Genomic DNA, 72,089 nt, shown 5'->3' with positions numbered 1-72,089 from the left:
AGTAAAACAATGCTAGTGACTGTTATTTTTTAGCTAGCACACATACTGAAGGAATCTAAGAAAAACAAAGAACTTTAAAATATAAAATCCCCTTTTAAAAAGAGATGAAAATTTTCCTTATATACTGAAAATTTATTCTGTAAAAAACAAACCATATATTTTTCTTCAAATCTCATTGGCCAAATTAATTCTGAGAATCATATGAAATAAAAAACAATAGCATAGACATTTCAGTTCTTTTTATGGCTTTGCACATGGATTTAGAATTAGTTTTCACTCCTTTTAAAAACCCATGTGGGGGATTTTTCTTTTTTTAACACCTTACAGATACACATTTAATTTCACTTCAACAAACTTGTTTTAGACTAGTCTAATTTTAATTGGCTTCATTTATGGTTTAATTTCGTATGGTACTGTTTTGTAGAGGCAGTGCACAAAGTTAGGCATATGAATAACTTACCCCCTCCCACTTCAGAACAGGTTTTTCCAGGGCATGCATACTCACCTATGGAAACAAAAGAAACAACTATGGATACAGCTGATCAACAGAAAACATAGTGTGTAGTTTACATCTGCAAATGAAGGGTACTCAAACAAAAAAATAAATATTAAGGAAACTAATATTCCTAAAAATTAAGGAAAATTAGAGGCATTTGGATACCAAGTACAATATGAGAGCCAGTATCTTAACATAAGAACTTAGTTATGTAAAATGAATCTGAAGTCAATGGCATTCTGCTTGTGAAGGAGACTGATTTTGAACTAATACAGGTCTATCATTCCCTCTAAAACTTAGTTGGTTATTATTACTGTTATTATTATTACTATTAGCACAGAACTGCTGGATTCCTCATGTCCATGTGTACAGACCATGGCTTAGTCATCTGGAAATATTATCACATTAAACTGAGATGTATTATAACATTCTTTCAATTTTATATTTTCTTCCAGTTGACTTCTTACTCTCAATGCTCTTTACTGACCATGGTGTGCTGAGGGATTTAATCAGTAGTGCCTTTAGGTATCATGATGCCTTCTAATTATTGCTAATTTGATTTTGATAGTTTTGGAATGCACTGCTTCTGTTTCTCTGAGTTCACCTTCCCTTGGCTTCCTTTATATAGGTGAATAATTACAGAAATCCCAGGGGGGTTGTTTGTTTTGCTTTGATTTTGTTGTTGTTGCTGGTTTGCTTGGTTTGTTTGTGTAAAAGATAACATCTCTGTTACCTCCTCATCTAGATTTGAGGCAGACTGAGCTAATGAGACATGCCTTGTTTTTCCTCTCTGTATCTAAATGGTAGCTATTATAGATCTGTTTACTCCCATTCTTTTCTAGCAGTTGCTCACCTTTGACATATCTTTCAAATTACATTACTTGTCTTTAGAATCCTTTGTGTTTCTGTTCCTTTGGAAGCCTCACTTATTTTTAAAGCCCTATTTTGACATATTTCTTGATTTTAAAAGAATTATCTGCTGAGAAATTGATCCAGCTAACATTCATTCTTGCACTTACTGAAATGGTTCTGTGACTGATAGGTTTTTGGGGTTTTTTTTTGTTTGTTTTGTGTTTTGACTTACTTTATTTCCTTCAGCTTCTGTATTAAGAAATGTTTTGGTGGTTTTTTTTTGCTTTATGCTTCATTCAGCTGCTTAAAACCATTCCTTTTCTGTTTTGCACTCTGGTATAGAAGTGCTTTGGGGTTTGCAGCTCTAAGTTTCACATAAGAAATTTTGGTTCAAGTTCTGGTTTAACTGATCAAGTCAAAGACTCAAAGCGAGCATCTCACAAACAGCAGACGATTTCCTTGCATAATAAACCAGATCGGGTTTGCACATATTTGCTTGCTTTCTCTATCAGTTTTCAATTGGACCAGAAATGTACTGAATGAAGAATGAACAAATAAAAATCTATATGTGCAGAGACCTCAGACTGAGTTCCAAAAAAAACCCAAACAACAAACATATACATTTATATATAAACATATATATATAAAAGGACATTCTATGGCTGTAGTAACTGTTCACCAGATGTCTTGCACAACTACTGTAATGCAAGACTTTAGATTCCTTTGCCATTTGAAAATGTTCAATTTAGCCACTCATTGAAAGCTGTAGCCCTTAGGGAAAAAGCTGGGCATTCCAAGTAACTGTAGATCTAAACAAGATTTTGTTACAACTAATTAGAATAATGAGTGGGAAAGAATCCTAAGGAACTGTGAAGAGTCACTCAACAGGCAGTGCTATTGGCTGAAAATTAACCTAATTTATGTGAAAAAAAAAATCAGAGGTATTCTTTTTTATTACTATTATTTTATTATGTTCCAGTTTTGTGCATCTTCACTCTTCCTTGTTCCAAATACTACCAGAAACTAAAGGACTAGAAGTGAAGCTCTAATTCTACAAATACAATTCTCTAAAATTAATATAACAATCCTCACAACAAAATCTAATCCCTCATTCCATGATAAAGCTGAACTGTTACATACATATACACACACACAGAGATCTTTGAGTCCCATTACTCATGTTACCAATCTTTAAACATACAGAGATCACTATCAAGCTCATGGTCCAAATATAAATGATTCAAAGGGCTTTAGATTTTAGGGACCTCATTAAACAGTTTTCATAATTTCCTCTTTATTTTGAAGAAATCTGTTTCTCATGTGTCACAAGGCTTAGGTGGATAACCTGTGCTGAACTGTCAATTAGTAAGTGTAGAGGAAGACCCGTCTCTACTATTCTATGAAAATGTATTTCTAGTGACATACTGATGTTGTCATCTCTGTTTACAAAGCTGAACACTAAATCAGGCACAAAATGGTCTATAGTACAATCAGATGCATTTTACTGTACAGAATAGTATTACCTCATCTGTTATAATTAAAGTACCTCAAAGTTACAGAAAATTCTACTCTTTTGCAAGGAAATATTTTGAAATTAACTAAAGACTAACAAACATAGTACTCTACATTCTTCATAGCTATTTAATACTTCTTTTTAATTCTCAATATGAAAACATAGGAGATAGCTTCTGTGGAAAAAGTTGTAATTCTAAATGCCTGTGGGTTGCAGCTAAACCCAGCTAAATACAATGTAGTTTAATGCGCACCTTAGGTGCATCAAATCTGAAGTAGGCTTTATCTTTGCCACTTGAACTGAGACCGTTATTGTGGTGAGCAGTGATTTGGTGGCATTGCATGCACTATCAAAATCTCAGTAAAAGCAGTCAACACAAATGATGTATATTCTGCAGTTATAGCAGAAGGACTATATGGGTTCAATACAGCTTCAATATAATGTAGCTACAGTGAACAGACTCATGAACAATTTTCTTTGATAGTGAACAGACTCACGAACAATTTTCTTCAATACCATATGCAGAAGAATAAGTACAATCCAAGCTTTTTGCCAATAATCTGCAACTAGTCTTTTGAAACATACTGTTAAAGATGCCTTGTTGAAATGAACTCATTACATTTTTTTTTAATTATTCAAAATGTGATTTATGTTATTTATCCAGAATCTCCTAAATCCTGTTTTAACGGTCTCTGAAGTTATGTTTAAGATGATGCTTTACTTGTTGCTTCTACAAATAATTTTATTTTCTCTTTTAATCTACAATTGTTTACTATTCCCCCCCCACCCCAGACAGTTAGGGTTCTACGTGGAAGACGTGCAAGAAGGGAAGAGTTCTGTGTTTAGGTTCTTGGGGAAGAGGGAAGGGGGAATTGACATTGTAGAAATACGGACAGCAATTTACCAGCAACATTTTTCAGCTAAGTTCTTGATGCAGGGCTGACATTTGACTGAATCTTAGAAGACAGGAGTCTTTTTAGTTTACAATTGAATAGCAAGTGTGTAGTCTCATGCCTTTAAAGGCAGAAAGTACTCAGACCATCTGCATCCTGGAGAGCTTCACCCACCGATTCATGCGTTAATCACAAGAACTTTGAGGTTAAAAAGTTGTTTCCCACTGACAGCTCCACTCCAACAGATTTTCTGTTCTCACTTCATCTTTAGGCTTTTTCAGGGTCTGTGCTTTCAGCTCCAAAAGCTTAATTTTCATCAGCATGGAGGAAACTAATGAGTATCTCAATCAGCCAGGACAAGGAACAATGCAGAAACGGTTCTTGACATCTTTTGCTTTCATTAGCTCCTTCAGCCCCATGGTGGATTTTATACAATGCATTGTCACAGCTGCACAGGGAACATGGCAGCTTCCAGAATACTGGGTCTGGAGAATGGTCAGTGTGGGAAGGCTCAAAGCTGGGTAGATGTTTCAGATCAATGGCTTCACTGAAGCTACAAGCATAAAGCAGAGAACATGAGCGATGAGATACTGGGGACAGGACATCTGTGGAAAAATATACTTGGCCCAAAAAAATTCTTAGCTATGCAGCCATGTTAGAGCATGAAGCCATTCTCACCAGTCTCTTTTTTATTTCTATTCCTAGGATACAAATTGAAGAATAATGAAGCCAGGGCAGTTATCAGCATGGTGCATGATACTACACTTTCTTAAAATCCACTACATAAACTGAAAGTTTATGAGAAGAAAAGTAATGTGACTGCCCTGGAATTATGTCCCAGGAAGGAGGCACCAGACAGGGACTGTTAAAAAGCAGCAGATTCACCCAGTGAGTTGTCTAGACATGTGTCAAAGGGGCTGTATAGGAGCTGGCATCCTTTCTTATTTTCCATTTCAGAATTTCCTCCAAGTCTGCAACATGCACAAGGACTGCTTTCACTACTTTGTCATTCATCCTTATTAAATACTCATCATACTTACTGTTCTCTACTTGATGTTTTTTCTTCTTAATAACTTTCTTTGAATGACTTAGTAGTCTGATATCTTTATTTTTAAAGACTTATTTTTATTTATCTACTTGACTGAACTTTGTCACTTGTTTATTATCCATTAGAAGATTTCTTTCTTTCTGTCCATTAAATGAAAAGAAATGACAAACAATTTGAAATTGCTGTGTTATTTGATGCATCTTGAGGAGCAAAAATTAAGGCTCTAACATGAAAGAGCAACTTGACAATGGAATAAACAATCCATAATTTTGGCATTGCTGATGTGAGTATTCAAATTAATTCACTTGATCTTTTAATTGGATTCATTCTGGGTTGTTATTTTTCTTTTATGGAGAGCAAAGACATTTGTTGTACGGTTATTTACTAATGCAATATGCCACAAATGCACACATACTAGAAGGGGAAAATAGCATTAAACTCCTATTGTGTACTGCTTTATTAGTAAAATCCATCTGGATTAGATACATTTCCAAGTTTCATTGTTAACGCTTATATAGCATCATTTCTGCAATAAGTAATTGGGAAGTTGAAATAAAATATTCCAAGTTATTCAAGTGCTCAATAAAAGAAAGTCAAAGCTAAGTGAAGGAGACACCTAAAACCAGAAGTAAACTTTACTTCTTTGTGAAGTCAATAAGTTGTTCCAATTACTCTATTTCCCAGTGCACTTTTATATATTACTTTCTGTCCTAGGTTTGCTTTACATTAACCAAAACTGTAGAGAAACAAGTGTAGAGCTCTGCCTCAACAGGTTGTCACACCTTGAAGCTAAAGCCAAATACACTCATTTTAATTTTCAGAAATAATGTGAGATTTTTCTTCTCTGTGGAAATCTGAGACGGGGGGAAGGAGGGGCTCACAGTCTGCAGTGCATAACTGCACATGTGATCCCTCTTTGCCATTGGAATGGGCTGCCCAGGGAGGTGGCGGAGTCGCCATCCCTGGAGGTGTTCAAGAGAAGACTGGATGAGGCACTTAGTGCCACGGTCTAGTTGACTGGATAGGGCTGGGTGCTAGGTTGGACTGAATGATCTTGGCAGTCTCTTCCAACCTGATTGATTCTGCTGTGACTGCTATGACTTCTAAGTCCAAAAGCTGGCATTTTTGGTGTTTTAGATCCTGAAACCCTAATTGTACAATCACATAGGACACATACAGTGAGGATGTCATTGAGGAAGTAGCTCAGCAAAAAGGAAGCAATGAGTGAAATCCATTTAACTACAAATCAGTTGGTAAAATAGGCTACTAAAAAAATTGCTTTTGTGTGCAGATGAAAATTGAGAGAAAGATGTGTCTACATGAAGAACAGATGTGTCCCTTATTAGTGGTGCTGTGCTTCTGCTCATCGAAATCTCTTCTGTTCTTTCCTGCAGAAAGGGAGTGGAAGGATGGGAAACAACTCCATACCCAGATGTCAGTTCTCCCAGAGTTCATGGAGCATGTCTTGGTACTTTGAAACTTTGAATTGCTCCCAGAGGCCCTTTTTCCCCTGGGTATGGACAAACTGAGATGAATCAATGAGTTTTGGATCAGCCCCTAGTTACTAGATCAGTTCTTAGTTATTAGAGGTTAGGGCACCTCAGTTAAGGCTTCCAGTCCTCAACATTCCTACAGGAGGAAAAAAAGTCTTTTATATTTGTAGACAAAAAAATTATTTATTACACTATGCAAATATTGAAGTGCAAGCATTAAACTCTGTGAAACATCACCACTCAGGGCAATTTCTTTTAGTTTATCTCTGTGTCCATAATAATTAATCTTCCCTTCCTTGAACAGTGTTGCTGGTCTGTGGGGAAAATCATTCTTGAAAACTGAAATTCAAAGACACTCTTTATGTTTGTCATGTAACCTTTCAATTAACCATTAATAAAGTATTTAGATACTATATTAGGGAAAAACCCAAACCCTCAAAACCCACTGAAAAAAAACCCAACAAAAACCAACAACCCTTTGTTTGTTAAACTACTTGAAGATCAAAACTGTGATCAGAGATAGTTGTTTAGCTGTGAGGTTACCTCCAGGCTATCAAAATGAAAGAACATTACCCAGTGATTTGAGTCCAAATTCAGCTCTTCTGAATTAGTCAGCCAAAAGGCAGTTAGACGATTCTCCAAATTAGCTAGTTGACTTTCAGTTGTCAAGAAACACCCTAAGGCTAGATAAATCTTTTCATCATTATGTCCCATAGGCAGTACTTTGGATAGTAGGCACCTGAATGATCTAGCTCTCTTTTATCTTGACCTGGGCAGCTGGATAGACTGAAGGTTGCAAGATGCTCTTTGGCCAAGCCCAAAAGGTCAGTGTTTATTTGGTTTGGGTTTTGTTGTTGTTGTTGTCATTTGGGCTTGTTTGTTTTGTTACTTGGGGTGGGTTGGTTTTTGGTTTTTTTTGGGGTGGGGTGGTGGTTTGATTTTTTTTGGTTGGTTATTTTTTCCCCTCTCCATATATGATTCTGCACAGCACATTTATCCCAAATATCACAGATCCATTTGGCAATGAAAATTGCTTATTTGATTTCTCACTTGCGTGATAGAAAACAGTAGGTCATCTAGGTGGAGAAAACAAGGAATACCACTTACTGAGCTATTTCCCAGGCTTAGGAAATAATAGAATAGAATCATAGAATCAACCACGTTGGAAGAGACCTCCAAGATCATCCAGTCCAACCTAGCACCCAGCCCTAGCCAGTCAACTAGACCATGGCAGTAAGTGCCTCAGCCAGGCTTTTCTTGAAGACCCCCAGGGACGGTGCCTCCACTACCTCCCTGGGCAGCCCATTCCAATGGGAAATCACTCTCTCTGGGAAGAACTTCTTCCTAATATCCAGCCTATACCTACCCTGGCACAACTTGAGACTGTGTCCCCTTGTTCTATTGCTGGTTGCCTGGGAGAAGAGGCCACCCCCCACCTGTCTACAATGCCCCTTCAGGTAGTTGTAGAGAGCAATAAGATCACCCCTGAGCCTCCTCTTCTCCAGGCTAAACAGGCCCAGCTCCCTCAACCTCTCCTCATAAGATTTGTGCTCCAGGCCTCTCAGCAGCTTTGTTGCCCTTCTCTGGACATGTTCCAGCACCTCAACATCTTTCTTGAATTGAGGGGCCCAGAACTGGACACAGTACTCAAGGTGTGGCCTGACCAGTGCTGAGTACAGGGGAAGCATAACCTCCCTTGTGCTCCTAAACACACGTCTTACTCAATTACTCTTTTCACTTCTGACTTGGCATCAAGAAATAACACTCCACATATGAATGCTAGAGATATACTATTAAATGTTAATCTTATGTTTGTTAGATGAAAGGTTAATGCTGGGATAGTTCTCCAGAAAGATTAAAGCTACAGGGAGATTAAAAAATCAGCAGGACTCTGCACTGTCATGGGTTTTGAGGAAGTAGTCACACACTGCTCTCAAAATTTCTCAGATTCACCATTTTTACCCAAGACAGAAAAGAATGCAAGTCCTAGGAACTCTCCTAGTAGCAACATGACAGTCAGTGTAATGAATGTCCTGCTGTTCACAACCATAAGGAAGATACAACTCATGTCTTGGCACCTTTCAATTGCTTTCAAGCATCTAGTCAGATTCAGTTATTTTAATAGACAGCATCTTACTCCTGAGACGCACAGCCCATGAGCAGGGACGTCAAGCTGAAGATCAAATTAGAAAAGCTATTCCAGTGACACAGAGTGAAAACCCTCAATATATACTGATCCAGAAGGCAGTGTAATACATACTTCTCTAACTTCTGGGAAAGTCATCTGTCCTGATTTGAGTTAGAACACAACTAATTCTGCTTGGCGTTTTTCCTTCTTAGCCAAGTTTCTTTGAGGTGATTTCACTTTCTGGAGTTAAGTACATGTTTTTGCAGATAGTGTCTCAATGTTTCTAGTTAGTACCAAGAATTCATATGCAGACTGCTAAGTTTTGTGTGTTATATTTGGAATATAGAGCAAAAAGCTACAGCTACAGGAAGGAGCAAACAGGACAGCTGACCCTAAACTGACCAACATCTCTTCCATTCTATATATATTATACTTGGTATAAACCCAACTGATTATTGCTAGTACCCATGGAGGACTTTCCTCATACTGCCTTCATGATCCATGAGTTCCTAAATCCAGACCCAGAATATAGCTGCAGAATCCAAGTCCCTTCTGTTGCTGAGTCCAGTCAGGGACTCCTGCTACAACAAAAGCAGTGATGGTGACTAAATTGCATTAGGGGGTGTGTTCAATATTGATTTTGTATATATTTTATTTATTGGTTTATTGTCTATTTAATTAAAACCATTTTAGTTTTCCAGTTCATAAGTCTTCTTCCCTCTGCCTGGAATATATTTTGTATTTTTACCCTTGGGATGATAATCACAGTTTTTAGAAGTGCCTTTGCACGGGAAACTTAGTCAGGGATCAATGCATCATGACTACACGTGCCAGAGTTAATGCTAAGGCTCTATAAGTGCAGTTAGAATTTTTTCCTGGTTTTGCTTTCGTATTTTCCAAGTTCTGGTTGTTTAAACTGTTTAATTCTGTGTTTATAAATACTCCACGTGCAACTACTTATTGTTGACCAAAAAATCCAAATTAATCTTATGGGATTTTCCCAATTTTTAAAAATTATTTGTAAATAATATTTGATATTCATACACAAAATTAATATTATTAATATTAGAAGTTACTTTTGTAATAAATGCTAAGCTCCTAAAGGACAAAAAGAGATTAGGATAGCATTGTTCTCTGCTCTCTAAAGGATTTGATATTGCAGTGAAAATTGTGTGAGCCCTACTTCTAGTTAATATCTCGTGGGAACCCAGGGGTGGTAGATGATAACATGTTTTGCTGGCCTTTGCATCTGTGTGAGAATGGATGTGAGATTGGTGGTAGCACAAAAGAACCAGAAAGTGGTTAATGATAAGCCTTGTTGAACCTCAGATCAGTCCGAGAAAGGATGGGAGGAGGGCAATAAAGAAAGCCACCTGTTAGAGCGAGAGTGTAAACATCTGAAGATCAGTAGGCTGTGGGAAAGGGAAAAAAACATGCACCAACCTCTCACTAAATAGTGGCCTGTTCTGCAGATCAGTGCCATTTTGCCTACCTGGGGCGAGTGGTCCTGTCTCCACAAGCCGCTCCATCGGCTTGTATTTCAGCTCACCCTGGCGAGACTGGCAGGATCGGGCCCACTACACCTAATGGCACATGTGATGGGAACCACATATCTGCACCATATACCTGGAGAATAATCAAGTGGGAAAAAAATAGCATTGTAATTCATGAAAAAAACCCACAACTTAGTAGACTCACAAATCTTGCATCTTAAGTCACTTTACTGTCACAAAAATTAGGGATTTCAGAATGCTGGATTTTAGCAGCAAAACATGACAATGACATGGTATGACCTGGAAGGCTGTATAAAAGCTACGTACAAGTTAAAGCTGAAACAAATATACCAAAATGTATTATTCTCTTTCACAGCTGAAGGCCTTAACTGGTATTTATGAGGGAAAAAAGAAACAATTAAGTGTTGCAGTTTCCATTGAATAAGAACAATAATAAAAAGCAAAAAGTCTGGTATTAATTTTTATTTTCTATTTATGATTTTAAGAGTGCATAACCAGTATGCCTATACTGCAGATTTTGAGGGGTTCCAGGTATTTCCAGGTTCCAGTTTTGAAAAAACTACAGAGAGCAGGACCCATCCTAGAGTATGAACTAGTCTCCCCCAGTGTGGGAATGCAAAGTGAGAAGAATGACAACAAGCAAATGTTGGCCTTGGCTCCCAAGAGCTGCTGGCTACCTTATCTGAAGAAAGGATAGACAGTGTACATCTTGTTAATGAGAAAAGCAAGGTGGAGTTTATGCAGAGGACTGGGTTGTCCTTGCCTAATTATGATAACGTGTAGATGTGTGCTCTATGCTCAAAGGCTATATAATGACAGTCAGAACACTCAATAGAGTCTCTGACATAATTCACATTGAATCATCTGGAGTACATGTAGCATTGCTTTTGATCACACTGACCTGTGTAAGCTCTGGCCATGTTCCCACAGCAACCAGATAGCTACAACACCCTAGATATGTAATTTTGTTATTAAAATCCCATGTTTTGTTATTAAATCTCTTACTTAAAAGTAAGCAGCAAGGTCAATTCATTCTCTTTTCTCCCTTTTCCTTCCAACTCTCCAAAGTGATCCTTACTTGGATAACTAGGTAACTATGTAGGGCTATCCTGTAGGCTGTGGTCTTCAAGGCCACCACCACAGCAAATTTTGGCCTGTTTGGGGTCTAACTGACAGACAATGATGGGAGGGGAGAAAATGAGCACTGTGAAAATGAGCACTTAAGAAAATCACCTAAACTAGACTCAGCTGAGCTGGAAATTAAAGAATGAAGCTTATATTTACAGCTTAGCACAATATACAAGCAGATATTTGCAATATCTACAGCTATATACAGAAATATACAAGTTAAAAAGTACTACAGAAACACAACATCCCTCCCAGAAACCTGAGTCCCCAGGAGGGGCTCCCAACCACCCTTCCACCACTTTCCACCCCTCTACCTTATCCCAGACTTTGCCTTACATTCAAGGTGAGGTTGGAGAATTGGCCAGGGGAGTTTAGAAGCAGAGGGATTAGTTACACAGACAGCAGGTTAAAGAGAGAGAAGTGCAGCCGAAAGCCAGAGAGCAACTGCCTTATCTACATTTGTGTTCTTGTTTTTATACACCTCAGCAAGCCTATGAGTGAAGTAGACATCACCACTGTTTCCTTTTCACAGCCTATAATCTAATTTTTCTCACCAAAATATCCCAGCTAGGCTCAAACTAGGACAGAACACTGGGGTGTTTTTGGTTTGGCTAGGGGGAAGGTTTGGGGGAATTCTTATGTATCCTGTATTTGTATTAGGTGTTAAGGACTTGTGTATGCTGTATCATTTCCTGCATTTCTCTGAATATAACCTTTCTGTATTGTCTTCTCCAATCCAGTGAGAGAGTTATTATTTTACTACCTTTTTTATCTGAAAAGAATAAATTAGAACAATCTCAGTCTGTTGCATTCTTAAACAAAAACTACAACAATATATTAAGCTTACTATTAAACATATTGTAATCAGGATATGGCTATTCAGCCTGAGTTCTGATACCTCAGTCTTGCAACCATTTTCTCCATGAGGATTTACTCTTTAGGAGATAGCTAGAAGCTGAATTTACAAGAACTGTCTGTAAAGTAGATTTAAAGGATCTCTTGTTAAGCCATTATATTTTTGTTCTGGGTTTCTTTTGTTTTTTTCCTCTAGGCATATGGAACAGTATTTAAAGAACACCAAATCCTGAAAGACAAACTGCTTTCCAGTTTCATGGTACATTGCTCCTCTCTGGATTTTCTGTCCATTAAAAAGTTCCATCTTGAGTGAAAAATTTAGAAGGTGAATTCCCATTTAAAGTCTGATGTCTGCTTTATCAAGCAGAGAAGTGTAATTGCATTAAGTTACTATTTAACTGATATGAACAGATCTCCAAATGCATTAAAATGATGACATTCCAGTAGATCCTCCTTATATCAATACATTTTACACAAATGTTTGTTACATTCTTTATCTTTTACTGTTTAATAAATTTACTGCATATGTGCTTGCAAGATTCTCACACTAGAGCACAGGTTTTACAATTTTACCCTAAATGAGAATACTTCCAACCTGGTTGATTCTATGATTATTCAACTTTTTAGAATGTTAATAACCATATTTTCCCCCCCTTTTTTTTTTTAGTTCAAAGCAGTTACTTTTAAAGAAATATTCAATAAACTCTTTTTTGGTTATAGAACTGAAATGAAAATATAGACTAAGAATATACTTACTGTGTGATAGTAAGAATTTTCACATTTCTTGTGTGTATAATAGTGTGAAGTCAAAAACTGTCCACATAATTCATAACTAGGCTAGTAACTTCATCACTTTTAATTCATTACATGGTGAATATCTTGACTGACTTGGATTTGACACCAGTATACTGCAGCATGAGAGTCTGTAATTTGTTTGCTACAGAAGACCAATCTCCAGTGATGAAGATAAAGTTGTCTTTCATTCTTCTGAACACCAGGCTCCTGAATCCTGCCTTACTGGAAGTGCAAAGGCTGAGCCATCTTCTACATAAAAGCAATGGCAATCCTAAGGACCTAGTCAGTGGATGCTAATGTCATTATCCTGGCAACTGTATTACTTCTTTGCAGGGTAGTTCTCATAATAATCACTTTCTGTGGGTATTTATGATCTAAATAGTACTAGAATCAATATAATGAGCCTTGGAAATTTAAAAGCACTCAGATAGGAAAATATAGAGAGTAAAATCTCCATGATAAAACTGCTCAGTGGAAGACAGAGTAACTACATCAGTTTTTACCAGTGGAGATTTGACACTGTTTTCATCAAGATAATACAGCTTAACCAGTGCTCAGTGGGACCCTGTCATTCACACCTCCAAGTAGATATCTCTGTTGAGATTGCATCACCATATGAATGCAACTGTGAAAAGATTAATACATAATTCTAAGTGATGAACTTAGCATTCTGACAATCTTCTAAAGAGTAAACAAAAATAATTTAGGTCAGTGCAATTTTTTTGTTTGTTTTCGAAACAAAACCATCTCTTGTGTAACAAAGCAAAGTTTGCATACATCACAGCAGAATTGTCAAAGAATGCCTTTTATCTGCTTGGAAATGTTTTTCCCTACAAGTATTTCATAGGTGTTCCACTGTATTTTTATTTCACACCAAACAGGATAAAAATGCTGAAGGACTGATCCTATTTTCAAATCACACTTCTAAAAAAAGAAGGAGGAAGTAAAATTACAGCCTCTAATATAATTACAGGGAGGTCTTACAAAATTGGAAGCAAAGGCATCAGTAGCAATATCAAGCTACACTCTCATCTCCAGCATAAAATTTGAGAGCAATAGGAAGAAGGGCGGTTATCGCTATCCCCAGCTACTGAAGATGCAGTCGTCATCTAAAATATTCAGATCTCATAGAGGTACTTAGCTTTTAGTCACTCCACATCATGAGACATCTGTTATATATGATTTAGTCTCACGATTTAGAAGACAAACAGTTAGTAGGTGATTCATCTAGAGCCACTTAGATCTGGTTGACTAAATCCTCAAATCACACCTTCTGAAATAGTACATATTTATCCTGAGTGATTTATAAAGAACAACTTTTTCATGAGGTGGATAATTAATTTTCTGTAATATTTTTAATTAAAAGAGTAGGTTTCTTCTTCACTAAACCCCAAACTTTGAATAGCATTAAGGACTGTCAGCACCAGTAAGCTCTGACTGCATCTTCCCCTGCCATCCTATTTTGCAGCCTCTCTTCCTCATCTTTCAGCTGACCTGGTCACAGGAATGCAGCCCGATCATTAACTTCATTTCTCTGAAAGTACAGCATGATTAACTGATTTATCATTGTGCATGATTTCCTAGAGGTGCTTGATTTATTGAAAATGGGACTTCTTATCAGCATGATACCAGATACCACATTTAATAAATCTATTAAAAAATAAAAGGTTGCATTTGATTTGGCTAAACTGGAGTTAATTCTCCTCAAAGCATCCTTCTGGTGCTGTTTTGTAGCAGTAGTTGATAACACACCAGTGTTTTGGCTACTATTGAGCAAGTATCCAGGCTGTGTTTTTCTAACATTTCCCCCTCCAAGAGTACACTGAGACATGGGCAAGACCTTGGGAGGGGACACAGCAGAATCAGTTGACCCATATTGGCCATAAGGGTATTCCATGCCATATAACATCAGCTCAGATATAGGAACAAAGTGAAAGAAAGAAGTGGGAGGATATTTGTCCATGGCATTTTTCTTCCAGAGGAACCACTATGTGTAGAAAGCCCTGCTCCACAAGACCACACCACTGTCTGCTGATGAGAAGTAGAGAATAACATCTGTCTTTGCTTTCACTTCTATGTGCTGTCTATTGCTTGTGCCTACCACTATTTCTAGATTGCTTCTACCTTATAACTGGCTTTTGTTATATCTTCCCCTCTCCCCTGTCCATCTAAGGAGAGTGATAGAGCACCTTTGGTGGGCATATGGCCCCCAGTCAGGGCCAAACCACTACAAAGGTAAATTCTTGGATCCTGATTGGGCATGTGATCTGTAAATGTATATGAGTAGACTCAAGTAAGGGCTTGAGTAATGCCATCTTATCTTCTATTACACACATGGAATTACGCTGTGAAGATATGCAAGATGTTTCCTCTTTTTCAAATTTGCCTTTCATATTTTACTGAAAGAAGACATAAGTAAGCCTTTGTAGCTGACAGAAACATGACTACTTTAAAAAGAAATGCCATATGCCTACAGGAGTATAAGCAGGAAAAGAGCTGCCAGTCTGTTTAGCTAGAAAGAGCCAACTTCACAGGTAGTTTATATAAAAGGCACCTGTAATTTGTATTCAAAATGGGGGCTATTTCTAGGCCATGATCACACCAAAGGGAAGAATTTCACAGTGACCTTCAGAATAGAGGATTCCCTTGTTTTAGGATTAAACCTATTAACGTTTTCAGTATGCTGAATCCAAATTAACAGAAAAAATACAATAGAATCAACCAAGTTGGAAGAGATCTCCAAGATCATCCAGTCCAATTGATCACCCAGCCCTGTCTGATCAACTAGACCATGGCACTAAGTGCCTCATCCAGTCTTTTTTTGAACACCTCCAGGAATGCTGACTCCACCACCTCCCTGGGCAGCCCATTCCAATGGCAAATCACTCTCTGTGAAGTGATTTGTGAATCATTAAACTGGTTAAACCTGTGGAGGTTGTGTGGAAACACAGTAAGCAGAAATCTTCTGTCAAGATTAGCATGTCATTTGACTCCACCATCCATATCTGAAATACCTGTTTCTGTTTTCCTCGACAAAGAACTAGGCAACGATCCTTGTAACTAACCACACCAGACTTGGAAAATGCTACGTAAGAGACCAACTTTGGGACTCGGAACTCTGATTGAGCTCTTTTATTGACTGAGAACAACAGTCACAGGAATAAGAGATCCTGAAACCACAAAACACTACATGTTGGAACCCTGTACTCTTTCAGTTATGGAAACATTATCTACTGCATTGTCATTCAGCACCCAGGTTAATTTGTTTTCAAAAATTGGTGTCATAAAGTTTTGTATATGCTGAATTCAGAAAGAGTGCTATCCATTTTAAAAAGCGTCTCAAACTTCAAAGTGTGATATTTGGAGTTCCTGCTGGAGGACATGAGACTAATTCAAAAAGTCAGCACCACTGCCTAAAAGTCTAAACCCACTTAATAAAGACTTTATAGATAAAATATGAAATAAAAATGGGTGTAGTTGGGTAAGAACAAAGTAGGGTGGCAGTGATTTTTAAAGACTGAAGTGTAATGCTAGTGATATTTTAGTTAAAATAATCTGAGCCCTCTGTACTTGTTGTGCTCCTTACAACACGTCAGTTTCAAAGCTCTTGGTACTTTGCCTTTGCCAGACTGAAGTCAGAACACAACTCACATCCTGCACTAGGAACAATGCTTATTTTAAAACAGGCTGTCTTCACTAGTGAGCTGTAAAGGTTCTTTTCCTTTTGTCTTTTAATATAAGATTGACTTAAAAAATAAGTTCCAGCTTGAATGACATAAAACTCATTTGAAGCAAAAATCCTACATTAGCACGAGGTTCTGGTGATTCAATCATACACACATTTAATTGTCCTGGTTTGGGTTAGAACAGAGCTAATTCAGTGCAGTGATTTCAAGACAATGTCAGCTTGTCTGCTATGACAGAGTTAAATCCACTGGTAACAGTGAGTAAATTAAAACACAAAAGTTGAATTAAACAGCAGAGTGAGTTAATGAAATGACATCAGTGAATTAAAAACAGGCCAAAACACAAAAGGCAGCAATGGAAAGGTTAATCAAATGGCAACAGTGAGGTGAAAAGTATCAGAGTTAATTAATGGCAGCACAACTTAGGTAGTGAAATGGCTCAGAAAGGTTAAAAACTGTCAGTGCTTATCAGCAGCAGATGACATGTAGACTGTGTGGAGAATCCAGAAGGTAACTTTTGTACAAATGCTGCAATGTCTTTTCTAGGAGGCTAGGTAGATGTCTTACCTGGAGCCCAGCGCAGCTTGGAAGAGCCAAAATGACTCTAGCTTTGTGCCTGCCAGGGTCATGCACTGCAGCCCCTCCAGGATACACAGCACTAACACAGCTCTGTTGGGGAGTTTTGCTTCTTATTCCTCCATGGGACAGGATGGATGAGAAGGTGAGCTCACTCTCTTGGACACCATTTTAGAGGGAACCTTGGATTGGTCCCTTCCATATTTTGTCTGTAGCTCACTATATCCAAACAACTCTTTAGAAGAGAAAAAATAGCACCAAATAGCATTTCAGATTAAAAAATATCTTTGAGAAACGGTAACATATTCCTTTTTTTTTTGGTCTGTACAGCCTTCCCATCTAACCTATGAGAACTTAACTTACTTAATTTCTGTGAGAATCATTGGTGAAAAAAAAATGAGTCTTTTGAAAGGCTAAGTACAGTAAAGCTACTGTGTCATTTTTATCAGCATGATTTTGACTATGGTAAAAACCATTAAGAGACTTGTGAGCAATGACTTACTCCACAAAAAGCACATTTGTTGTTCCCAGCCTGCTGAATTATTTATATTTCCATTCCTTCTTTCAAGGTTTCACTAACTTGCTCAAAACCACAACAGCTGCAAAAGCAAAGCCAACGTAGCTGTAGTACATTAACAGTGGGTTGCATTCAGGTTCTCCAACCTTTGTACTAAAAAATGGGATAAAACATAGGATGGTTTATGAAAAAGAAAATTCAAAGAAGTGTTTGAGCAAAATGTATCAGTTGTCATCCCCTGCAACTAAATGTGGTCCTTCTACATAGCAAGAACTACAGAAAGACAAAGATACAAAAGTGAACATGGGAAACAGAGATCTGATTTTTCTGCCATCCCCGTGGTGACTGAATTGTTCCACTGGTAGTGAAAATCAGCAGCTTCTTCTGTGGAGAAAGAAATCTGCCAAAAGCAGAAGTAAAAATAGATACAATATTCAGCTAAACTAAGAGGCCAGCATCTCTAATAAAATGAACCACTGAAACAAGCATTTTGTGCCCTTTAGGGTTTATGTATTAAGAGATGTGAATCTCATCTATAAAGCCATCGATCAGTCAGCACTTACATATATGCACTGCACTGACCTCGTATTTGTCAAAGAAGCACGCAGTTGTCTACCACGAAGATGCTTAATAAACTCTGGTCTAATTATAATGAACATTGATGCAAACTATCCACACTCAAGGTGACAGATTAGGGAAACAAGTGATGAGAGGAGACTGGAGTGGGCAAGAGACCAGCTTCACAACAGCCAGCTTACCTTGGTGACAGCTCATAATGACTCTATAGTCTCAAACAAGGTGTGACACACCTGGCCTTGAATAGCCAGGCAATGATGGCTTTAATCACTGTTGAGGAGAGCTGCTGGATTGCAATGAAGAGAGAATTCCTCTGGAGACAGAAATTTCCTTTTTTAAACCACTTGTAACAGCATCTTGTGACAGACACTGCACTTCAAGGGCCTGGTGCACACTTCTCTTTGTGATTTAGAGAAACTGAACTCCCTTTCCACCCTCGGCCCCGAAAAGGGTACAAAAGGACCACAAATTTTAGTGTCCACATGTTGGATTTACCACAGAAGATCCTGGTGGAATTTACATTCACCACCAAAAAATTGGACTATTCTGTGAAATCATCACTGGATCAGAGGAGTGGTGATATCTTCCTTTTCTCTTATTTCTTAACACTTTCTCTCTATTTTTCCTTTAATTTTTCTTCCCATTTTCCTTCTGCTATGGTCCATTACCAGGAATATTCATTGGCTCTAATAAACCTAACTCATCACCCATTTGATGCCAGTTCACTTCAGTTTACTCCAACAGAATTTTTGAATCTTAGCAGAGCATCCCCCACTGCCCGCGGTTGGCTCAGGATCCCAGGTAATAACAACCTGCTAACTCTACACCAGAAAGGTTTTGTAAAGGTCATAAGTACAATGAAGATGAAATAGGTTAAAAGAAGGTAATTGTGTGTCTAATTTGCTTTTTCCAGTGTTCAGAATATCATTGAAAAACTCCTACATCAGTAGGAGTCTTTACATTAAATTCTTGTTCAGAGTAGGAGATGTCAGTGCTTTAAAGTCACCCAGTTCAGACAGTTATATTTTTATGACAGCACAGTTTGAGGTCCCCACCCTTAAAAAAATTAAAATATCACATTGTTACAATGTAGGTCTGGTGTAAAATTAAAAAAGGCAGAAGAGGAGGCTCAGGGGTGACCTCATTGCTGTCTACAACTGGCTGAAGGGAGGTTGTAGCCAGGTAGGAATTGGTCTTTTCTCCCAGGCAACCAGCAACAGAACAAGGGGACACAGTCTCAAGTTGTGCTGGGGGAAGTATAGGCTGGATGTTAGGAGGAAGTTCTTGCCAGAGAGAGTGATTGCCATTGGAATGGGCTGCCCAGGGAGGTGGTGGAGTCACCATCCCTGGAGGTGTTCAGTCAAAGCCTGGATGAGGCACTTAGTGCCATGGTCTAGTTGAATGGCTAGGGCTGGGTGCTAGGTTGGACTGGATGATCTTGGAGGTCTCTTCCAACCTGGTTGATTCTATGATCTTTAGCTGAAAGTAACTATTACCAGCATGTCCTAGAACCACCACAAATGCAACAACAACATGTGTCTTAGTTTTTCTAAGATGACTTTAAAATTTAGAATAAAGTAATAAATTCTAAGAAATTAAGATATAGAAGTGGTGGAGCTTTTGTAGATGAGAATTTGTAGTGTAAGTAAAAAAAAAAATTAAAAAATATTCTTCCTAAGCATTTGTTTAACTACAGGTAAAAAAGTAGTGTTTTGATCAAGTAAAATAGATGTTAAAATATCTGTATAATTAAAATATCTATTATTTTCTTAAAAGCAACATGTATTTGCTGCAATACTAATTGCTACTCATTGTAAGAAAGAAAATTTCTTAGACATGCCTGACAATTGTGTTCAAACTATTATGCTAATAAAAATAGTATCTGTCTACAAGATGTGATTACATCACTTCTAGTTCTGTGCCAATTAAAATGAACTTGAAGCTAATCTTTGTGGTTTTCTTCAGTCACAAATCTATGAAATTCATTATGAAATAAAGAGAAAATTATGTGACAGCTTGCCAGAATGGTGCTTTCATGGGGATATATTAATCTTTATTGCATGGAACAGCCTCCCCTTTGTGTCTGGGAAGATTATGGAACAGATCCTTCTGGAAGCTATAGTGGAACACATGGACAACAGGGAGGTAATCTGAGACAGCCAGCATGGCTTTGTCAAAGGCATGTCCTCCCTATTCCGACTAGTGGCTTTCTACAATGGTGTAACTACAGCAGAGGTCAAGGGAAGACCAACAGATGCCATTTATGTGGACTTCTGTAAAGCCTTTGATACAATCCCCCCCCAACATCTTTCTCTCTAAACTGTAGAGATATGGATCTGATGAGTAGACTGTCCAGTGGATAAGGAATTGTTTGGATGACCACAATGGTCAATGGCTTGATGTCCACTTGGAGATAGGTAACAAGTGGTGTTCCTCCAGGGTCTATCTTGGGGCCAGTGCTGTTCAGTATCTTCAGCAGTAATACTGACAGCAAGACTGAGTGCAGCCTCAGCAAATTTGCAGGCAATACCAAGCTGAGTGGTGTGATTGATAAGTCTAAATGACAGGATTTGATCCAGAGGGACCTGGACAGGCTGGTGAGGTGGGCTGAGGTAAATCTCATGAGGTTCAATAAGGCAAAGTCCAGCATCTAGGTCAGGGAAATCTTAGTATCACTACAGACTGGGGGATAATGAAATCAAGAGCAGTCCTACAGAAAAGGACTTGGGGGGTCTGGTGAATGAGTCTTGACATGAGCAACAGCGTTCACTTGCAGCCCTGGAAGTCAATCACACCCCAAGCTGCATCAAAAGAAGTGTGGTCAGCAGATAGAAAGAAGTGATTCTGCCACTTTGCTCCTTTAAGACTGCACCTGGAGTTGGAGTCCTCAACACAGGAAGGACATGGTCCAGGGAAGGACCACGAAAATGATCAGGGGAGGGTGGAATATCTCTCCTACAAGAACAGGCTGAGGGAGCTTGGATTATTCAGCCTGGAGAAGAGAATGCTTTAAGAAGACCTAATAGCAGCCCTCTGGTACCTGAAGAGGACCTACAAGAAGGCTAGAGAAGGACTGTTTATAGGGCCTGTAGTGATAGGATGAGAAGCAGTAGTTTTAAATTAGGGAAGAGTAAATTCAGATTGGATGTTGGGGACCTGATCTAGCGGAGGATGTCCTTGCTCACTGCAGAGTGGTTTGAATAGATGACCTTTAGAGGTCCCTTCCAATGCAAGCAATTCAATGATTCTGTGATTTTTGAATCTCCAAGCCCTGCTGAGCTAGTGTTGGGCCTTGATTTATCTCATCAAGCAACTGTTTGAGGTAAGTCCTGGAGCAAATGACCTGTTAATTTTGCCCAGACTTCTTCTTGGAGGGAGGTGATTTGTTCCAGAAGGAAGCCCTATAGTGAGTGAAGCATAGATGATGTAGAGAGCAAGATCTTTGACAGAAACAGAAAGCATGGCAAACTGATGGTAGCATGAACACTCTCTCATAAAAAAATAGATCACCATAATGGAAGCACAGAGACAGTTAAGCCACTTGCAGTGCATATGGTTCAAAAAATATTATACATATCAGTATGATTTCAGGCAGTTCAAGCTATTACAGGGAAGACCTGAGGAATGAAGCTGTACCCTATCACTTGTAGCTAACTAAACTGCTGGAAATACCAGTGGCTGTTTCTTTGGGATGGACAGATTGGAAACAAAGCACAGAAGTCTTTACCCATGTCAGGAAAGAAACATTCCTGCTGTGCAAGATATTTGTCCATAATTAACACTGAAATGTTAACACAGTGTGCACTAGTACACAGTTTTCATAGCAAAGAGGTAAACAATGTGATCAGTTAGAGGTACAGAAGCAGAACAAATAGCTCAGATTGTGCCTTTGGGGGAAGCTGGTTACCTTACATGTCAAGAAGGCAAACAGTTCAAGCCAATGAAGGCAAGAAGGAATGTGTAAAAAGAAACAGGAGGTTGTTACTAAAACTTTAACAGCCATCGATTCAAAACTTAAACCATTTTAATGCAAAATGTTCTCATGTACATGGGTAAGACTGTGACCACATTTTGAAAACACTAACCATGGAGGCTTTTCATGTTAATCAGGTAACACAGATCACTGTAATGTTTTTAGGACTTGACCTCCTTTTGGGGTAGTATATTCACTAACTCTTTCATTTCCAGATATCTATTATTCACTACTGTTTATCCTTTACATTCCTATGCTGTACTGCTTCACATCTCTTCAGAAGTGCACTCTCACCCACACTGTCACAAATTCTTTGGGCTGCCTCTGAGCTGCCTGCCTTGAAAATTCATGGCTTTAATGAAGAAATCACTCTTCCTTCATTTCTCCTTATTCTTGATATTAGCTTCCCCACCCCCTGAAATGAATCACCTTTTGCATTTAATACATTTAATTTTGGTTTAACCTTCATTGTCTGTTATCAGTACATCTTCATCATTTTCAGTACATCTTCCTATTATGTACTGCTTTATTATTCATCTTTTTGGTTTTGTTTTTTTTTGCTGTCTTTTTGTTTTCTCTTCTTTCTCCAGTACTTTCTAGTTCCTATCCAGATTATATTTTTAATTTCCTATGAAAAAAATAAAAGAAATTCTAACTCTGAGTTGGCTATTTTCACTGAAACTTTGGTTCAAGCCAATCACAATGTATTTAATTCTTATCTATTTGAAGTCCAATTTTCCTCCATGGGGTTATCTTGTTTTCCAAGGACCAGTGGGCAACTAAATATCACAGTATCTAATGTGTACATTGCAGAGAAATAAACAATTGAGTATGTTAATAAGTTAAATGCTGAAATGCTAAGTATTTCACAAACTCATCCAGTGAAAACTGGGACAATCTGGCCTTTAAAATCTAGTACAGTGTATTTATATTATAGCTCTGTTTGAGTTCAGGTAGAAATCTAACATTGTCTTGTTCTTTACAAAAAAAATGTTACTTTTGGTATAGAATTTGGAATATCAAATATCCACATTACCAAAATGAACATTTAAATTTTTTTTTCATAGTCTAATAAAATTCATATTTATACAATTAGCTGCATAATTTTTTGCACCTTGCCTTCAGTAAGTAACTTTGATAAAGTGATGATAGATATTCACAAGTAGCATCAATGCAAGATGAAATATGTGTATTAACACTTTGCATCACTGATGAAATCAATAAAATACTTTGATACATCTAAGGAGAATTTCAACTCAAGGTCATAGAATCATAGAATCAACCAGGTTGGAAGAGACCTCCAAGATCATCCAATCCAACCTATCAGCCAGCCCTAACCATTCAACTAGACCATGGCACTAAGTGCCTCATCCAGGCTTTTCTTGGGAAAACTTGGCTGTGAATAAGAAATAACCCAAACTGTAATGACCTATTTTGACTGTACTGTGAATACAGACATGTTTATATGTGTGAAGGACAGCCTATTATTGATTTTGGAAGATTACTGAAAGACTCACTAGGGTATTGTAGTTGTGATTAGCAGGAGATTATTGACTAAAGAGAGACTTTCAAGTAATCACTTACAGTGATAATTTATATTCTATTAAAATACTTTCTTTTTATATTTAATTTATTATATGGTTGTAATCAGGCTTCCCTTGGTAAGTATTATGATCGATTCCTGAAGTTTACGTAGCAAAATATCATCTACACTCATTGAAATATACTGAAAACTTTATTAAGGACTTCAGGTTTCAAAGAGGATATCCCAGATACTAGTAATGTCACTACAAAACCTAGTTTTAATTGGTATTGTGCTTTGCCTGCTATATTCTGGAATATTTTTGTTTGTTCCCATGCATTGCTAATTTACCAAAGTTCTCCACTACAGACTGTGAATGATTAAGAGGGCAATGCTGAGAGAATAATGCAATAGTCTCCCTACTTTTTTTGTGGTATCTTGTCAAATATGTCATCATTCCTATCTTTACCATTTTCCATTATCTTTTTCACACTATGTGTGCTGTTCATTACTTTTGCCATTTGTTTCACACTTTGTTATTCAATCTTTGACATGTTTGCTATATGGAATTAGATAACAATCACTCTATTTCAGATGTGTCTTTTTTTTTGCCATCTGAAACTCTTGTATCACAGCCACATTAACAACGTAATTAAGTTAGATATCAACATGCTGTCCGTTATGCATTATTCATCATTTGTTAAGTTATGATCCATCATAATGGCTTAAGTGGGAGATTTCAAATCATATCATTTGATCAGCTTAATCAATTTGCTTCTGTAGATTTAATGCTTCTGTGCTACTGAAAAGCATGCAATTGAAAAGTTTCACTCCATATTCCCTGTTATTATAAATTTGCATATGAACTGATATAAGCAAAAATAATTATGTCATTTTGGTCATAGGGATCATAAAATGATAGTTTTCAATTCTTGAGGAAGAGAAGAGAGGTGCTAGTAAAACTGCTAGCTTGGACTCGTGGATGGCAGACTTCAATCTATTCAGAAGCATGATTGACAAAGTCTCTTGCAAGGCAATTCTCAAGGGAAGAGGAGACCAGGAAGACTGGACATACTTCAAGAAGGAAATCTTAAATGCCTAGGAGCAGGCCATGCCCATGTGCCAAAAGACAAATCAGCAGGGAAGACCAGCCTGGCTGAATCCAGCTTTGGCTGGAACTCAGGAAGTGGCTATGGCCTTTGGAAGAGGGTCAGGTCTCTCATGAGGACTACAAAGATATGGTGAATTTATGCAGGGAGAAAATTAGGAGGGCCAAAGCACAATTAAAATTCAACCTACCTACTGCCATTAAAAACAACAAAAAGTGTTTCAAGAAATTAACCACAAAAGGAGGATTGGGACAGTCTTCCATCCTTCACTGGGTGAGTGACAGAGGATGAATAAAAGGCTGAAGTATTTAATACCACCTTTGCCCCAGTCTTTAGCAGTAGAACTAGTTGTTGCCTGAGAGTCACCTATCCCCCTGGGCTGGAAGACAGGGAGTGGGGACTTGTAGACAGAGTTTGTGCTACTTTTGAAAAACATTAAGTCCATCTGGTGTTAGACTTTTGGTGATTTAAAGAGCTAGATGACTCTTGGCTAGAATACTTTACAATCAATGATTGTCCATTTTGATCTGAAGGTGCTATCAAGAACTCTGTCAAGACCTGAGTTGTGCAGAGACTAGAGAAGAATGGAAAGGAAATTAATAGCTAAGTCCTTGTAAACCGTATTTGAACTAGAACTAAGGATACTGTTCTACAAATTTACATTAAATAAGTAAACAGATCAGCAGGTACCAATTAACAAAGAAAAAAATGTGTCTGATCTTCCTTCAAGAGTTCTGCTTACCCTTGCGCTCCCTTTTATGCCTGTGACCTAAATGTTCAATCAATTACTGCCACTCATTAACAACTCTTCTGGCCATTGCTAGAACAATGAATGCTTTACACCAATCTGTAAGCTCATTTTTTTTAATGGAATAAACGTACATGGAGAGAAAATGGCAAGCACTTAAAATAAGATCGTTGAGAGAAGTAAGCTGAGGTCACATTACCTTCCCTCTTTTCCTTTAAAATGGGCTTCAGTTCTACAATTTCCTGGCTTCAAAGTGCATATAAAACTTAGTATATAAAACACATGTACATGTAGATATATATTTGTAAGAATTCACATCAGAATATCACATAAGAAATTAAAAGAAACTAATTGGCTCATAATAGTTACCTCTTGCTTGCATTTGAAATAATTGAAAAAAGGAGATTTCATGTTCTGATCACTGTGAGATGCTAATGACATTTTAAAACAATAATTATAAAAAAGCAGAGTGAAAAATAAGGCATAATCTCTTTCTCTAAACTTAGGGCAGTATGTTGGATAAACTTATATATCTAGCATCATGCTTCCCTCAAAACTTGAGGAATCAGAGAGGTCACTCCTGAGGCTCTCTTCTCCAGTCTAAACAACCCCAGCTCCCTCAGCCTCTCCTCACAGGGCTGTGCTCCAGGCCTTTCACCAGCCTTGTTGCCCTTCTCTGGACACATGCCAGCACCTCAACATCTCTCTTGAATTGAGGAGTCCAGAAATGGACACAGCACCCAAAGTGTGGCCTGAGCAATGTTGAGTACAGGGGAAGAATAACCTCCCTTGTCCTACTGGCCACATTGTTCCTGATACAGGCCGGCATGCCATTGGCTCTCTTGGCCACCTGGGCACTATTCACTGGCAGTCTAGCATGTAAGAGTTAGAAAGTACATAGAGAGAAGCAGTAAGAAGCCCCACAGTCACTGAGAGTTCATTTCTATCATTCTGTCTTTCATCAGACAGAACTAATCTTTTTGCAATGAAAAAATGAGAAACTACAGCCATGCACAGACAATTGTTATCTTAATAGCATGCCAGAAGCATCTATATCTGAAGGATGTTTAGTAAAGTTAATAACTGGAAATAATGTTTCCTGTATGTACTCAGTTTCATGATATATATTTTAAAACACTCCTGAATTTTTTTAAATTGTATGCCACTACACCATTCAAGTAGGAGATTTTCAAAACTCTACCTAAATGAGGTAGGAATTACTTATTCTAAATTAAATTTAAATTACCTATTCTAAATTAAATTTAATAAGCCTAGACCAAGCACTATAACTTCAAAGATGTTCCTAGCAAACTAAATACATCAATGTGCAGTAATGCATGAGGAGTAAATATTACTTAATAATTTTCTGCTTTCACAGCATTACTTTTCTGAGACATTTAGAGTATTCTAATTAATCATTCAATAAACAACAAAACAGAAATGCACAACAGTTAGGAACAGGTACATAAACGAAATCTTGACTATCTCTGTTGAAGTAGAAGGGAGGAGGGAACGGGGGAAACAGTTTCACACCTTCTCCCATTCAAACTTGTGAAGATGGAGGGGAGGGAAAGAAAGGATTTGGAGTGCCCCACAACACCATCCTTGTCCTGCCACCATCCCAGCGGACAAAACACCATTCAAATACCCATAATGAAAAAGCAGCAATCAGAACAGGAAGCCTCCCATGTTAAAATCTGAACTTCAATCCCCATAATACTTTGTTCCAGGCAGTACCTTCATTTTTGAAGCTAGCATGACTTCACCATGGTATGAATAACAGCATCAGATTCAACTCAATCCATGACACTGGGCCAGTTGTCTTCCCTGTTTGTGTAAATGACTACCTTTCTGCTGCTTCATGCAATATTTAAATATTCTGTATATTTGAATTCAATCTCTTTTCCATATCTTCTTTCCTATCAGCTGACACATGCAGGCCAGAAAAAAAAAATTATGCATGGACTTTAATGTATTTGTAACCAAACCAGTCTGAGTTACCATTTTAATTTTCATCTAAACCATGCGACTTGGAGCATCTGTTATGGCCTACAGACATCCCTAGAATTGATTTGTTTCCACAGAGACCTTGTTTTAAAATGTAATTTGCACTAGGTTTGTTGTTTACAATGACTGCTGTGATTCATGACTTAACGAAGGTAAATCCAGATGAGACAGACATATGTAGGACTGATAGTGAATTATGTCAATGTATCACCACTGAAAAAAAAAAAGCTATCTGTCTTCACATTATATGAAATGAGTTGCCCAGGAGATCCCAATTTTTCATTCTTACCAGTATATATTCCAAGTAATGTTCATCCCATATATGGTTTAGGTACACACGGCACTTACAGGTGATGTTTCAAACAAAGTGTTAAGTAGCTAACTGGTAGTATAACATTTTCCAAAGTTATCTCCCCAGCTAATTTTATATAATTACCCCATAGACATGGTGGCAGTAATTGGGTAATATTTTTTTTTTAAATAAAATGATGCTCAATATTTCAAATACATAACAGGCCACTAAACGGGAACTCAGGAGTAAAAGAAATGCATTTACATTAGAAAGCCCTTTGAAACATTTTGAAGGTACAATTTGAAGGTTTGCAATTATGTCAATTGCAAACTCCTACTTTTACACTTCTCATCATACCCACTTCGAGTTTTCTTTAGCTTTTTTAACATTAATCTGAGAAAGTGCAACCTTTAGATTGTTAGGGTTTTTTTTCCTGATCCTGTCATTCTTTCTGGTAGTGTACACAATGTTTGTAAAAATAAAAAAGTGATGTGAGTTTTGTGATGTGAGTTTTATAATATCTCAGGCTCTACCACATGCTTTACCATAGTAATCCCAGCAATATGCTGTTTACAAATGGAAAGACCTCATTTAAGCTAAACCAGCTGTTAGGAGCTAATTCTGTTTGTTTCATCTACTGTAAATGGCTCTTACTTTGGAAAGATATTAGGCTGACTTCCCTTCTTCAGTATTCATTTCTTTATGAGCGTTGAATTGGAAGCTCAGTACTTTAGTATGTAAAAAGAAGCAAAGGCTCTTTCTACCTAAATTTAATAGAACAGGCAGAAGCTGTAAACATTGCATATTATTGATTAATTATCTGTCTGATAAATTGCTCATTATTTCCCTAAACACTTATTTTCCAGATCTCTCATTAAGCATATTAATTGCTACATTGCCATATGGCTTATATTTTGCTAATCTACTGCCCTTTAGTTGGAACCTGTACACTCATCTTTATAATGATTTTTCCTTGCCTTCACTGTTCTCCCTACATAAACAGAAATCCTGAATTTTACTCTTCTGCTATGCCTTTTGTGTTTCTCCAAATGCTACTTCCACTTTTCTTGTCCTTTTCACACATTGCTATTTCTGTTTGAATGTAACACTCAAGTAAGCTAATGTGAACTGAATGGTTCATAACAAAATTAGAGTGAGGAATCTCCAGGGTTCAAGCTAAAGTAGCAGTTAACATGACAAGAAGGTGGGAGATTCTAGACCTGAGGTCAGTAATAACCCATCCAAACTGTGTTATGATAGATTTTTCTATTCTTAGGTCCAGAGGCCAATTTACAGACAAGTAGAGCCAAGTATTCTTTTTATGGGAATAGGCAATCTACTGTATTTCCTATTCCTGACAAATTGTGCCAATTTCAAATAGACAATAAAGTATAATAAAATACTTCTGTCATATTCTAGCAGCCAGTTTGTACATATAAAATTTTCTATAGAGTACCAGAAAACCTTTCAGGAAACAGTTAAACTGTCCTAGCAGAAAATCATTCGTTTGAACAAGCATTGAACCCTATACAGATCAAGCCTCACAGTCCAATATCCTTGCTACTACTTCTTTTGCTGTAGATCTCATGCATATGACAAACGTCATCATGTCTTGTCTTTGTGCAAGCAGGTAGGTAATCATTACTCAATCTAACAAATTCTGCCTCAGTTCTGATTTTCTGCATATGACAAACGTCATCATGTCTTGTCTTTGTGCAAGCAGGTAGGTAATCATTACTCAATCTAACATAAATTCTGCCTCAGTTCTGATTTTCCTTCATTAAGGTCTTTTCAGAGAAATCACTGCATTTCAAAAGTCCAAATTGCATTACCAACCGAGGACTGAAAAAGTAGCAGTAAGTTACATAGATGGGATATGATCACTCTGAAATCTTTCTTGTTTATGAAATAATTTTGCTCCCCCCAAAAAATCTTAAAACACAGCTAAGTGTCCTATAGCCAACCTAGTTGGTTTATGAAATCTCAATATTCTAAATGCTTGTTTACTGACTTGATAATAAAAACCAAACCAACAACCAAAAAAAGGGGAAAACCAACAGCAAAAAAAGTGTGTTCTAGTTGTAAACACAGTTTTAAAGGAAAAACAATTGCAAAACTTCACTTGTCCACATGTATGTGCCCCACTAACCACAATGAAAATTAATTCACCTCCAGAAAGTACTAATTTTTTTTTCCAGCCTGCCTGCCTGAGCTACTTTTATGAATTGAGAGAGACCTTGATGAGAATTGCAATAAACCACAAGGAAGCTTATTTGTGGAAAGCAGAAACTTTTAGTCTGACAAGGCTACTGAATTCAAAACCACAAACAATTTTAGTCTGTAATAAATTGAACATTGTGCAGAGCTAAAATTGTTCTAGTTGAAAAGTCTGTGCACTTTTTTACCACTGAAAATAACAAAATGAATTAGTACTCATATATTGTGGATACTCACATCACAGAAAGAAGAGTTTAATCAAGGTCTTCATCACCAAGATGCAGTCCAAGAGGAATTTTGTTTTGTTCCTATGCTCAAATAAAAATCTGTTTCACAAAGAATTATGTGGATGCTTGTGGTTACAGGTATACTCTCCCACTGCATCCTCTGCAATGTCACAGATTCAAAATTCCCATCATATTATATCATGCTAGATACACCTACCATGCCCACTGATAGCAAGACACTCTCCAGTTAATGGTCTGGCTATCAGATCCCCAAGTCTAGTATGATCTGCTTGTCACACATCTGCTTTTTCATGTCAAGAACATTTTGCTCAGAATAGACTACATGTAAGGAGAATGGTTTCATTTTCACTACTCTCTCTTTAATTTTTCTTTTCTATGTAATCCTCTTGTGATTAAATAGAAAGCATTCACTTTATGATAATTAGTGCAGGTGTTTAGGTCTCTCTCTTTTTATTCAGTGAGGAAGCTTGCACTGAACTCAAATGCTCAGTGCTGACTGTAAGATCTGGGACCTGAGAGACAAATGAGGCTGTTTATTACTTGAAGCACTGCTGTTCATTCTTCTGACAGATTTGGAGCTAAATATGATTATTAGATATACTGTTTACCTTCCATAGAAAGCTTTTTTTGTTTGGTGTTTGTTTGTTTTCTTTGCATGTTTGTTTTTCTTTTGCCAACAACTATTTAATTAACATTTTCAACGGAAAGTGGAAAATTATCTAGGAGACTATGAAGATGCTAAGATATAGTCATGATTTTAAACATGTTATACTGAATCCTGAAAAAGTTCTATGAGTATTGAAGCTCTATATTAAATGATCACTTAAATGATAAGTTTTGAAAATACATTTGACAAAGAAAGATAAAACTACACCTGTCCAGATATTATGCTAAGGTGAAATAAATAAATCAAAGTAGCAAAAGGAAATCTAAGCAACTTTAGCAATACCTGTGGGACTGGAAGGAAATAGCTGTTCTTCTGTGCTATCTGTGGAGGAAAAAAAAAAACCACAATAAAGCATTCTAATTAGTAATTATCTTAGTTATCCAACCTGGAATATCAGCAGTAGGAGTCTCTGTTGGTATTTTAGTAATCATCTTAGTTTTATCTCTTCAGGTTGTTGTTCTTCAGAGAATTAGCCCGTAAAACTGACTGGAAGAGATCTGCTAAGGCCACAGAAATGATCAGAGGATTGGAGCACCTCTGCTATAAGGACAAGCTGAGGGAGCTGGGGTTGTTCAGTCTGGAGAGGAGAAGGTGCCAGGGGGATGTAATAGCAGCCTTCCAGTACCTGAAGGGGGCCTACAGGAAGGATGGAAAGAAGCTGTTTACAAAGGCCCAGGTTGCCCAGGGAGGTGGTTGAGGTTCCTTCCCTGGAGACATCCAAGGTGAGGCTCGGCAGGGCCCTGGGTGACCTGATCTAGTGGCAATGTCCCTGTTGACTACAGCGGGAGTGAACTAGATAACCTCTAGAGAATATGTTCAGGCTACACTGTTGGGGCATTCAAGATCCCACTGGACGAAGTCCTGGTTTGATCCCATACCTGACCTTGCTTAGAGATGGATTTTGGACTAAATTTCCAGATGTCTCTTTCTGGCTCAATGTCTTGTTTTAAGATAGCCTACTCTCACAACCAAGCCCCACACGTACACAGATGGGGAGGGAAAGTAACAGGGAAAGCCCTGGATTGAGACAAGGAAAGTTTAAGGAAAATAATACAATGTAGAATTAACCTTACAATAATACAATGTACAATTACTTTACAATAATACAATGTACAATTACCTTATCTATTCTGCAGAAAAGCAACAGCAGAAGCAGCAGCATCAGAAGCAAGCTAGCCATAATATGATCCTCTTACTCTTCAAGCCCGCTCCCAGCCCAATGTAAAAGACTAACATCCCCCAAAAAATGGAAACTAGAAGCAACAATCAGACACAGGAATCCTCCCATGTTACAATATAAACTACAAGCCCTTTGATCCTGCCAGCAGCTTCATTTTAAAGCTGCCATGATGTCAGCATGGTATTGAATATTTATCATCAGATTCAGCTAGCTAAACCCATGACAATATAAATCTTTCATTTCTCTCCCACCAAAAGTTAGTGTTCCTATAAAACAAACAACCCTCAAAATCAAAATAAAACAGTAAAAACCCTGGGAAGTAATTCCACATTGCAGGTCTTCTCTTTACAGTGATATTAATGCAAGAATGTATATTGTTTAGTTGTTGGCTTTTTAATCTAGTCAGATGGCACATCCTTGCAAATAAACTACAAATGTTTGCTGTCTGTATGTAAAATAGTTTGGTATTAGTATCAATGATAAACATATAGAATAGCAACACAAAGTTGCAAACAGTATTGCCACAGTACAGCACATCTGTCAGCAACTGTTGTAAAAATATTTGCATAATGCATGAATCACACAAATACTTCTCCTAATTAAGTTAGCCTCTTCTCTCCTTCTCAGTACATCATGGGCAGAACTGATGAAATGCAAACAGACATGTTCTGAGAAAACTCATAAAAAAGTAAAGTTTTATATGCAAGCAGTGAATTTCAGTACTTTTGTCAGCATGCAGCTGAATGTGAAATTGAGAGTTATAAATTATATATCTGTTTTGTCACCACATAGATCTGTGTCTTGGCTACAGTCAAAGACAGCATTAACTTGCAAGGCAGAGAAGGTGATACTCTCTTCACTATGAATTGTGGACAGGAATTGTTTAAGAGATCAGAAATGAGTTTCACTGGAGATTGATATTATGTATTCTCACAATATCATGTATTATGGTGATAGCCTGTCTTGGACTACCCTCTTTCAAGACTGATGGACTTTCACTAACCCAGAGAAAAAACTTATCATTGCCAGATGGCAAGACTCTGCAATAATAATAATAATAATAATAATAATAATAATAATAATAACAATAATAATAACAACAACAACAATAATAATAATAATAATAATAGTACTACTACTAATAATATCCTATTGTTGGATTATTTAAAGTAAAAATCTTACTTTCTTCATGTTGTACATGTACAGGAGGCAGTCTTGCAAAAAGCTGTTGTGCAAAGACAATCTGAGATCATTCTGAGGTGTCGTGTCTTCTCTGTCTTCTCTTCTGAGACTAACAAGAAGGAAGGAAGGAAGGAAGGAAAATAAATTAAACTCTTTTGTCCTTTGTTATTCACAATATTTGGTTTTGTTTTATTGAAAAAAAAACCAAAACAACAAAACCCAGACATCTGTGCTTCTAATCTTTATTTTTTTCTGTCATTAACAGCAATCTTATTCCCAGGACTTCAAATCTTGTAATAGCAGAATTACTTGATTTGAAGTGCAGTCATACTATGAGACACTTCTAAATACATGGATGAAATATTTCTGCTATACTGCATGAAAAAAAAAACAGTGCTCAACCATTTTATTTGTCATTTGTTTTGGAAGGAGAAAGAAATAACTTTTTCAAGGGTGCTCTACGCTTTCATAAGTGTGATGGCTTGGGTGTTCCCCACCCCTCACACTTTGGAAATCACCCAGACTAGACTCATCTGACTCTGGAAATTGAATGAAACTTATACTTACAGCTTAGCAGAATATATAAACAGATATTTGCAGTATATACAGGGTAAAGGTAATACAGAAGCACAACAGCCCTCCCAGAAACCTGAGTCCCCTGGAGGGGCTCCCAACCGCCCCTTCACCTTCCCCCTACCCCTCTCAACCTTACCTCAGTCCCAAGGAAGAATGGAGGTTCAGCCAGGGGGTTAGGAAACAAAGTGGATTAGGAAAGAAAAATGGAGGGTGAGGTTAGAGAGATGCAGTTCAGAGCTCCCCAGCAGCAGAAGCAAGTTATCTATGTTTTGATTTTTGTTTTGGTACATCCCAGCAAGCCTATGAGCGAGGTAGACATCAGCCTTGTTTTATTTTCACAGCTGTAACCTAGTTCTTCTCACCAAAACATTCTAGCTAGGCTCAAACTAGCACACATAAGTAACAATATGCTTCTAATTTTCACAGTACTTTTGTGCTTGCTGCTGTGATGTTGAAGCTGACTATAATTTCTTTTCAAAGTTTATAGTGATTTGGGTGTTAACCCACCTCCTCCACATGAATTCACCAGACTAAACTCAGCTGGCTGGAAGTTAAAGAAGCTGTATTTACAGCTTGGCACAATTTACAAACATATATATATGTAGATATTTACAATTATTTACAAGTTAAAAGTAATATAGAAATTAAAAATCCCTCCTGAAACATTCAGAGTGCCCAGAAGGCTCCCAGCCAACCCCTCCCTCCCCACTCCCTTACTCCCAATCTCAGAAATAACCAGATAAATCTCTGTATAGCTCATGTGATCAATCTGCAGAGATCTGAGGTGAGATGACAAGGATGTTAGAGGAAATGGTCAAGTTGGATTACACAGGTTCTAATGCAAAGGAGGAACAGCAAGATGCAACCAGACAACACAGACTGACCTAAGACCTAAGTGAGATGTGAGAAGTCAGTGCCTTGTCTTATATTTTGACTACTTATGCCTCTTAGCAGAACAAAATGAGTTGTATAGGCATCACTAATGAATGAGAAGTGCTATATTGTGTAATTTTATTTCTTTAGCATTCATTAGATACTTAAAGTGTGATATAAATCACAGTAATATGTGGAACATCCAGTATGTTACAGATTTGCTTTCTTATGCCTTTATTAAAATACACAAAGTGCATTGGATGCATATAAAAAAAGAGTCAGCGGTTGAGTAATAAAACAAACATTTAAGGAAGAAGATACCCTCACTGATGATTAATTCTGTGCTGGTTAGTAGTGTTTGTTTTTTTGTTTATTTTCTTGGGAGTTTTTAATTATTTTTATTTTGTTTACTCTTATTCCTGTTTCACCTTGCTAAAGTTTTTTGATAATCTATGCTCAAACTATGGGAAATACAGAGTATTTTTTTTAGACAGTTATGAAGACAAAGATATGCTCACTCATTGTCAGACTTCAGCTTCATTTTAAACGTTTTCTTTCTATTAGAGGTAGAAATAAAATAACTGCCTGTGAAATTATATGCACTTACTTCTCTAAACTGCCTATTCTGAACACACTTTAAAACTACAGATATTTTCTACATTCAAATATTATTTACAGTAAGTAACCTTTCATAACTCTGTTCCCTCATGCTTTAGTACTCAACCCTTTCAATAGAAGCTTTCTTGATTTTGAGTTAATTACAGAACTATTAGAAGGCTCAATGGATGCTTTGAGATGTAAACATTACAGTTTTGATTTTTGCTTACATTATGACCTAACTTCTGATGTTCTGTCTCATACTGAATAGCATGTTACCTTTTACATGATCCTAAGAACATTTCCAAATAGCTTATGCTCATACAAGAAATAGGTCACTATCATGCTGTTTAAAAGAAGCCTATACAAGAATTGGTTTTTCAGACATACTAAACAGATAAAGACAGAAAACCCCCAAGGAATATTCAGAATATAAGCAGCATAACATTTCATATAAATATTTCATGGCTGCATTCATTCTCAGGAATTTGCAAACTGTTGTGTTAAAAGAAATTGTTTTTCTTCCTGAAACAATTCTTTTAGGGGTTTTGTGCTTTTTTAATGCCTCTACCTGTTATAGAGAGGTAGTCATCAGAAAACTTCCAATTAATAAAAAGAAGAAGGATTTATGGAGAGATGGATAAACAATTCTGACAGGCTGAGCAGCCCCTGTACTGACTATTGATTTGGTAAGAAACATCATCTGCTTTCTTCAGTAAGGAAATGCATAAAAACAGTTTATCTGCTTTTGCTAAGGGAAAACAAAAAAGAAGAAGAATTGAGAGCTATCATAGTTGGTGACCACTATATTTCATTTTCTATGTCATACTACTTCTGTTAAATTTTCAGGATTAGATTAAAGCAATGCTTTAAAGGAAACCAGTTTAGACAAGAAAATACTTGTACATAAAGGTAAATACAAAAATGAATTAGCAGTCTAATTTGTCCACTTTTCAAAAAGAGAACTAATTCAACTCTAATACAGTTTAATTATTTCCATATGATGCTCAAGTGACAAAGACAGCATTTGATGCAATGTACTCATGGAGAACACTTCATCATATTGAATTCAACTTGGTGCATTTTACTGTAAACATTAACATTTATATGAATGAGATTTACACACAAAGAACAAAACAAGATAAGACACCTATGGAGTGACTTAAATTAAACACAGTACAGAATTATAGAAATTATTTCTCTATTATTTTCTATGTGCCACATGATCAGCAACTGAAGACTAATCTGACAAACATTCTTCCTCTAGTGTGAGGATGGCACAGATACAAAGTATTACGCCTGCCAAATCACACAGTATCACAGTATCATCAGGGTTGGAAGAGACCTCACAGATCATCAATGTCAAGTCTTCTGAAATCTAGGACCCTTTTATGTCTTAGTTCATCTTCTTCTCTTTCTCTTCTTGATAGTCATTTTTACATTCATTATACAGCTTAAATAAAGATATGGCATACCAGGTATAGGTATGTGGATATCACATTTCTCTGGCAAGAACAGAAAATGAGAGTAGAATACTGTTATCAGAGACTGAAGGACTTCTACCTACCCTAGATGCATCCTTTCCACCATCAGAGCAGCAGGTACATGCCTTTAAATTGCTGACTTAATTAATGGTGTTCATTCAGGATCAGTCTGAAAATTAAAATGGACAGTAGAGCCCATGATTTAGTTAGTATATCCTGTTTTTCTTTAAAATATTGCTATCATTTTTTTATCATTATATATTAAAATCAAACATCCAATAGTTAAGACAGAACAGGCTGCTTGCAGAAGAAACAGTTTTTGTGCCTGTAACAATAAAACCTTACTCTTGGAGACACAAGTCTGTCTTGATAAGGGATATTTCATTTGTACATCAGTGCTTTCTCTTTCAGTGGGCATTGTTGCAGAAGATTTAAGATATATTTCATCTTTCCAAGACACATAAGTCTTTTGAGATAAATTATTTTCAACATAAATAAGAGTTCCAAATGCTTGAAAAGTCTTTTTGTTTTTAACTGTATGTAGAGGTTTGGCCCTGACTGGGGGCTAAATGACCACAAAAGCCCCTCTTTCACTCCCCTTCTTAGATGGACAGGAGAAAGCAGAAGATACAACAAAAGGCCAGTAATAAGATAGAAGCAATTTAGTAATGTGGAGCACAAGCAAAGGCCACATGCTGAATCAAAAGCAGAAATGTTATTCTCTACTTCTCATCAGCACACAAAGGTTAGTCAGTCCTGGGCAAGAGGGTTCAACACATAGTGGTTGCCTTGGAGGACAGATTCTGTGGACAAATATCCCCACATTCTCTTCTTTCATTTAGTATATATACCTGAGTTGATGTCATATGGCATGGAATACCCCTTTGGTCAGTTTGTATCATTGGGCATGGCTATGTCCCCTCCCAAGATCTTTCCCACCTCTCAGTGGGGAAATGTTGGAAAAGCACATCCTGGTGCTCATTCAGCAGCAGCCAAAACACTGGTGTGTTGTTAGCACCCAGCTACAGCGCTGCACAACACAGCAGTAGAAAGATGCTTTGAGGAGAATTAACTACAGCTCAGCCAAACCAAACACACTATCACGTGCTTCTCTCAACAATAAGATGTAAAAGACACACTGGAAAACCTGATATTTGTTTTCTGTTACTTTACTTTCACTATGTTTTGTATATACAGTCATGGGAATACTGTCTGAAAGTGATATAAATGCATCATTTCTTTCAGTGGAGGTTTACATTTATGCACTCATTTGAGAAACTATTTCTCATTCATTAAAATTGCCTTCTAAAAGTTATCTAAAGGTAAGAAAAATTATTTAAATGCAGAGGCTCCTTATGTACACAGTAGGAAGGGGTCATAAATCTAACACAGATCTGAAATACAGCACTGGAAGTTTGTTAGTCAGATGACTTCTGTTCAAGATTAACTCTGTTCATTGACTTGGATATGAATTCTCTTATAGCAGTTCACATGAAATTCAAAGAGCTTATTTTAATGCAGAATCTCCCAGCTGGATGTCATAGAAGTTTTATCAGAATAAAATGGGAAGTTCAGGAAAATTTAGCATCTTTCAGCTTACCCAATGGGAATCACAAAGTATGTGCATTCAAAACATGCAGGCAACAAAGACACTCCGCAGAACCATGTCTGTATTGGTATATACAATCATAGAATCAACCAGGTTGGAAGAAACCTCCAAGATCATCCAGTCTAACCTAGCACCCAGCCCTATCCAATCAACGTAATACAACATAATATAATTCAGCCATGTCAGCTGATTGCCCTTAGCCTGCAAGATCACATGTATGAGCAGATGCAGAAGAAAAAATAAACAAACAAACAAAACCAAAAGAAGGTGAATTCTGTTGGTTTATTGTTTGGTTTTGTTTTCTTTTTTTAATGAGGGCTGCCAATGGCCTTCTACTAACATTAATTACTCTACCACAGAATATCACATCTAGACTATGAAACTATTTCAAAAAACGGCAATAAATTCAGAAATACAAAGGACTTAACAGCTGAAATAGAAGATACTAGAGGGGAAGAAAGAAGAAATTACTATTTTTTATTTATTTTTAAACAACAAAAAAACCCCTATTAGAAGTGGCCTGGTCCCATCATTACAAGTTAAGAAAGCATCAGCCACATTACTTTACACTTATTATTCTAATAATCCAGACATTTTCTGAAGTGCGTTCAGCCTACATAAACAAACAAGGGCAAATGAGACCAAACCAGAACATGCCTGGGAACCTGCAAGACACTGGTATTGGCTCAGGGATTTTTTTGCGGTTCCTAAAGACAAAAGTTAATGTTTGTTAATTCTTAATAAGGCTATTTAAAATTTGGTCTGAAAAGAAAATCTCTATTTAGGCACAGAAGAGTGAAATTTGAAATGATCAGATCGGTGTACCATGACTCAATTCTACACACACTGCAATATCAAGCAGTAAGACAGAAGCTAGATGACTAAAGGAAAACTGAGTTTGCCTGATCAAGATCTGGTGCTGGTGCAGGAACACAGCATGTCAAAATCTTTCAATTTGCATAGCAATTAGAAGACAAGGACAAGCTGTAAAATCAAATACGGACAAATCTGATATGAAAAAGAATTTCACATTGATTGTTCTCAGGTGTTTTTAACAGCAATGACAAACAAGAAATTTGAGAGAAATTTGAGAGAAATTTGAGTCTGATTTACCATTGCTTTCCTGCAACTATACTCTGGGGAGAAGGAAAACAAACAAACAAAACTCAAAAAAAAAATCCCAAAAACAAAGAGAGAGAGGATTTTGACAGCAGTAGCTGCTGTAGTGTAAGACTAGCCAGAAATAAAACTGGAGAGAAGGACGAGTGACACACGAACCAATTGCTCACCACTTGCTGACCAATACCCAGCCAGTGATCTGTCCCCTTTAGGCAACTACCCCTGTTTATGCATTGATCATGATGTTCTATGGCATGGAATAACCTCAGTATCCTGCGCACCTCACTGGCAGAGCATGAGAAACTGAAAAGACTTGACTTAGAACAAGTACTACTTAGCAACAGCTAAAACATCACTTATGTTGTCAACATTGTTCTCATACTAAATCCAAAACAAAGCACTGTACCAGCTACTAGAAAGAAAAATAAATCAATCTTCTCCCAAATCAGGAGAGCAGGAGCAGTATTTTTGAGAAGCACTTGCCCATTAGAATATAAAGAGACACCTGCTAAACCCACGGATTTTTCTTTCAGTAATACCTCGTAGGCTTTTTACACTGTCCACACTGAGCAGAGTACACCACGCAGGTGCCCAAGAGTAAGGCAGTATAATGATCCTGACTGTGAGAATGTTGCAAGCTGGAGTTAGTGCTTCATAGTACAGTTAACCTGAGCAAGTGCAAGCTCATGTGCTGCTCTGCTGCACTGGTAGGACAGCTTGGCTTTCAGACTGTATTGTGCTGTCTGTACCCTTAGGACATGAGACAAATTTTGTTGGCTGTTTATGAGAAAGGAGACTGCAGACAGCTCCAACTGGGTACCAGCAGGTAAACTACCTGTCTATCTTTGCCTCCATCGAGAGCTGTAACAAGTTCCCATAGGAACAACCTCTAGTTGAATGCTAGAAATGACAAATATCAATAGTTTGTAGGAAAATACCATTGAGAGCTCATAGAATCCAACCAGGAAGGTCCTCCCAGGAATGGAGTCTGCACAGCATGCTGTGCCCAGAGGCTCCTGAAGGAGCATCCAAAGGGACCTAGAATTATCTATACTACTTTTGTTAGATCTAGTAAAAAAAGAGTTTAAAAACGTCTTTCATAGTGTGGTGGTTTGGTCCTGACTAGAGGCCAAATGCTCACAAAAGCTGCTCTATCACTCCCCTTCTCTAGGTGGAGAGTAGAGAGGGGAAACTATAACAAAACCCAGTAATAAGAGAGACTCAAATTAATGATAACCATCATCAGCCAAAGCCGTGCACAGAAGGCAAAAGCAAATAGAGATGTTATTCTCTACTTCCCACCAGTCACTCCCAGGAAGCAGGGTCCTACACATAATGGTTGCTCTGAAAGACAGACGCTATCAACAAATATTCCCCCCACACTTCCTTCTTACAATTAATTCTTATATCTGAGATTATGTCATATGCCATGGAATACCCCTTTGGCCAATCTGGCTCAGCTGTGTCCCCTCCCAGGATCTTGCCCACCCCTCAGCATACTCTTGGGGTGGGGACTTGATTTGTGAGGTCTCTTCCAACCCTGATGATACTGTGATATGCTGGAAAAGCACACCCTGAATGCCTGTTTAGCAGCAGCCAAAACACTATTGTGTTATCTACAGCACTGGAAAAAACATAGCATTAGAAAGATTCTTTGCAGAGAATCAACTCCAGCTCAGCCAAATCCAATATACATAGAACCTGAGTGCACCTGAGTGCTTTCCTTACAGGGATCACAAGAAATCAAGTAGCCACCCAAACTGGGTGTTTAAATTTTGTTTTCCCTCCTCTCCTTGGATCTTGAAGCACAGTTGATCTGAATAAACTGTCCACTTTTCCTTCTTTGCTATGCAGATTGACATGTCTAGCAAAGAAACCTGCTTTCAATAGATATATGAATTACCTCGCGAGCAATCCTGTCTAAACTGCTATTTAAAATGCATGTATGGTGTAATGTCCTGAGATTCTGAAAAAGAAAGATTGCTCATCACATGTAACTGTCACAGCAAGACACACTTTTAACTGAATAAGTGTTATTGCTAATCAGAGCACACAAAAGAAACCCTTCAATGCAAATTACTGCCCTGTCATTCAGTGGGAAGTGTTCTATCTGAAAATCTGTGTGATATTACATAAAAATAATGTGTAAGTACCATAAGGGCAAAACGTTCAATATTGTATAATTTGCACCTACAGAGTCATCAGAATGTTCTTTTGGGCTGTTTCGTAAAGATCAGTTTTCTGTTGAAGTGCTTAGGTGCTCAGAAGGGTGGGGGTAAATACAACGACAGAGTCCAGTCAAAATCCTACAACGAATGGATCATTTCCTACAGGTTTCCTAAGGTCTTGTCCGCTGCAAATTGCACCCTTAAAAACCATGCCAAAATTATCATGTTCAAGACACTCTCCCACAGGCCTGATGATGGATTGTGCAACAAATTTTTAAAAATAAAAATTCCTAGTATTTTCCTTGCAATTTTATGGGTTTATTTGTTGTTTGGAGGTGGGGGGGATGTTATGTGTGTTGTGGCTTTTTGTTTGGTTGGTTTTGGTTTATTTGGATTTTTTTAGTCAGGTAAATACTATAGTGGACATCATCCCTTTTACTTGCTTAGATCTGTACTTTCTAGATATGTTTCTCTCATGACTCAAAGCCTGCTTCTGTAGTCAGGCATCAAATTTGACATTCTAGTTTATACTAAAGTCGAGAGAAACTTTGCCATTCACTTTATAAAAAGTAGATGTAGGCCTAAAGCATAAAAAAATTGCCAGTGGCTTGCAGTATTTCTTACTACATTGTTCCATTACATTGGCTCTGAATAAAAGACTACTTCGAACAAATAAGAGCTTAGTTACCTGAAATGTAATTTGCCTTTAAAAGAAACCAACCAACCAAAAAAAAAAAACAAACAAAAAACCCTAGTTAAAGAACGTACAAAATAGATTTCATAACCCAGGAAATAAAAAAGAAAACAATTTAGTTATAGAAAGATTTTTTTTTTTTTTGTATTCAAGTTTAAATTCTATACCAGTGTAACCACATCGTTCACTTTCATTAGATTACAGGGTATTCTTGGCATTGTACGTAGCAGGAATAGAGATAAAAAGGTGACAATCAATGTACTTTTCAAACAAATGTGAACCAGATACCATCAATTTGATCTAAATTATTCCCATAGGCCATAATATTATATATTGATCAAAATTATGCCCATAAGCCTGTGATAAAACATCCTGGAAAAGGCTAAACATAAAAGTCTATCTAAATTTGTTTTATTCTCTGACTTTGAAAGTATGATAAAAACTTGAGTTGCAAACATTTTCTGTATTCTCAAGAACACAAAGTGAAAGAAGAAAAAAGGTCAGTTTACCAGTAGTAATATAGTAATATATACATACATATATATATATATATATATATATATATATATATATATAAATAAAAGAGGTAGGTAGAGGTGGGAAGGAAAATTTCAGCATGGAAAATCACAGGAGAGGGAGAGGTTCAGTAAATAGAATTAGCAAGCCAAATAAACAACAGAAGAGAAATACATAATAATTATGTATTATAATAATTAACCAGGTGCTTTCATGATTTATTTAAAACATGCATTTTTAAAAAGGCTAAAAATCTACACAATTCCATAAGGTGTAATATGCTATGAATATTGTGTATCACAGAAGATGAGTAACCCAACAATATTTCTAACCATATATAGTTAAAATCTGCAAGTGCTTACTGATGCCCTTCAAGAGATTCCCTTTGGCATTACTTACAATTGAATAAGATTCTTGAAATGATAAGAGAGACAGTAATTCTGAGCAGAGAATAGAAACCTGTTGCTTTGGCAATGATGCTTGGCAGCTCCTTGGCTACAGTCCTTGCCTGAGAAACAAAGGTGTGAGAACAAGAAGTGTTTTCCTTTTACACTGGATAATATTGACACATTAGTTCAATCCATTAATAAAATACTGTAAATAAAAGCAAGTTCACAGCAACTATCAAGTATAGCATCCAATCCAACTACTAAAAATCTAGTCAAGATGACAATATGAGAGATTGGAGTTCTTGGCAACTTAAGACAAGACTTTTTTTCAACGCATAATTTAAACTGGTATACAAAGTGGAAGAACATTCCCATGTACTGTGAACCTCATTTGTGCAAGGTGTGAATACTTCCTTAACTTGTATAGTCATGCAGTTACATGTTGCATGCTTTATCAGAGAATCACAGACGTCTGCAGGAAGCAGTATTATAGTTTTTACAGAGAGGCAAGCTATGGTGGTATAAACTTGGTCACAGTCACTAAGCAATTGAAGTATATCACTAAGACGAGCCCTAGTCCTTCCATTTCCCTGAGCCACATCACCAGACCCCATCACGTTTTAAGGACAGTTGAATATAAAACTTACAGAAAACAATGACAAGGGCACTGATGAATGCATTTGGTTACAGTTTGCATTTATTAATCAAAAATTTAATCCATAATTATTGAACAATGGTTATTTATGAAGTATCTTATTGTCTGCTCCGTAAATGAAGGACACAAAAAAAAAAAGTAAAAGCTGGAAAGATTATTGGAAAATACAGCTTGCTTTGCAATACAACTTAGATGTTCCTAGATGTTCACTAAGAAAGTTGAAGTTTAAAAAAAACCAGTTCTTCTGGTCAAGTCTGTTCAAGTATCTACCCAGAAGGGAAAAAAGAAAATTCATGAAAGTGCTTTTCTTCTTTCTCTCCCTTTCTCTCTTTACCCTCATCAATACCTCACCATGTAAGTGAAATCCATCATAGAACTGAAAAACAGACAAACAGCCCCCCGAAAAACAACAACAACAAAAAAAAAAAGAAGGAAATAGGATATGAAATATGATTGCTCTGAGTTAAGAGGTCTAAACTGTAAATTTCAGTAGTTTCCAGTTTTGCTGCTCAGCAGGAGAGTTTGAGTTGAAGGAAAGTGCTGATTAGAAAGCTTTTCATAAGTAGATGTTGAACTAAAGAAGAAACTACTCAGAAGACAGTGTGAAGCATAGTATGAGAGAGAACAGCTTGAGGCTAACAAACCTGTCAAAGTAGAACAGAAAAGCTGCACAAGTGAAAAAACTTGCAGATGAAAGCAAACCCAAAGGACATCATAGTCCTAAAGCCTAGCAAAAGAAGGTGACACAAAGGTCAAACACTTTTTTGTTTGTTTATTCATGCCATTGGAAACAACAAACGGATGGAAAATTGAGCAAAAACTATCCTAGAACGAGAATACTAACACCAACCTTGCTTTTTCTTATGAAACACGAGACAAGTCCAGAAACTCCATTACTCCTGGAATCCCCTAGAAACCGGAGAACAGAACTGAAATGGCACCAAAGTAATTTAAAGGTGAGTGACTTGAATACAAGTAGAAAGTCCTATTTATTAGGCAATTCACTAATGCTTGCTCTTTAAGCTGATATGTTTTAAGTAAATAATTAAATATAAATTGTGAGAAGATAAAGAGTTATCTATTCTGGAGTTAAGTCTCTGCTCACCTTTGATGTTAGAGTCTTTTTCAAATTCCTAATTCCAAATGAACATGTATACAATAGACTGATAGTAACCTCATTCAGAAATAATGCACAAAAGCAAAACACCTTGCTCAGACATTATTGAAGTCCACAGAATCATAAAGAAGAGTGACATTATAAGTGGCTTGATAGCAGAAAAGGTTTTATTCAGAGATCAAACACTTTAAAACAAGAAAGACAATAAAACCTCAGTCACCCAGGTGATGTGGATTACTTGTTTCATCTTATTTCTTTCTCAGAGACTAAAATATAGCCTTATGTATTGAAAAGGCTATAATGGTCTTATCTTACTCCACACATATTTTAATGAGCTGAAATTTGCATTCTGTTGGCCTGGATTTCCTTTATAAATTAAAAAAAAAAAAATCTCTGAAACCCAAGAAATGATCCATTTGAAATTGCAGTAAGTATCACTCAAGATTTTACCACACCTATTCTCACTGTAGTATATTTTTTGGTGTATTGTGCCATTTTATTCCTTCCTTGCCAACCATGGCTAGTGAAATTAAACATAAGAACTGTAATATCTCATACAATCTGTGACAGGTGCTTTATTACATCAACCTTTTTAATATTCTGGATGTTGGCTGTCCTGACTTTCCCATCCACACCGTTTACAGCCTCATTAAACTGTGGCAAGAACAGCACCGGGTGGCAAGCAGAACCACAAAATATTGAAGCTGAAGGAGAAAAGTTCAAAACTTTCAAAATCCACTGTCCTGTTTTATGTATTTCAGGAATTTTAATAACCTTAGGAAGAATCCTCCGGGTTTTGTTATTTTGAGTAATGAGCTACAGAAGGCTTTTTTAAAAGGTGGACAGTAATGAACTGAGTACACTCTGCTCATTCCTCAACTAAAAAAGAGTTTTTTTTCATTATTCATAGAAATAACACTCCTATTCATCCAAGACACAATTTTTAATTTTCAAACATTTACCATTAAATCAAAGAAACTGAAAGGCTATTTTCTTGAAATTACAAAACAAGCAGGTTGCATTGGTACCTCCATCTCTCCATCCCTTTGTCTGTAATAGCACACAAATTCAATCAATTTACCAAGTGCATGCAGCTCTGTCATCTGTTTCAGGAAACTGAAATCTATATCTGACATTGAACACCCTCTTCTAAAAGCACATAATATGATTTTGGACCATGGGGCAGTCTCAGTTTTGAGTAAATAGAAAGTCAAATCTAAAAAGTCCTTTGGTGAGATGCGTTGTTGGAAATCTGTCACAGAAATTATCTTTGTCCATGCCTCAGTAAGAAATTTGTAGACAAAATAGTTTAAATAAGAATGAGACCATTAATCCCACTGAGAAATATGCTACAATCCTGTGACAATCCTTCTTTTCCACTTTGTTGAAGAATTGTTCTGATCTGATAATCACCTGAAACCATGACAATATTCTGGGAAAAGGCTCACTAGATGCCAATTCTCTGCTGGCATTGCTCCCAAGGCTCCAGCTAGCAGGGAGCACTGTGGAGGCAAGATCAGGTCCAGGGGACCCCTGCCCTTGTTGCAGACTATTGAGTGGGATAGCACACACAATTATAGAATCATAGAAGCAACCAGATTGGGAGAGACCTTCAAGCTCATCCAGTCCAACCTATCACCCATGAACAAACTGTTGGACAACATTTAACCTTGTTTGAGTCTTAATCTCCCTGTGGGCAAAATATGAAACCCCTCATTTGAGGAAATTGGAACAGGACATTAATTGGTGCAGTTTGCAGGATTCACCCAGAAGCAAGAGTGTTCTCAACTTCAGTTAAATGTTTTACATGGTCTCCTCTCATGAAATGTAAGGGCTGCTGTTTGCATTGTAGTGGATGAGTGACCTTCCCAAGACTACCACTCCAGATAAACCTTTTATGTGAGGAACTTTCAGGACCTTTCTGAGATGACCACTGACAGAATGGGTTTTGTGGGAACATTTTATATAAGGACCTCTCAGGTTGTCTTGTATGTGCTTGAAATGTATATGCTGCCTTCCTGAGATGACTGTTCCCTACCTTGTGGAACCCTGTGTTAAGTGACACATCTTGCAAATCTAAGGAGATGAGCTTGTTTATACGCTTTTCTGAGATGACCATTTCCCTGCTTTATACAAGATGGGTAATGTCTCAGTCCTGAAGTTGGGAAGGAGATGAGGTTCTTTTGAACATTTCTCAGTATACCTTTCTTCTAACACCCACACAGCCCTTCCAATACTGTCTGGTGTCCAGGTGCTCCCTCCCATGCTGACTAGGGATAGGGCACAACTAGTCCTGGGAGCTTGATGGTGGGTGATAAATTTTTACATGCCTCAAGCCTCTGGTTTCAGGTTTTTGTACTTCCCTGGGTTCTCCATACCACCTGGCATAATCTAGCACCTCCCTAGTAATTTCTTCCCATGTCCATCCCTTTGAGCCAGATGGGCTTCCTCCATGTGATATGTTTTCCCTTAGAGTTGCCTGAATCTCGAAGCAGGTGAAGTGTCAGCAACTAGAACAGGAAGCTCCTCATGTTACAGTCTGAACTTGATGCCCCATAATACTTTGCTCCAGCCAGAATTTACATTTTGACTCTGACAGCAGCATCATATTGAATATCATCATCAGATTCAACTCATGACATTATCAACCCTTTACTCTATACCATCTATATGATGCCCAGGAGAAATTAACATCAAATGACATATGTAACACATCATTCACTGTCACATTGTCCACTCAAAATAAGATTGCTTTTCAGTATAAAGAAATAAGTGGTATTTTCTTTCACAGATTATGCCTGCTAAACACAAAGCAAGTAGTACTCAAATGAAAGTGATGGTTTTGTACACTAATTATTTACAAAGCTCTTATCATAGAATCATAGAATCAACCAGGTTGGAAGAGACCTCCAAGATCATCCAGTCCAACCTAGCACCCAGCCCCAACCAATCAACTAGACCATGGCACTAAGTGCCTCATCCAGGCTTTTCTTGAACACCTCCAGTAACAGTGCCTCCACCACCTCCCTGGGCAGCCCATTCCAATGGGAAATCACTCTCTCTGTGAAGAACTTCTTCCTAATATCCAGCCTATACCTACCCTGGCACAACTTGAGACTGTGTCCCCTTGTTCTATTGCTGGTTGCCTGGGAGAAGTGTTCCTCGTGTAATTGTCTCTCAACATTGTATTCTGACACGCAGGAAAGGTGAGAACTGTTATTTTTCCCTTTATACAGATAATCTATTTTCAACATTCTAATGTATATTCACAAACACACATTCATACACAGAAATGCATAGATCTGTACACTTGAAGGGACATACTGATAGCCTGCAAGAAGAGCAAGTGAACCTTTGCTTCATAGTCTGTCAGTAAATACTGGAGCATCACAACCCTCCTGTTGAGAGGCTGGCTAGGTTTTATCAAAATGAAGTACTGGAAATCAAGTCAGGTTTAAATAGAGACACTATCCTCAGGAAAAAAAAACAAATTAAAAACCCCAAACAGAACCAAACCAAAACCATACAGCCCAAACAAACAAGCAAACAGAAGGAGAAAGAAAAAAAGCATACACTCTTGGCTTTGTTTCTTGAATCTGTGCATGTAACAATCCATATTTACTGTCTTGCCAAGTTTTATATCCTCTTGCAGATCGTTCAGGAAACATAAAGTTGTTTTCAGCCATTTTGCTCTCACCAACAATCCATTTCGTCACAGAACATTAATCACTGTGAGAAAATTTCATTAATCACTGAGGGAAAGGGTATCAGACATAGTCTGCAACAAACTTGGAACATTGCACTAGATCAAGCAAATAAATCTTCATTTAAGAACAATAAACCTACTCATGATTCACTCCTTGGAAGAAAGTACTGACTGGATTCATTAGTTTACTCTGGTGCCACAGGGTTATTTATAGAGAGGAAAGACTTGATTATTTTGCTGTAATTAAAAAAGAAAAAAAAAGGCAGTAAAATAATAACACTCTTATTGAATTGGAGAGAAACACAGAAAAGTTGTATTTAAAGATGTACTAGAAAATATATGAAACACATGAATCCTTAACACTTACTACAGATGCAGGATACACGAGAATTCCCCCAACCAGGCTGAATCACCAGAACCCAGTGCTCGTTTTCTTCCCTCCCATTGTCTCCCATAAGGCCCAAGCAGTCCATAAAATGTACAGCTGGAAATTTGGTGAGGCTGTGGTCTTGAAAGCCATGGGCAGCTTTACTCCTACATAGTTACCACAGGTAAGAGTCTCCCCGGAGATCCAAAAGGAAGGGAGAAAAAAGAAGAGAACTGACTTCTATTGCCCACTTATAAAGTGATAGCAGGATTATAGGATTGACTAACAAAATTATGATTTCTGGGGTCAACCAGGTCCATCCCCTGGGATGGCACTTCTATCTGTGGTCTTCATTAGGGAACCTGGGAGCCCTCAAACCACCACATCTGGATGTTTACCACCACTGAGACAACGTGAAATACTTGAAATATTTATGACCTGTTTGCAGCTGTCCAGCAGAGAACCAGTCTGCCCCTCTAGCTGATAAACAGCTCCAGTCTGCCCCTCTAGCTGATGAACAGCTCCAGTCTGCCCCTCTAGCTGATAAACAGCTCCGTATTGAAGCTGGTAGGTGAGAAGGAACCACTGGCTGTTAGCTGCCTACCCAGTTCCCATAATATTTACAAAGGACATCCAGGAGAAGACAAAATAGGGATAGATCATGACACCCCTTATACAAATCCTCTAGAAGGATCATAGTTATAACAGAATAGTAGAAAACATTGTTGTATCTGCAACGTAACAAATATATTCAACAGATAAGCATAACAGATCTGGGTGAAAGAGAATTAAATCAAGCACATTAATTTAGAGAAGCTTATAACATTTTTAAGTAGCACTAAACTTCTCTTGTTTGTTTGTGGAGTCTGACATGGGAAAGTGTTGGCAGATGCATACTAGTAATTTTAATCAGAACTTTAAAGTAGTATTTCATCACTATTTGAAGGTCAGGAGTGGCTACAATTAAGTCCCCTCTTTTAAAACGAGGTCTACATGCATAATTTTCTGTTAATTCCAGATCCCAATCAAAATTGCAGCTCATTTCAAATTTCCAGGCATTTCCTACTAAGTTTTAAAAGATAATCTTGTTGTTCTTACTGAGCCAAAATATTGAGTCATTAAGTCCTAGGGCTGTCCACATTTATATTTGAACAGTATTTGTAGTTCTTTCCTGACAATAAAGCAATCTAAACAAACCCAAACACCTCTCTGATTTCAAGCAAACAAAAAGAAGTGAGTGCAACAGATAATAATAAAATGCAGTGAGCACAAAAAGGCTTTCAATGGCATGTAATTATACAAGGTACTGACAAAAATCAGGGTTCATCTATGACTAAGTTTATAATCTCCTTAGTGGCAGGGCTTCTAATGTGCTTAGCAAGACATGCTTTAAACTAGGGAACTGGGTCTCTGGAGAAGAGCAGAAAGAGAGGTGACCTCATTAATATTTATAAACATGTAAAGGGTGAATGCCAAGAGGAGGGAGGCAGGCTCTTCTCAGTGATGCCCATTGATAGTACATGGGGCAGTGGGTGGCAGCTGAGGCATAGGAAGTTCCACGTAACATGAGGAAGAGTTTTTTTACTGTGAGAGTAATGGAACACTGGAATAGACTGCCCAGAAGGGTTGTGGAGTCTCCCTCTCTGGAGGAATATTAGGGATTCACCTGGATGCATTCCAATGTGATCTGCTCTGGCAGGGGAGTTGGACTAGATGATCTCTTGAGGTCCTTTCCAGACACTGAAATTCTATGATTCTGTGATTCTGCAGTATTGCTGCTACACAGATATTTCCTATTGAGTATCTGTTTCTAAGGGTCATTCAGTAAAATTTTCTAAAAGGAAAACTGAAAATATTTATTCATTATGAATAGATTCCAAAACAACTTTAATGACATTTAACCAGCCACTTATGTGCAGCCACCCATAACAAGCACATTGTTTCTATATACTGTAATTACAGTACAAGATAAAGGTCTCATATGTGCAATAACCACTCAGAAAGTGATAGGCTGTATTGATAATTACAGACATTGAAATCACAAAATAAAAATCTTTTTCCAAGTTTCTTAATAATCTTCCCTGTAGGCACTTTCCCTATTATACATGAATTCTATGGAAACCTTAAGAAATTGTCATAATGAAGAAATATTTGTTTGAATAGTTCCTGCTGTCAACAGCAAACTATAATTTATCACACTCTTGGGTACATAGGCTGTCAGTAATTCAACTTGCTCATTTATTCCCTTCTGTTAGTCACAAAGCACAGATTTGGTGTAAACAGCAGCAGCATCTATCCTGAATTTTTTGTCTATAAGTCCCTTCTGCACAGGTTTCAAAACCATTGCTCAGTTATCAATGGTAAAGGATACGGAAATTATTTTTTTTATATCTAAGTCTCTTAGTACCTAAAAGAGAGATTTTACTTAAACAAGCTTCAGAGCACAAAGCACATTCAGAAGATCAAACAAAGCAGCAATGTAGTAAGATGGAATTGACTGGAGAGATAAATTAGACTTCAAAAACAAACATCCATCAGAAGGGAGCTGGTGTTAAATACAATCTGATTTTGCCTGTAAATTATTCTGAAACTGCACTGACTGATGTGTTCCTATGTCATCTAGGCATATTAAAGTACCTGAAAACTTTGCTATGACTTTATAGTTAGGTAAACATGGTTTATGAGCATGGATAGGGCGTACAGACTACGTTCCTTATTCTTGTTGTCTGAATTAAGGGCTAAAATGGCTGCAGCTTTTTCTATGTTGTCCTGAGAGAAAAACTATACAGCCTGTACCACTAAAATCTCTATATAGAGTCTCTTGTTATGTTGATATTTAGAATCCCAGAGGCTGAGTAGCTGTTTGTCTTGCTGTGAAGGTTTTGAAGTGCTAATTTTAAGTTCTTCAGGGACAAAAGGGACATTGAGTTACACCAGTAAGTGATGTATTATGAATTAATGTATTTGCTTTCTTATTTTCTATAGATGCTTTGACTGTCTAAGGTCTGACTCCGAAAATATAATGCTCAGTGTTTTCCTTGGCAACTTAAGATTTTAATTTCTCCCAGTAATACCAAATAGCTGGTAAAATTGATTATCCCAATACTGTTTTACTTGATCTCATGGTAGTCAGGCTCTGAATGATGTTCATGCTCCTCTCCTAGAAGAAATCTTGAAATAATGTTGACTCTTTGAGCAGGAAAATCCAAACACAATAGAAAGAGAAATCTTTTTCTAAGCATCTATAAAGCAAAGAACACATCTTCACTTCAAAAATTGCAGGCAGAGGCCATATGGGATAAAACCATTGTGTTAATTCCTAATTTTACTTAAAATGAAAGTATTTTAAGGAAGATGATATTCATGACACTCAAGCTGTCTTTTTCTGGAATTTTTTTTCTGTTGGAGAGTTTATTCAGGAAAAGTATGGGAGTCTCCAGCCACCTTCAAGCCAATGTCAGTAATACTTGCCTTTTTGACTTCAGTGAAAGGGAATGAAGGAATTATGTGTATTTTCTCAGTTAACAGAATCTCAGAATGATAGGCATTGAAAGGGACCCCTACAAGGGGGGTCACAGGTTGCACAGAGTGGAATCCAGGTGTGCTTGGAATGACTGCAGAGATGGGGACACTACCATCTCTCTACACAGCCTGTTGTAGTGCTCTACCAACCTAAAAGTTCCTCCTCATGTTTGATGGAACTTCCTATTTTCAACTTCGTGTCCATTACCTGTGTCCTGTCACTGGGCACCATTAAGAAAAGACTGGCCTCATCCTCCTGACACTTGCTGTTCAACTATTTATAAGCATTGATAAGATCCTCCCTCAGTCTTCTCTAAGCTAAAATACCCCAGCTTTTGTTCATAAGAAAGTTCTTCCCAGCAGTGACATTTTGATTTGATTCTTCATATATATAAGCCAAGTCATTAAAAAAAATCATTCAGCATTTCTAGTCCTCACAAGCTCTTTTCAAGCCTCCAGTCAATTCATGCACTTCATTATCTGCCCAATGGGAGAGGAAAAGAGAAAAAGACAGTTCTTATTCAGGCAGATCAAGGCTGCCATTTTATTATTGTACATTCAAAAAAATTGATGAAAAATTTGACCTGCCTAGGAGATAAATTTTTAGACAGGGATCATTTTAAGAGTATATAATTAAGAGATCCCAAAATTGGTGTGAGAGTGCATTCCAATGAATATCTAGCTAAGGAAAATATGATATCAAGAATTACATATATATATGTATATAAATACTTAAAATGTGTGGAACAAAAGGAAAAATAAGATCAAAGACACACAAAACAACATGGTGCACTGTCTCAGCTGCTTTACCAAGATTCATTATAATTGGTATTTTCCTTAAAACTTCAATTATCTGAAGTCACATGCTAATAGAAGAATTCCTTATTTCATGCTTTTCTATTCCTCTAGGTTGCAAGGAAAGCACTGAATCTAAAGGCTGAAAACCAGAAGACAGATATAAAGAACTGACAATTAATCATTAAAATGTAATCTTCATTTTTCCCCCACTTTTTTCTGACTGATGCATGAGTTTTGAATACTGAGTGTTGGCAGCTGAGTATTATATTCTCACAAACTTTAATGTTTTATTATATCTAATCACAGAATGTTTTGAGTTGGCAGTGACCTTGAAGATCATGTTGCTGAAGGCCCTATCCAGCCTGGCCTTGAACAGCTCCAGAGAGAGGACATCCACAGCCTTCATGGATAGCCTGTTCCAGTGTCCCACCACCCTCACTTTAAAGAATCTCTTTCTAATATCCGATCTAAATCTACCCTTTTTCATCTTAAATCCGTTCCCTCTAATCCTATCACTACAAGCCCTTTTTAAAAGTCCCTCTCAATTTCTTGTAGGTCTCCAGAAGGTCACTAGGGGGTAATTATTTATTGTACACTAAGCTGAGCTCAAAAAAGTGAAACATTATTTGGGAAACTACATCAAGATCTGTTCAGTCTTATTGAAACTTTCTCAAAATATGAGCTGTGGATATTTCACAAGTGGCTAGCCTGTATGCATGCAAAAAAGATTGTGGAACTTTGAGGTTTACACAAAAAAAGAAAAGTAGTAGTTCATCAAACACGTTTCTTTGGGGAATTTACATATTAGTTTATAACTCCATCATCTTCTTCCAATTACTGTAGTGTGAGTGACTGAAAGCAAGTCACACAAAAAAATTGCCTCCCTCTATTTATATAGTCATCCTTTTTCAATGTGTGTCAAAGACATTCACATATGTCCTTCAAAATCATTATGCATCTCAATATTGAGGCAAGGTTTTGAATAAACATGGTAGAACTAATGGTTTGGTTAGTACTTATCAAAGTGGAAAAGTAACTATGGCTAACATTTTAATATCACTCTTCCATTCTCTTTTATGTTAAATGAATTATTCATTTGTCATTTATTAGCTAACTCTGCATATTTGATCCTTTTAAAAGAGTAATAATTACTGTATGCAACTTGAAGTATTTACTCTGGATTTGTGTGATTTTTTTCCATGCTGACAGTTTAAACACTCTAACATAAAAAATATAGTGATTACTATTGCCTTGTCTGACAGAAGATGGTAAAAATGTCTCATTAATTTTATGAGGTCATCTAATTGATCTGAGAGGGTAGCAAAAACTTCATCTCACAGCCAGAAAATAAGCAACTCCCTGCAGGCACACTGCAATCAGGCAACTGCTGACAGCCTCCACATCCCAGAAAGAATCTAGCTGCAGTGACCACTGGCCAAGTGGGACACATTACATCTGTCCCCCTCATTGCTGTTGCTGCTTTTTGTGTGCATTCACAAACATTTAACATGCAGAAGAGTGGAAAAAATAACACTTAAATGTCAGTGCAAGACTGTCACTAAGTTTAAATGAACTGGAAGTGATTGCAAATTAAGAGATTAATTATACTCTTTGTCACTACTAGAAAGGCTGTACAGACATACATTTGAGATATGAAGCTTTGCATCAACACATAAAAAGAATTATCCTACACTGCCTTTTAAAATTTGTGTTTGTAGGAGTTTGGGTATTAATTGGCTGAGGCAGGAATTATAAAAATAGAATTATTTTTATTTTCCCCAAACCACCACCCCCAAACTAGATAAAAAACTAGTACAGGTTTTTTTATGGGCTCTGATTTGGTCGGGAAGATCTTCAAAGGATGCTTATGGGCAAGTTCAGTTATTTAGGAAAGTCAGAAAATGGAACAGGCTAAGCTACAACACAGCTTTACCCACTTACAAATTAGGCTGAGCAGAGAATTATGGGAAGAGCAGACTTCACTCACAGAGGAGAGGCAGGAAATTTGCAATGATCCCTGGTGAATTTGTCTGCTGGCAGCCGCTCTCAAATGCAAACAAATTCAGTCATATAGATCCACACAGCAAAAGTCCAAGGTGGGTGGAAAACGCCACCAAAGTCAAAAGTGTTGCTTTTGTGGACTTCTTCCACAAGGAAAAGATTTTTGGGGTGACACTGCCTCAGCAGCACAATGGAGAATCCAAATTGCTGGCATGTAGTGGCTACTGCCGTGATAGCCAGCACCCACCTTGGGTAGCTTGCAGGAAGTCAGGCTGTGCTGTGTGGTCAGGGAGAATGCAGATCTGGGTGTCACTGGCAGCTCGCTCAAATGGACCTAAGGACTTCCTAAGCTTGCAGACTTGCACAGAATTGTGCAGAAGTTGGGGACCATCCAAAAGCAGGGATGGCGCAAAAACGGGAGCTGTGCAAAAGTGGGGATGGTCCAAAACAGAAACTTTCCAAATGAGAACTCTGTAAAAGCAGGAAATCAGCACTTTTCCCTCACTCTATTTATGCTTTTCCTAGACATTGTGTCCGTTTACCACATATACTGAGCATGAAGAATTCAGCCAACCACTAGCAGATTCCAGTGTAGGCTTCCACATGAGTTAATACACACATGGAAAAGGCACCTTTCGCTGTCCCCCCCGTCAAGCTTGTGGGGAGAGAGGGGGAAAGCAGTTTTTTGCACTTTCTTATTTTCCTATTCAAATCTCTGGAGATAGAAGTGAGAGGAAGAAGGAGTTTGGAGTGCCCCACAGCAGTGTTGTAGAGGACTTACTTACTTGTTCACAGCCTTGAAAAATTAGATCAATGAACAGTTACAGAAGTACAATTCTCTGTATATGAACTACATATTTTTCTGAATGAAATGGACTGTATCAAAATAGCTTTAGATTACAATCAATCGCTTTGTAACACAACACGGCATATAAAATGCATATGAAAAGAAAATTCTGTTATAGTAACAGGAATAATCTTGAATAAGCAGTTCTGCTGTGTGATCCTTGCTGTTCAGACTTATCCAGTCAAATAGATACTATGTAACCCTTCCTTTTAGTGGTATGACAAAAGAATGGAATTTATCAGGTTGATTAGAAAGATTTTCTTCCTGTGTTCCCATTAGTTCTTGCATCATATGACACGATTATTATTTTCTTTCCACTTATATTGAGAAATGTGTCAATGAAATATAAAAGCAATCACATGAATCAAATGTGAAGTATTTTGTTGTGGTAATATTAAGTTAAATGATTTGATCTGATTGAATAGAAGCATCAAAGAAAAACTTTTGTCAAAAATTACCATTAAAAGTTGTGTGTTGTACAAAACACAAGTTTTATTTCTGATGGTATTTTTCTAGGAAGTTTTAACTGCTTTCTTGTGAGAAAAAAAGTGTTTGAAACTAGCATCAGGTGGTTCTAGAGAAGTTTTCAAAGGTGATGCATATTTGCTACCATCACGAAAGAGGAATAATATGTTCTCCCGTGTGCTGCTCACAACAAAGCTGTACTACACGTCTGAAAGGATAAAAGATGACTAGCCCTGCTTAAAACCTTTATCATTTAAATAGATAAATTCTGAAAAGGAATACTCTAGTTGTATTTGCATTGTGTTACACAAGAGTGTAGACTATTTAAAATTAGGAGAAATTTTGGTAAAGACATCACTAGCATTAGGAGATAAGCAAGAACCTGAGAGCATACACTATGCATATGCCCTGGGTTACTAAGGGCCTCTTTCACAAATCCCACTCCCCACACACAAACAGGAGGGAAAGTAACACAAAAATCCCTCTGGGTTGAGATAAAGAATACAATATGATAATACAATGCATAATCACCACGTCTGTTTGCAGAAAAAGCACAGCCAAGTGCAGAAGCAGCAGCAGAAGAGAGTGATCTCCCCCTCTGTTCCTACCTGTGCGCCCACCCAGTGGAAAAAGACAAAGCCTCAAACCAGGAAACTGCCATCAGTAAATAGACAAGGAAGCCTTTCATGTTACAATCTGAACTTCAAGCCCCATAATACTTTGCTCCAGGCAGCATTTTCATTTTTAAGCTATTGGCAACACAGTTCAACAGGTTCAACTCAACCCATGAGAGCACACCAAAGCTCCAAGTCTATTTTCAGTATGCCAATTTTTATAATAATCTTGGTGAGAAGTCAGTCAAGTAACATATTTCAAAAGTGAACAAACTGCTGAATTTTCTCTCACATTGCAACAGCAGTACTGTTATTTCCTTGTACTCTTTAGCTAGTGTTATATGGGTAAACACTTCCCATCAACAGAATTGTTATGATTAATGCCAGTGCCACATTTCCAGTTCTGTCTAAAGTGATCAGTATAAGCAGTTGACACTCCCAGAATCTATGCACTTTATAGGTGATTGCATATTTATGAGCATTGTCTATTCTTGATGTTACAGAAGAAAAATATGAGAAGCTTACAAAATATCTTTACGCCTCCAAATGACATTCATAGAATCATAGAATCAACCAGGTTGGAAGAGACCTCTAAGATCATCCAGTCCAACCTAGCACCCAGCCCTATCTAATCAACTAGACCATGGCAATAAGTGCCTCAGCCAGGCTTTTCTTGAACACTTCCAGGGACGGTGCCTCCACCACCTCCCTGGGCAGCCCATTCCAAGGGCAAATCACTCTCTCTGTGAAGAACTTCTTCCTAATATCCAGCCTATACCTACCCTGGCACAACTTGAGACTGTGTCCCCTTGTTCTATTGCTGGCTACCTGGGAGAAGAGGCCACCCCCCACCTGGGTACAATGTCCCTTCAGGTAGTTGTAGACAGTAATAAGATCACCCCTGAGCCTCCTCTTCTCCAGGCTAAACAGGCCCAGCTCCCTCAACCTCTCCTCATAGGATTTGTGCTCCAGGCCCCTCACCAGCTTTGTTGCCCTTCTCTGGACATGCTCCAGCACCTCAACATCTTTCTTGAATTGAGGGGCCCAGAACTGGACACAGTACTCAAGGTGTGGTCTCACCGGTGTTGAGTACAGGGGAAGAGTAACCTCCCTTGTCCTACTGGCCACACTGTTCCTGATTGAGGCCAGGATGCCATTGGCTCTCTTGGCCACCTGGGCACACTGCTGGCTCATCTTTAGCCTGCTATCTACCAGTACCCCCAGGTCCCTTTCCTCCTGGCTGCTCTCCAGCCACTCATATTGTACTATTTATATTGTACTATAAGAAATCTCATATAAGAAGAAGACTTGGAAATATGCTCAAAGTTTCTAAAAATTAGTAGAATAACAGCCACAACTACAATTTAAATGGATCAAAGGGACCAGTCAAGTATGTATTGTTATGCGCATGCTTACATATCTCATTGAATCTAAGTCATAGTTTCCCTCTTTCACTCTAGCTCCACTCTGAATATACAATACATCAAAGTGTCTACAAACCTAACACTTTTCATTGCTTTGAAATCAATGAGAATCCAAACAAAGTATCAGTGTTAAAATGTATAGAGGGAAGTTTCATCCACAGTCAGAAAAGTAACGAACTTGCCAACTGAAAAAGTTAGAGACGAAGATGATACTTACTGCTGGCTAGGCAGGGGGCAAATCTAGGAAATTCTGTTTTCAGTGCATATGAAGGTTAGGACAGGCTGCATCATTGCTATAAAAGTGCATTTCTCTCTTTTTATGCATATAGATGTAGACACTATTACAACCCATAACAAATGGTGATACAGAATAGTAATGCAGTCAGAAGCATTAATTTTTTCATGCAGACAACACACTCTCTTTTGAAAGTAGGACACTGTGAGATAACTGCCTAGCTTACTGTGAGACAGGAATGCAAGTTAATTTAAGATACTTCAGGACCAAGGTAATTTACAACCAAGAGGTGCTTATGCTAAATGAAGATCTGTGAAGATAGACTGCCAAGGAACTGGTTTTGAAATAAGACTAAAATAACATAAACATCTAACTTAAAATCAGATTTTGAAGGTCAGAGTGCCCAGACAAAGTTTGGGCCCGAATAACTGCAATTGCAATATTAAAAGTTCATACCTGTCAGTATGCCAATGAGCTAAATGGAATGCATGCTAAATATATGACTACGTCACTTGGCATCATCTGTACCCTAAGTGTTTACCCATGAATTGGTCTAGAAAAAGATATATAGACAAAGAAACGCATGCTGCAAAGTCTCTTCAAAGCTGTGGCTTGAATTAAGATAAAGATATGCCTGAAGCAAATGAAACACACCACCACCATCAGCACAGGCAGGATTTTAGGACAGAGGAGCAGAGCCACTTTAACTTGCATGAACACTCTGACAGGCACTCCCTGCTGCCCTGCAGTCCAGGGAACTCTGTAGACTTGGAGTAGTCATTTGCCTTGAAGGCAATTTTGGGTTTCATTCATGCAAGTAGATCTGCACCTAAATGGATTTTAGAAAAACTAATTTTTAAAATACAGAACTTATGTCTCAACTCCATCTTTGTGTACCTGCTTTAAGTATTTCTGCTGCCCAAGAAGTTGAGGTCCCAGCAGCACCTCCATAGGGTACTGCTTGCTTCTTTCATCTCTGATGGCTTTGATGGAAAACCAGTATGACAGGATGGACTGGAGCCAGCTGCAAGCAGAAGCATAAAATCACAGAATATATCTGGTTGAAAGAGACCTCAAAGATCATCCAGTCCAACCCTCAACCCAACACTGAAGGGTCCACACTAATCTATGTCCCTGAGCACCAGGTCCCCACACCATTTGAACACTCACAGGAATGGTAAGCCCATTGCACCCTTGGGCAGACCATTCCAATGTTTGATAACCCTTTCAGTGAAGAAGCAATTCCTAATATCCAACCTAAACCTCCCTTGGTGCAGATTGTAACCATTACCCCCAGTCATCAAGGAGAAGCTGGCAGCCTCTTCACTCAGGTAGTTGGAGAAGGTGATCAACTCTCCTTTCAGCCTCTACTTCTCCAGACAGAACAACCTCAGCTCTGTCAGACACACCTGTAGGTCATGTGCTTTAAGCCCTTCATGAGCCTCATTGCCCTTCTCTGGACCCACTCCAGCACCTATGTATTTTGCCTGTAATGAGGGACCCAGAACTGACTACAATACTCAAGGTGTGGGCTCACTGATGCCACACAGGGGCATGATCACCTCCGTGCATATGGTAAAGGATGAGAAACTCCAGTAAAGTCCCTGAGAAAGGTGCAGCTATCTCTGTTTCCAGGCAAAGTAAGTAAAGTGCTCCAAAACATGGTCCCCTATCCACTTTGAAAGACAGGGAGTTTTACACAATACTATGACACCTGTAGTTTTACTATATATACCAAGGACATGCCAAGTCACTCACTATTTTAGCTGTCATTGACAATTTGTTGGATAACTGATTGCAAGTCACTTTGGCAAAAGCTTCCCTCGCAGAGCAAGTCTACAACAGGAACATGAACACAAAAAAAATAAGACTAAAAATTAAAACCATAAGAGTAGTTCCATCACAATGACAGTCTTGGAAAAATATTCCAGAGTAATCACACCAAAATACCTAATTCTTTGTTCACTTCTGCAGTGAAAACTGCAAATAGTAACACAAGTGGAAACAGTAGAAAAGTTTGAAATAGTAAGAAAATTTGCAAATAAAAGACATTGTCAAAAATATTCTCTAAATAATTTTTTAAAAAAAAAGAAAGTAGATACCAAAATACAGACAAGTCCTGGGAAATATTCTAAAAGCTGTAGAGTAACAGCTGAATATACCTGTATTCTCCACAATAAAAAATGATACTTTCTCTAAAACTTTTAGCTGATGTGAAACTTGAATTAATTATTTTAGGTATTCTCTGCAAACACAACCTTTTAGCTAACTATCCCTATGGAATTCTTCCATGTTAAAAGGACACACATTATCTCCATTAATGCAGCAAATAGAAATAATCAACTACTAAGATACTGAAATTAATGAAATAAAGAAAATTAATGAAATAAAGAAAATTAATGAAATAAAGAAAATTAAGTTTATGGTAACCTATTAGACTGTGGAAATGGGGAAAATCCTATTGCAAAGATTCAAACTCTACTAAGAAAAAATGCTTTCTTGACATAAATCCTTGGTTTATTTCTCAAAAGTAAGCCAATTTGATTTAGTCTGGGATGTTCAATCGATGGTGAAAATGGTAACTTACCAAAGTGAAATCCTTTCAAGAAGTGCATCTACTCAAGAGTGATACCATAATTCAAGAGTGGAGCTTTGAGCAGAAGAAAAACTGTTCAGTCACAAAGACCTGATCTATTCTTATTAGGCTGATGAAAAGACCAAGATTTATGTAAGGACTTTGAATTTAGGTCCCTTAATCTATGGAAGTATAGGAGCAACTGTATACATTGCTGAGGTAATCCTTTTTATGGAACAAACATCAAACTGACACAGAGTTGAATATAAACATACCACTTGGCTCACTGCCTAAACCTATATGGCTACCACACTTCAAAAGTGGTACATGGGAGTGCTTTTGATGCCCTATCTCAACTACTCAGGCTCCCAGTCAAGATATCAGCTCTAATTTTGTCATTAGGTCAAAGTGAAGACTCAGTATACCACATACTGAGAAGTCTTTATATATATATATAAAAATACATGTAATAGGCTTCATCTGATTTGGAAAGGGATAGCAAATCAAGGCACTGAAAGCCCAGCAAAAGCTGATTCTTCACTATCTAAAGCAGGTTAAAGTATGTATTTTAGTGCCTATGGAGCCCTGCCTCTCCCTCTCAAGATTTTTTCTATGAAAAAGTCCAGGAAATAATCTCTCCTCTGATCTGCCCTCTGTCAAAAGTTCCTTTCTTTCCCTTTGGCATCAGTTAATGTTACATTTTGTGAATTCAGGAACTCCACTGAGAAGTTAGTTTCTAAAAACTGTTTTGAAATGTATGTTTATTTCAAGTAAGGCTATAATTCCACATTCCCTCATAAGAAATAAGTCAGAAAAAGAAAAAACAACCTCTATCAAGAAAAATGACAACAGTAGATTTTAACCTCCAGTTATGCAGTGGTAACTTTTTTCCCTTCAGTACTGATGAGCCATGAAAAAGGGATTGAACACAGACCCAGTCAATGTTTCTGGGTTAGACTGCAGCAAAACAGCAAGAGATGCATTATGTTCTGAGAAGAAGGGTGTATCAAATGGTTAGAGACAGCACAACCAATCAATTTGCCATGGTCATTTTGGAAATTAGTATGGATGAAGAGCTGAGACTAGATCTATGGGCTTTGGGCCTGTTATTTTCCAATTTTTCCAACACTTCTATTGAAAATACATTTGTCAGGAGCACAAAGTCCACAGACAGCATTTTCACAAAGAATTAAAGCAATTTCTTATAAATAAATATATTCTTTATGTGCTTTGAAGTATACTGGAATTACAGAAAGTTACACTTGTATGATTTTACTTTAGATTCATTCTTATTCTTTCACTCATGGACTGTAAAAGATAACTTTACTCACCAATGTCATGGATGCACTCAAAGTAGTAGCAACAGTCACCTGGAAACTGGATTTATTTCAATTGCTCTGCACTTCTTCCAACACAATAAAATTACAAGTTTGAATGCCAGTTGGGAATGTAGTGCTGCACGACCAGTTAAGCTGTCTAGAGAGAGAGAGAGAGAGGAACCAAAATATGCACTTACTCAGAAAAGGAAACCTCTCCAAAGGTAACCTATATATATATATATACATATACACACACACTCTCTCTCAACAAAGCGTGGCTGAGGAATCTAAGGGGAGACAATCCAAATGCCAAGCTGCTTGTTGTGTGGAGACCGACTCAATATAGCAGACTCCATTTGTACACTGTTGAGAGCTCACTGCAATCAATTTCTTAATTTTGTTACTGGGGCTGAATCCTCCCAGTAACAAAAATGCAAGGTCAGAACTTCTGGGCCCAGAGGTGTCAATTAGTCTGCACGGAGTCAGGCTGATCTTTATCAGCTCCTAGCAAGCTTCAGCCCTTTGTCCAGTGTCTGTCGGATTTTTTGTGTTTGTCATGGCAGTTGTAGCTGCTACAGTCAGGTACTGACTTTTTTTTTACCATCACCTTTAAATGAAATTCCATTCAACTACGATGACTCTTCTTCCAGAAAGTGGGAGGGGTGGGGAAGTTGGGAGCAGTAAGCATCTTTTTGAATTGAATTATCAGCCTTGACAGAACAACTTTGTAAACTGGAAGGTGACATAGATATTGACAGATAGAGCACTGGGATTATCTGTTAAGTGTTTGCTGAAAAATCCCTCATTGAAGAACTCTAAAAACATTGTCTCAACACACATGGAAAGAAAGAATCTGACCAGTAGCATCCAGATAAGTCTAAGTGTTCTTAAGTGATACTCAAAAGACACTGCACTGAACTTTGTTGATACCAGAAGTACATATAGATGAATATTTGTTTTTCCTGCCCTGTGGATCGTACATACCATTTAATCATCCTGCCACAAAGGTTACACTAACCTTCAACGGTTATAAGAGATAGGAGTTTAAAACAACCTAAGAAGATACAGCATTATGCAGGTTAAGCAGCCAGCTTGCTCTCATCTCCAAATGAAAATCCAGAGGTGGTGAAAGCTTGGGGCATCAAAACCAATGTACATTCAAAAACCTACCTTTGTTTCTGTTTTGACATCCAATGTTAAATCTTTGTCACAGGTTGAATAATTTTATCTTTCTGTGCTTATGTGAAAATATAGATCATGAAGTTTAATAACTTGGCACCCAAAGTTTAACAGATTTGTTTTAAATTATTGGGTGCTACAAGATTTGGACACCATGCATTTTCTGAAACATTTTACTGGGATTACTTTCTTTTAACTTCTCTTTGGTATCCTTAGCATTTGAGTCCAATATAAAAACCTGCATAACTTAAATCAACATCTACAGCATGCTGATAAAATCAGCTCTATGAAGGTGAGAATATGTAATGTTGTGGATGAATACAGATACAAAAAATGCATTCTTTTAGGTATAATATTAGGTTGACAACCTAGCAAGATGAATATACTGGATGAGTATAAGCTAGCACCATGTTTTGTGCTCAGCTTTCCTGTATGTTCCTCTTAGGCATTGTTTTTATGAATATTATTAGGAACCATTATGAAATATTTCCCTAGTGACTTCCAAGCTGTATACTGAGCAGTATAATCCAACAAAATCCAGTTGCTATGGGAGAGTGAGAGGCTAGACTTTGTGCTTAGAAATCCCTGATTTGGTATGAAGGCATTGCAACATGTGAAAGAACCATTTTTGTTTTCTGCCAGGGTTGTGCTATGAAATGACTTGCAGGAAATGTTAACAATTAATTTAGGTAAAGTTCTCTTCTCAGGAATTCTGTCATACTGTGACAAAGACAGAACTAAACCTCAAGTTTCCATATTTTGAGGGGAAAAGAATCACAGAATCATCCAGGTTGGAAAAGACCTCTAAGATCATCGAGTCCAACCTATTACCTAACTCTTCCAATTATCTAAACCATGGCACTAAGTGCCTCATCCAGCCTCCTTTTAAACACCTCCAGGGATGGTGACTCCCCAGCCTTCCTGGGCAGCCCATTCCAATGCCAATCACTCTTTCTGTGAAGAACTTCTTCCTAATATCCAGCCTAAATCTGCCCTGGTGAAGTTTGAGACTGTGTCCTCTTGGCTGTTTAGTTTGTTTATTGGTTTTCCTGAGTATTGGCAGTGAAGCAAATTTGATCTGTCAGGGTTGTCTCTAACCAGTTGCAGGTTCTGAGTCTCATGTATTTCCTCAATTAATGTTTCATAGAATCATAGAATCAACCAGGGTGGAAGAGACCTCCAAGATCATCCAGGCATACTTTTTCTATGGAAATATTTTAATTTGAATTTTTTTCAAATTAATTCTTACAGGAGAGAAATTTTTACCAAATCCATGCTTGGGGGTTTTATTTGTTTGTTTTGTTGCGTTTTTGTTTGTTTGTTTGTTTTGGGGGGGGGTGTGATCGGTTGATTTTGAGTTTTGGTGGTGGTTGGGTTTTTTTGTTTGTTTGGGTTTGGGTTTTTTTTTCAATTTTCATTGAGAGTGTGATGAGATAATCAAATAATCACTCGTCAGTAAATCCTTCTCTGCGTGAGCCATCAAAGACCTCAGAATCAGAACATGACACTGTCTGTGTGGGGTCGAACCACATGATACGCAGTGCACAAAACTGCAGTTTCTAAAATGTGTCTATTTTGTATCTGTTTCTCAGTAAGTGCTGTAATTCCCCTTGGGACTGAAATTTTGAATGGGGAGTAGTATATGAATACTTTAAATTACCTACCCTGGGCAATCTATTCTAAAAACATCAGTCCCTTGCAGTGATATTAAATAAGCAGCTCAGTATGAAGTATCTAATATTTCTGTTTAAATTAATTTAAGCCATCTAGCTTTAATGCCCAATGTTCCACCACAGATATATGATATTGATAATTTAAATTCTTCGACGTTGTAAAGTTGATATCAAAACACAAACTGACTTTGAACTCCTGTCTTTCAAAGAATGTATACATTTCCACACACTTCTCACAGCAGCATCTGCTTTTCAGACCTGGCAAGCCAAGGGCATCTCTGAAGTTATTCCTCCTAGCAGAGCTTGATGATAAAATCTTCTCTGCCCTAAGCGGAGTTTGAATTGTTCCCCATATGCTACATGACAGCTTCAATGAACAAGATAACGTCTCTGATGACACTGGAAACAAAACCACTCATCTACTTCGATTTTCACCAATCATGAGAAGAATCTGAAGTTGCTTCAGTCTCCTGGAAGACTCAAGGAACATTGCAACTCATATTAGGAAGTAAGGACTTTCAGAAAATTGTAAACAACAGCTAAGGATTAACAAAAATGTATGGCTTTCGTGATGGCTACTTTTCAGAATAAATCAGGACCTTGCAGGGCAAAGGTAGTTGTACACATTCAGGTGTGCACATATACATGCACGTGCCCATGTGAAGGCCGTGATGAATTTTCACTAAGAGATCCAGCCTCATCTTGACACATCTCTGATCCTGAATTATTTCTTCCATGACAATACACAAAAGGAAGCTGCTGCATCTTCATCTCACACTTCCTACAAGCAGTTCCCTTTCCATAATACTGTAAATAATTAGAAAACTATTGCTTGCTAAACTCACCCCAGAAGACTGATATTATGACAGCATCATTTTAATTTTATGAATAGCTGTTCACTTTTTCATGTCTAACTACTCTATATTTCAAAACTAGCATAATAGGGTCTGTCACAGAGAGATGCATTTTCTGTTTATATGAAATGCACAACACTGGAGCAAGAGTTTACCAGTCACCAAAGAAGGCATCCATTCTGTTTCAGAAATTTCCTCACAGGTTTGTGAACCCACTGTGCTTTAGGAAGTAATCTGCAGAGTTCTTACAGCATTAGATTTTGAACTTCAGCAAATGAATTAGCTGATGGACCTAAAATGATGAATTGCTGTGCTACACACCAGCATTTACTGATCTGTCAAATCAGGTTGTTGTGCTATGTTACCTTGCCTTGAGAGTTCTAACAAGCACAGTGATTTGTAAAGGTGAAAAAACATCCCTTTGCAACAACAACAGATACTTTATCATCTGATCCAAAATTAAGTATAAACTTGTCCATTCCCTACATGAGCAAGTGGCAGCAGTTTTAGAGACCTCTGTGTTTTGATCTCAGAAAAAAAGGTTAAAACCCCATTCTTTTCCAGAAATAACACAGCAGAATAAAACAAATGGCAATGGTGTGTTGTTGGTCCAATACTGAGTAAAGCAAAGCCATTTCCAGCCTAAATATTTACATTATAATCTGACTGGTTCAAGAATCCAATCTCCAATTGTTCTTTGCACAAAAGTAATTTAAACTTTTTTTTTCCTCTCAACTTCCAATCTTCTACCAAATTTTTATTAATAACAATGAAATATCTATTTGATATTAACTAGTATACATAAATACTTTAGTACTTATGCCACTCAATTCCCATAAACTATTTTCAGTTATTGCTGTTAAAATCAAAGGGAGATTTGAAAATAATTAAGCAACAAATTAAAATCTATCAGTGTAGCAATTTTTTTTTAAAAAGTAAACTCTTATTCAGAACAGACTCTTCCAGCTAAGATTGCATAAGCAGATAGTTGTTTGCCAATATAAGAAATATCTGAATCTGATAGTACAGAATGCAATGTCCTTGGTTGAACTTGTATCAAGATCTAGGAGGAAATTAATTCTGCAACTGCTATTATTGTTAATGGAAGTTATTCAGCCAAATCTTCATGCATGGATCACAATTAATATGTATCTCTTATGTTTTTTTCTTCCTGAATAATATTTTAAATTAATTTCCACAAACAAGTTCCCAGCAGTTATTTAATACAGTAGACCTTATTCTGCTTCCACAAAAGTCTCTTAATTTGTTTCATCATAAGCCTGAAATTGTAGCAACATTAAATGGAGTAGAGCATCTGACTGAGCTTAAATATTCACTCCAGTGTAAGCCAGCTAAATTCAACAAGCTATCCCAAATTTAGACAAGAATAAACAAAGTGAGTTTCAAAGCCCTCTTTCTACAAACCAATTTGTTCTTTAGCTCACCCATGGTAATATTTCCACATCAGTAACTTTTAGATATGATCTACAAACATTTTGCCTGCTTGCTCTACTGGCAATTGCTCAAGTGTGGTGTTCAGTTCTTGTGGGTAGTATTTATTCTGGTTATATCCTTCCAATTTTCTCTTAAATTTGAGACCAGTACACATTACTTCAATGGGAATGTATATTCATATAAGAAGTACTGAAAATTTTTGATTTCTGTGTATTCCTTTTCTTAACTTCATATGCAACTAAAGAGTATGCAATATATTTCAATATTAGTCCTGTCATTCATTCATTCACTGCCCTTTTCATAGGGCATTTTGATTTTCTTAGCATCTCTTCTGCAAGGAACTGTTGAGTTCAGCATAGTGAATACTTTTGTATAGATGAAACTTCATCATAAGCTACACAGGTGGAAAAATCCCTGGCACTGATTTCATAAACTGCATGGATAGAAATGTGTAGGCCATCTGTTTAGCTGCATTTTACCGTAGGATTTTTCATTTTGAGACTTGCTTTGCTGGCAGTAGTGACAGAGATGAAAAATCTCAATGGATAGTCTCTCATGTGTGTTGCACAGGCATATTTTTGCCTGCTCTTGAAATCGCCAGCCAGATAACGTAGGGCTTTATCACACCTGATGATTGCTTCTTTGTGGAGAAGCAGCTGCACCCATAATGCCTCCATGGATCGTGCATACACGATATGTGGAAAAGTGCAACCTGAACTATCTGAATTAGTTTGAGCTCTTGAGCATTTGGCATCATGTAACATCTCTGCAAAAATCTGCAACATGACAGCTTTTATATTTACTCAAACAACTACATCTGTTTTGTGCTTAGTTTCAAATAGAGCCAAAACAACAACTTGAGTGGTCTTGTTCTCACTTTTGCTGTACTGTCATAAAATTCTCTAGACTAAATATCATTTGTGACAATTTTGATCATGGTAGACTATTGTAGTGCAAATTACCTATGTAGTCAAATCCAGTCGGTTTGTACATATAGTGGTGGCTGCTGACAATGTTAGTCTGCTGCCTCTAGCAGAGGTTTCGATTCCTCCTCATTGATTCTAAAAAGTCATCCTCAGTTGCCAGCTTAGTCTTATGTATTTATATTATGAATCCCACCCTGCAGAGCCAGAGATAATAAGAAATGTCAGTTTAAAGTGCATGAGAGGACTTTCTGTTCTCATATCATTAACAAGAAAATGTTTTTTTGTCCTAATATTATCATTATTAATTTGTATCATAGAAAGTAAATTTATACATTGTTTAGATTATGTTAGTCTGGGGAAAAGCTGCAAATGAGCATGGAGCTTGTGGTGCTGCTTATGAGTGGTTGTATTACTGAATAGCCCCTGGAAGAAATGTAATTATGTCTTCATGATGCTGCAGTTGCATTAATAAATCCTGCCTCACTCAAGAGTCTCTAGGAAGCACCTCCTTGTCTCTGTATTCACAGCCCTGGTAATTTGCAACCCAGATAAACTATCCATAGACAATGAGAGTTAACAGCATTTCTATGGCAGGACTACCTACATATACACATTCCAGCTCTCTTATTAATATTCTCTGATATGGCTGTGTTAGATTTTGCCATATAGTATCTTACTTAGGATTTCTGAGAACCAGAAAGCATGAAAAAGACACCAGAACAGAGCATAGTCTTCAAGAACACAGAAAAATAGCATTCTGTAATTGTGCTGAAAAATCAAAAATGGAGCAATGAGTAGCACAGATAGGATAAGACTCTGACATTAGTCTGTTTCTGGGATAAAGAAAAGTGTTGGTGACACCCGAAACCCTAAAAATGTTTACATTTCAGTCTGTCATGGGTTGAGTTGAATCTGCAGATGATATTCAATACCATGCTGTTGACACACCAGCTTCAAAATTAAAATTGTGTCTGGCACGAAGTGTGATGGGACTTGAAGTTCAGATTGCAATGTGAGAGGCTTCCTGTTTTGGTATCTGCTTCCAGTTTCCCTAGGCTGAGGGAGCTGGGGTTATTCAGTCTGGAAAAGTGAAGGCTCAGGGGTGACCTCATTGCTGTCTACAACTACCTGAAAGGAGGTTGTAGCCAAGTGGGGGGTCAGTCTCTTCTGCCTGGCAACCAGCAACAGAACAAGGGGACGCAGTCTCAAGTTGTACCAAGGGAAATATAGGGGAAGTATAGGCTGGATGTTATGAGGAAGTTCTTCCTAGAGAGTGATTTGCCATTGGAATGACCTGCCCAGGGAGGTGGTGGAGTTGCTGTCCCCTGTTCAAGAAAAGACTGGATAAGGCATTTAGTGCCATAGTCTAGTTGATTGGATAGGGCTGCATGATAGGTTGGACTGGATGATCTTGGAGGTCTCTTCCAACCTGGTTGATTCTATGATTCTATGAAACATGGGAGAAAAACCTTAAGGCTGGAAGTCTCTACTCTTAAAAGGAGTCTTAAAAAAAGGAAAATAGTTCTTTGCTGGTGAAAGGATATGACTTCACAATCCTTAAGACCTCACGCTACTCTAAATGCACTTTTATGGCTATACAAATACTTCCAAGTATTAAACCATAACATTAAACAGTAATTCAAGCAAAACATGATAGAAAAATTGTTAAATAAAATAATTTTGCTGACATGGGTTTCTATTAAAAGCATCTTAAATTGGAATGGCTGCACACAGAAAGTGCTTTTTCCCCACAACAACTGTAATTAGTCTATAAAAAGATTAATTTCCTCTATAAGAGACAATGAAAGTAGGAAAAGCATTGCTCAGGCATCTGCTAGCAATAGAAAATGCATTTTGTCTCTAGCCAAATGTGTGAAATAATGTTTTTATTGTGGAAGTGTTTTGCTATTTTATATTCCCTTCGTTGTTGCTTTGTAGATTCCATGTTGTAGTCACAACAGTGCTATTAACACTGCTAACTTTTTTGTGATCCTTAATATGGAAACCCATGGTTTCAAATTAAAAAACACCACCAGAATTAACATTTGCATAGTCGTCGTAGAAGAGCGATTAGACTAATCAAAATTCTTTGATTAGGGAATGCTTCCCAAGTGTCTGTCCCTGGTAATTACTATGCAACCAGTACACTCTAGGAGATATAACTGAAGGCCTATATACAAATACTTTTTAACACAGGAAGCATCTATTTTTTCATTTTTATATTGAATTTTGTATAGCTGTCATAACCAGGGCTTTAGGTACTGGCATCTTCTGGAAAACAGCAGACCTTGTGGAACTTGAGGTGCAGTACAAAAATGTTTATTTCAGTTTTCCTCCTTTTCAAGTTTAATTTCAAGTGTGATTCCACAGGTTTGCTGCACAGTATTGAATCTAAATGCTGAACTCTCCAAATCAAAACAAACACATATTTTAGACTAGACAATTAAAAAAATCCTATCTAGTCTAAAATTAAAAAAATCCTTCCTATTAGGGTTGTATCACATCCATATTTGTGGATGTATCACACTTTTTTGATGCATTTGCCCTTGTCTTTGTGAGATAGAGTTTGAATAATCTCATTTTTCAGATTGCCTTCAACATCTGACTCAAGCAAGACCTCCACAACCTTTACTGGTTTAGTACTCAGCTGGTATAGTGACAAGAGCTTAAACAAGATAATTCACAAAGAATCATTAGTGACAAACTTTTCTTTTGCTTTTAAAGCACTTGACACATGAGAAGACTTGTGGATGAGGGAATGAGTTAACCTGGTAATCACAGCACTTGAGTCAATTCTGGGAAACAAGGTTGGCTTCTCTGCTTCTTCCCCTGGAATTCAGTACTCACTTCCTCAGTAAACTCAGTTTCCATCACAGGATGAGTGACTTCTCCAGCCTTCCTGCTGAAATTGCAAACTGGCCAAGATGCCAGTGAAGAACTGAAGAAACTGATTCTCCGTCTTTGGAAGGAGAACATGTGTGCGCTCACTCTAAAGACTTTGAATATACCTTACAAAAAATAAAATAGAAAACTATTCTTTAGAATAAAGAATAGAAATATACCCTGGATTACTATCTTCCTTTGAAAGGTGGAAGTAAGGATAAAAAGAAAATGAAA

The sequence above is a fragment of the Pogoniulus pusillus genome, chromosome 12, assembly GCF_015220805.1.
Source record: "Pogoniulus pusillus isolate bPogPus1 chromosome 12, bPogPus1.pri, whole genome shotgun sequence".
NCBI classification, from domain to species: domain Eukaryota; kingdom Metazoa; phylum Chordata; class Aves; order Piciformes; family Lybiidae; genus Pogoniulus; species Pogoniulus pusillus.
Note: the sequence above shows the minus strand (reverse complement) of the source record.